The 71,049-nt window shown below is 47.2% G+C and overlaps 8 protein-coding genes across 8 annotated transcripts; 3 read left to right on the top strand and 5 right to left on the bottom strand.

The window, feature by feature from the left end:
* Window positions 1-8,951: 8,951 nt before the first annotated feature.
* PtA15_8A73 (uncharacterized protein) lies at window positions 8,952-9,397 on the top strand (the record flags this gene model as incomplete). Its single annotated transcript, XM_053172200.1, has 2 exons — window positions 8,952-8,976; window positions 9,048-9,397. The coding sequence occupies 2 exons, from the start codon at window positions 8,952-8,954 to the stop codon at window positions 9,395-9,397; spliced, it is 375 nt and encodes a 124-aa protein (XP_053022727.1).
* A 266-nt stretch (window positions 9,398-9,663) lies between these two features.
* PtA15_8A72 (uncharacterized protein) lies at window positions 9,664-12,389 on the bottom strand (the record flags this gene model as incomplete). Its single annotated transcript, XM_053172189.1, has 5 exons — window positions 9,664-10,448; window positions 10,530-10,669; window positions 10,736-11,877; window positions 11,935-11,969; window positions 12,353-12,389. 5 exons carry the CDS (start codon window positions 12,387-12,389, stop codon window positions 9,664-9,666), a joined length of 2,139 nt encoding a protein of 712 aa, XP_053022726.1.
* Window positions 12,390-14,058: 1,669 nt separating this feature from the next.
* On the bottom strand, window positions 14,059-15,163 carry PtA15_8A71 (uncharacterized protein; the record flags this gene model as incomplete). Its single annotated transcript, XM_053172178.1, has 4 exons — window positions 14,059-14,139; window positions 14,218-14,351; window positions 14,433-14,778; window positions 14,864-15,163. 4 exons carry the CDS (start codon window positions 15,161-15,163, stop codon window positions 14,059-14,061), a joined length of 861 nt encoding a protein of 286 aa, XP_053022725.1.
* Window positions 15,164-19,404: 4,241 nt separating this feature from the next.
* Window positions 19,405-20,372, bottom strand: PtA15_8A70 (uncharacterized protein; the record flags this gene model as incomplete). Its single annotated transcript, XM_053172167.1, has 4 exons — window positions 19,405-19,460; window positions 19,554-19,869; window positions 19,949-20,150; window positions 20,224-20,372. 4 exons carry the CDS (start codon window positions 20,370-20,372, stop codon window positions 19,405-19,407), a joined length of 723 nt encoding a protein of 240 aa, XP_053022724.1.
* An 8,052-nt stretch (window positions 20,373-28,424) lies between these two features.
* PtA15_8A69 (uncharacterized protein) lies at window positions 28,425-29,495 on the top strand (the record flags this gene model as incomplete). The annotated part of the gene is made up of 5 exons (XM_053172155.1): window positions 28,425-28,573; window positions 28,647-28,848; window positions 28,928-29,243; window positions 29,337-29,387; window positions 29,482-29,495. 5 exons carry the CDS (start codon window positions 28,425-28,427, stop codon window positions 29,493-29,495), a joined length of 732 nt encoding a protein of 243 aa, XP_053022723.1.
* Window positions 29,496-37,873: 8,378 nt separating this feature from the next.
* PtA15_8A68 (uncharacterized protein) lies at window positions 37,874-44,264 on the top strand (the record flags this gene model as incomplete). Its single annotated transcript, XM_053172145.1, has 3 exons — window positions 37,874-38,180; window positions 38,247-38,396; window positions 44,041-44,264. The coding sequence occupies 3 exons, from the start codon at window positions 37,874-37,876 to the stop codon at window positions 44,262-44,264; spliced, it is 681 nt and encodes a 226-aa protein (XP_053022722.1).
* Window positions 44,265-52,992: 8,728 nt separating this feature from the next.
* Window positions 52,993-57,738, bottom strand: PtA15_8A67 (uncharacterized protein; the record flags this gene model as incomplete). Its single annotated transcript, XM_053172134.1, has 20 exons — window positions 52,993-53,054; window positions 53,158-53,219; window positions 53,302-53,601; window positions 53,674-53,815; window positions 53,891-53,942; window positions 54,011-54,177; window positions 54,242-54,438; window positions 54,535-54,560; window positions 54,643-54,738; window positions 54,814-55,362; window positions 55,426-55,594; window positions 55,659-55,729; window positions 55,802-56,102; window positions 56,187-56,250; window positions 56,334-56,657; window positions 56,751-56,848; window positions 56,949-57,147; window positions 57,257-57,276; window positions 57,373-57,506; window positions 57,634-57,738. The coding sequence occupies 20 exons, from the start codon at window positions 57,736-57,738 to the stop codon at window positions 52,993-52,995; spliced, it is 3,138 nt and encodes a 1,045-aa protein (XP_053022721.1).
* Window positions 57,739-62,155: 4,417 nt separating this feature from the next.
* Window positions 62,156-63,111, bottom strand: PtA15_8A66 (uncharacterized protein; the record flags this gene model as incomplete). The annotated part of the gene is made up of 4 exons (XM_053172123.1): window positions 62,156-62,196; window positions 62,287-62,876; window positions 62,959-62,977; window positions 63,054-63,111. 4 exons carry the CDS (start codon window positions 63,109-63,111, stop codon window positions 62,156-62,158), a joined length of 708 nt encoding a protein of 235 aa, XP_053022720.1.
* Between the last annotated feature and the right edge of the window lie 7,938 nt (window positions 63,112-71,049).

Genomic DNA, 71,049 nt, shown 5'->3' with positions numbered 1-71,049 from the left:
GCTGGTATACACATACCAGCTCGCCGGGAGGAGAGTCCTTCTCGGCGAGCTGGTATACGTATACCAGCTTGCCGAGAGGAGAGTCCCTCTTGGCGAGCTGGTATACACATACCAGCTTCCTGGGAGGAGTTTCCCTCTTGGCGAGCTGGTATACACACATACCAGCTCGCCATACATATACCCCCTCGCACGCCCCTACACGCCCCTGCAGGGGCGTGCACACCCCCGCACACCCACACCCACACCTGTGCAAAGCACACGCCCGACAATGGGCATGTGTGGGCGGGCATAGGAAAAAAAGGGTGTGCCCTTTGTATCAAGCAAGTCCAAGGTGATGTGCTTTGAAGTTGAACTGTGTCCGCTGCAGGTAACCCATGTGACGGTTTTGTCTGATAATGTGCTGGACAATGATTCCAATGGGACCTCAAGCTCACTTGATGGCGGCTCTTTTCTCAGCACTCCTAGGAATAAACAGGTGGTGGTTTTATGTGTATGATTTCCGTGATCAATTCTTCTGGTGTAGGGACCGCAATTGGATGTGTATAGGGGTTACTTATAAAAACATCTACTTGAGACAAGTTTCCATTGAAAATTTTCTTCAGAAAACATCTTTCCCTCTCTGCATTCTTGACTTGGGAAAAGGTTGTATGGCCAGTATGAGTAGGATTTAGATTGGCAAGCCTCCTTTGTGTTACGAGTTGGCAGCACTTGAGTTTGAAAAAGTGTTGTGCTCTCAAGTTGAGGGCGGGCTGGGAGCTACAAGGTTATTTGCTTTGGTGATTTTCTGGAGCTGCCCTGGGAGTACTGCGGCGTAGTGGCCTTGTACTCTGGTATTTAAATTCAGACAGTTTAGTTATTCTTTCCACATTTACTTAAACAGTACAGTAGCTCTTTTGTTACAAATTGAGGATTGTTAGAGTAGTTCCTTTTTTGTTACAAACTCAGTTGTGAGGATTTGTCAAAAAATGTTTGAGTAACAACTGTTGTATCATTTGTTATAAAGACTCCAGTCTTTAGTCTTGGTTGGTTTGGTCTTCATGGGGTTTATCATGTTTTCTTTTTTTATTTACTCTTGTTTGACAAATTTCATACTTTTACTTTTGGACTCTATGAAAAAATTAAGAGTTTAATATCCTCAATTTCTGAGGAAAGTCCAGGTACTCTTTGCATCTTTACATTGGGCAGGCAGGGGCACATGGCAGGGTGGTGGGCTGGAGTGGGCGACTTGTATTTTGGTCCCTGCGAGTGCAGCGGCGTAGCCGCCTTGGACTCTAGTTGCTTTAATTTTACAAGTAGTAACATCATCAGTTCTCCTCTCTTCCTGAGTTGACCTGGACCACCTTGTGCCCCCTCCAAGGATCTCAAGACTGTTCACCAAAAACACCCTCTCTCCCTTTTCTCTTCCCCTCTTTGGTGAGAATTCTAACAAACCTAAATCTAGATTATTGGATGTATATATTTACACAAGTTTCCTGTTGTTGTTTCTATTTTTTCTTCATCCAAAGTTTTGGTTTCATGTCTTTGTGTCTCACTCATCCAGTATCATCCTCTTTGTGTTGGCTCTAGGTCTGTTTTCTCAGGTTCCTCACTCACTCCATCCAACACTGGATTGATATGATTCAATACAATATTGGGGCCAATTTTGTATCAAATTGATCTCAATTACATTTTTACCCCGTTACTGTTAGCAGTAACAAGGTTTTCTGTGGCCAGGCTCTATCGTAAGAAGGTTGTTTTTGCTTTTGTTTTGGGTATCACAACGCTTCAGAACGCGCAGTAACACCCTGTGGCGTGTTTTATCACAGTACACCTGTGATTTACCCCTATTTTTTGCTACATATCTTGAGTAGCAGGAGAATAGGGTGAAAAATACCATTCTTTACACCTTTTTTGTTACCAATAACAAGTCATGGGTTGGTAACTTAATCTAAGCAACTTTTGGCTATTGCAACGGCGCCCAAAAAAAATATGAGAAAATTTTACCAAGGGCAACGCGCCACCGTTACAGGTAACGGCAACAGTAATGTGGCTAAAATCAATATGTTACCGGTACAATGCTGTTACTGGAATTGTGCCGGCCCAGTGTTGCTCCATCTCAGCTCTTCTCATTTCTCTCATTTTTGTCTTTTAGGTTTGTATCAGTTGCTCTTAGGTTGTTAGTCCTCACTCGGTTTTAGTCTAACACCCGTGGTTGGAAACCAAAAGGTCTTTTATTCTTTATGGAATAGACTTACAATGCAAGTACATTATAAAAAGGTGAGCTGTAAGTTCATAACCAACCATTCTCATGGTCATGTTTGAGATAGCCTCACACCCTCATACCTTTTTATCTAGCTACAGCCAATCCAAAAAAGCTTGGCTTCCTTGGAAGGAATTTCCAGCAGAAATTCCTTTTGGATTTGCCAACCTATGTGCATCCAACAACAAGGTTGGACACATGATATTCAGACCTGCAAGCGCAGTTGCTTGCAGGATGCCACAAACCAAGCTGTTTGGTAGTGAAAAAAAAAAACACCGGCCACTGGGACTGGAACTGTCCAGCCTTGCAGCCGGTGGTGGAGGGGCATCCAGAGTAAAATCAGCTGAATCACTTGATTCTGAAATCAGAATGGAGAAAAAATAAAAGGAAGTGGCTTATTGGATTTAATTGGCTGCTGTATATGCAACCTGCATATAAGAATGAGTTGGGCATGAATATACATATGTCCAACCTTGACAGCAATTATTTGCAAATCCAATACATAGTTTGGGTGGAAATTCCTCCCAAGGAAGCCAAGCTTTTTTGAATTGGCTGTAAGTACATCATGACATCTCTGTTCTCGTCTCTCAATCTTTTCTCTCTAAGAATCTTCTGTATGACCTTATTCTGAGGATTCTTTTCCATGGGGGGAATGAAAACGTTAACCTTCTGTCTCAGAGGGAACTTATCTGGATTTGGCTGTTTCACTAAGCTGACAGGGAAAGTAGGATGTTTTCAGCTGAATTCTTCTGTGAGTATCACCTCTACAGCATTCTTCCCATGCAGAGCTTTCAAAAGGAATGGTCCAGCAAAGGAGTCTCTCATATTCTTGAGACCAGAAAAGTTGTTAAAGTTTGCTGTGGATATCAGAACTTAAAATCTTCCTTCTAGCTGTAAACCTTGTTTGCACCTACACATCTCACGGTGCTCACAGGCTTTGAAAAGCTTGGCAACTGCTTGGACCAGCCAAAAGACTGCTCATACTGGGGAGTCAACTGTTTGGACCAACCAGAAGACTGCTTGGTCATGGCAGGCAGCTGCTCAGACCGGCAAGCAGCTGCAAGGACCAGGCAGGAAACTTCTTGGACCAGCCAGAAGCTGAACAGATAGGGTAGGCAACCCCTGGGACCGGCCATAAGACTGTTTGGATGGGTAAGACAACTGCTATGCCCAACTGCTTGGACCTGGCAGGAAATTGCTCGGGACAACAGAATTTTCAGAACAGCCAGCAAGGAGTCTGCTCGGGCACGCCAGATAACTTCTCAGACTGGTGATTGAATTGCTTGGGATAATGATGGGTCAAGGCTGGGAGGGTGGAGGTAGCCAAGCAAGATCTGTGGGACCCCAAGGAGTAGGCTAGTCATAGCAAAGAGAATATCGATTGGCAACAAGTCGCATCAGATGATGTTGGTCGATGGGTGCCAAAAACAAAATCTTACCAGCTAGCAGCAACTCACACACTTGCGCGTAACAGTTCAACCTCAGGTTGTTATGTGATTTGTTTGTGATTATTTGTTTTCATGGTGGCGATAGGTGGCGATGGGGTTTGGAGTGTGTGGGCCAGCTTTGAAGTGTAGACACAGTGTGGAGTGGCAGTCATGAGAGTCTCAGAAGATGGAAGTCGCGCGGGATTGAAGCGGGTTTCAATTAAGAGCACTGCCAGCATAATTGGCTGGGTTGAAATTATCCCAGTTTAACTAGGATGCATACAGCCAATTTAAACTTGGTTGATCTCAACTGATGAAATATAAATCCAAGGAACCCCCCTTGGGATCATATTTCATTGGTTGAAATCAACCCAGTTTAAATTGGTTGATTGAATCCCAGTTAAACTGGGATAAATTCAACCAAGCCAATTATGCTGGCAGTGGAGGGATTTCCGACATCTTGCAGGGATTCTCAGTCCACAACTGGGCTCGCGTCTAACTTAGCTAATTTCCCTCCTCGGGGGAGCGAAGCAACCCCCTTCGGAGGGTCCCTGCGGGACGGCGTCCCCCCTCCACATAGAGAGGGACTTGGTTAAGTTAGGGCTTGCGTGCACGTGCAAGCCCAGTCTAACACTGGCTGGTTGGAGGTTACATAGGTGAAAATAAGTCCTTGACTTACAGTGTCCGTGCGGCAAAGCTTGTCTTTTACATTACTTATGGCGCTTTTACTTTACTTTACGGTGGATGATACTGTACTTGGCTTCTTTGAACCACAGCTGCAAGAAAAGTTTCTTGTTACCAATGTGAAAAGTTTCAGGTTTTCAAGTGGTGTTTAAAAGGTTTTCCGGTTTGAGTTTGGTTCTGGGAAACGTTTTTCCAAAATGTTTCATGGTTCCAATGTGGTTCTGGAAAGGTTTTAGGGTTTTCAAATGGTTTTCAGAGAAGTTTTCAATTTGTAGGTGGTTTTGGGAAAGTTTCTGCCCTCCCCGGACCAATTTGAAAAGTTTCCTGAAACCTTTTAGCTTCCAGACGCTCTGAATAGTGCCTCTGGCACTGTGAATAGTGCCTCTGGCACTGTGAATAGTGCCCTGGCGCTCTGAATAGTGCCTCTGGCACTGTGAATAGTGCCCTGGCGCTCTGAATAGTGCCTCTGGCACTGTGAATAGTGCCCTGGCGCTCTGAACAGTGCCTCTGGCACTGTGAATAGTGCCCTGGCGCTCTGAACAGTGCCTCTGGCACTGTGAATAGTGCCCTGGCGCTCTGAACAGTGCCTCTGGCACTGTGAATAGTGCCCTGGCGCTCTGAACAGTGCCTCTGGCACTGTGAATAGTGCCCTGGCGCTCTGAACAGTGCCTCTGGCACTGTGAATAGTGCCCTGGCGCTCTGAACAGTGCCTCTGGCACTGTGAATAGTGCCCTGGCGCTCTGAACAGTGCCTCTGGCACTGTGAATAGTGCCCTGGCGCTCTGAACAGTGCCTCTGGCACTGTGAATAGTGCCCTGGCGCTCTGAATAGTGCCTCTGGCACTGTGAATAGTGCCCTGGCGCTCTGAATAGTGCCCTGGCACTGTGAATAGTGCCCTGGCGCTCTGAATAGTGCCTCTGGCACTGTGAATAGTGCCCTGCCGCTCTGAATAGTGCCTCCAGCACTATGAATAGTGCCCTGGCACTGCAAATAGTGCCTCCGGCACTGGGAATAGCATGTGACAACTGGTGAGCAATTACATATCACAGTGAGCCGGAGGAGTACAGGCCATGACTGCTAATTTTGGCAACACAGCCTTGGAGTTGCCTGACACTACAGAGGGATTGGAGCAATTGAACCGCATACTGCCTGACTTGACAGCCGCATTTTCAGAGGCAAAGAAGGCTCTTGGCTCGCTCAGTACACCATGCCACACGGACTGCGGTAACCTACACGTGTTTTCCATGAGGATGATGGCAGCTGGTCACCATGAGGCCATAATTATCGCGCCCACAAACCACTGCAGCAACACCCTGCCGAGCAACTTTATGCCAAAGTTCCCCAGCTATCCGGCCACCCCACCCAGCAAGTCGCATTGTTGGGTTTGGGCGCTCAGAGCCATAGCCAGCTGGCCCAGGTCACACCCCGTTGAGAGGCTCAGTGATTTTGTTGTACCCTCTCTTTTCAACTAGTGATTTGATAAGCTCTACAACCACTTGTTTCACAGTTTTATCTATTTTGCTAGCCTACTTTTCAACTGCTACAGACACCTGAATTGCAATGAATGTGATGAAAATGTTTTCCAATTTTCATGAGCTACCAAGAACGTTTCAAGCAGGTGCAGAGAAAGGTTCTCCAAACTTTCCTAGTTCAGTTTACGGGTTTACAAAAAGTCTCCATAAACTTTTGTGCGTTATGGAAACTTTTTCAATTGAGTTGGAAACACTGCAAGAAAAACTCTAGAAACCGCTTGCAGTTGAGATGCAAGAGCTCAAGGCAAGCTGTGCCTCATGCAAGAATCAAGCACTGGTTGATTCAATTTCCATTCAAATTGCATCATTTATGCAAAAGGGAGTCTAAGGTACAAAAAACTGAGTACAGGCTCCAAAATACTGAGTTGATAGCTGTGCAAATTCCCCTTTCATGTGAAAATTCCCCTTTCATGTGCACATACCCCTTTCATGTGCACATACCCTTTTCATGTGCATATATCCCTTTTGTATGTATTGACCCCTTTCATAATGTTTACATACCCCTTTATCTACACATACCCCTTTCATGTGCATGTATCCCTTTCATGTGTATGTATCCCTTTCATGTGTGTGTATCCCTTTCATGTGTGTGTATCCCTTTCATGTGCGTGTATCACTTTCACAATGTGTACATACCCCTTTCATTATGCTTTCATGACCCTTTCATGTTTACATGTCCCCTTTGAGTTTTTTACATCCTTTTCAACCCTTTCATCATTCAGGTTTACATACCCCTTTGATGTTTACATATCCCTTTCATGTGCAAATACCCCTTACTACACATACCCCTTTCATGCATAGATACCCCTTTCATGAATACATACCCCTTTCATGCATACATACCCCTTTCATCATGTGTACATATCCCTTCTATGTGTTGATGCACCTTCTCACATTCCCCTTTCATGTGTACATATTCCTTTCATATCTACATATCCCTTTCATGTGTACATACCCTTTTTATGTTATTCTGGCTGGATTCAATGGCACATGGAGTGTTTTCTAAAAGAAAATAAAAGGGTGCTCAGGGGGATGCTCATTTGCAAGGTTGAACATTTGTCTCAGCCTACTGCATGAGCTCTACAGCATGTTAAGCATTGGTATGCTGAACAAGGTACACACTGAAGGTGCACCAGCATGGAATTTGGGTGCTTGACTCCAGCTTGAGCTGAGGCTTGATTCAAGCTTGCTGCATCTCACCTGCAAGCAGTTTCTAGAGTTTTTCTTGCAGTGAAAAGTTTCCCAAAACCTTTGCAGTTCTGGAAACGTTTTTCAATTGAGTTGATGAAAAAGTTTTCATTGTTAGCAAAAAGTTTTTTCTGTTGAGAAAAAGTTTAGCCAGCCACCTCATAACCTTTTCTGGAATAGAAACCAAATGTTGACCGACTGCGGACTATTTGATAGAAGTCTCGGAAAACATCTCAACTTGCTTTCCGCCGCAAACGGGACCCAACGTCTAGTCTGAATTCTATTGAAAACTTTCTTGAGTGGTTTCAAATACCACTCAAGAAAGTTTGCTTGCAGCCGTGGTGTACCTGCGTATTCCTTCTAACTTAACTAAGTCCCACCCTCCTACAGGTGGAGACGTAGTAAAACACTGGTTGCATTGCACCGACCGGAGGGAGGGACTTACGCGCTAAACGGACTTACAGGCTGACAGCATTTGGTTTTTTGGTGGGGACTTTTTTAAAACTGCTCTCACCCATCCATTTCCTGTCCAATCTCATTATTGTTTGGATTTCCATGATGACCAAAGTCTTCTTTATTCATTTACTATCCCCACCTATCCCCAACCTGTCTTCTTGATCTGCAATGTCCCTTGTAACATCATGAGTTTTGGATTCTGTACAGTGTGAACTTTGTAATATAGGATGAAGCGGACCACAGATAGTCACAAAAAATGGATCTGAGGGGTTCTGAAGGCCTCGAAAAATTCAGAAAGATTTGGAGAGAGTCTCCTTGATCTTGGGAATCTTTTGTTCCCCCAAAGGGAAAGGGTGAAGCCAGAAACGTTTGAAAAAAGACATAGTTCTGATTCTGTCAGCCCAAACTTGGACATTGGGTGTAAGTCCCTCCTTTGGCTAACTTGACACAAGTCCCCCCTGGTGGGAGGCTCGCTGTGGCTGGCCGCAAAGCGGCCCCACCCGCAGGGAGGGACTTGTGCACAAAGTCAAAGATTTGGCTGAGAAAGAAATCATGAATGACTGGAGAAAAAACACTTAGCATCACCCAGCCTCCCCCTCAGCTCCTGTGGACCTGTCCCAGAACCAAAATATACTTCAGAACCTCAGCTTTTGAATGGTGCTGGTCTCATCTCCTCAATCCCAACCATTTTCCTTGTACTAATCTTTTAAAAATAAGAATAAACACAAAGAAATGTAAACCAAGGGATTACAACCATCATGCCTTGTGGATATTGGATTCACAAGCCTGCAGATATCTGCAGATCCTACACCTGCAGACACCCAATTGTTGCAGATAGGATATTCAATTGTGCATATTATCAGAAAATCCAAAATTGGATCTTCAGAGCAATGGAATATCCTTCAGGATTCCTTTGACCTTCAAAACAGGTTCCTTCAATCAGTTTTGGAGTTTATGCCTTAAAAACTTGGGTGAGGGTGTGCATCAGTACTGCTGAGAGAACTGTCTACAGATTTCTCTGTACATGTGTTGTTGATTTTTAAATTCTGTTTTTGTGTTTTTAGGGTTGAAAATCCTTCCCTTGTCTGCCAGCTCTCAGACATTATGCATAAGCCTCTCCTACGGAGAGCCCTCGGGGCGGGGTCCCCCGGACCCTCTGTTTGAGAGGCTTAGTTTAAGCTAGCTGTATTTGGCTTCTTTACCTGTGTATTCCTTGCGCCTCACGGCTGCTCTGCAGCGCAGCGTTCGGAAGACCCACTGGCCTCCTCGGGGACCACATTCAAGTAGCAAATTAGAGCTGCTCCCCGGCCGGCTCGCGACAGGGAGTCTGCGTTGCATATTTCCCACATCGTTGTATTGCACTGCACAGAGGCCCGCCGCCGCCGCCGCGCATCCGCCACGCGTCCCAGCGCTGGTGCGCATGGCGATGGCCGACGAAGCTCGCAGAAGCCGTCCGCGCCGGGCCCCGCCAGACCGGCGCGCAGACAGCCGCGTCCCGGGGCCGCAACGGGCGCCGCCAAAGACGCCCCGCGGGCCGCCGCAAGCCGCGCACGAGAGGCTGCCCGGAGCCCGGGCTGTTGTGCACGGCGCTCGTCATGCGCAGCGGTGGCGGCCCCCCGGGGCGCAAAGACGGGCGCACCCGTCCCGATCCCTGCATCCGTGCAAACGCGCCCACGCGCACATCCTGCACCCCGGCCCCGCGTCCCCGGCCCGCGTCCCACCACGGCGGCCAGCCGAGCCAGAACCCAGGCCAGAGCAAGCGCCGAGGGCCTGCTACGTCCACGAAAGCCCACATCCACCGGCCACGCTTCTCAAGCACACACGTGGACGACCCGCTGGGCCGCGGACGGTGATGATTTTGGGAGCATGTAAGAGTGTAAGTGAGAGTATACATCGGTGTATCTATATCAGTGTATAAGTGTGTATGGAGGGGATGACGAGCGGATGAGGGGCCCGAGAGGGGCCCAAGGGACAAGGAAGATCTAGAAACGCGAGTGTTCGTGGGAAGGGCTATAAGATAATTAGCCCCGCCGCCCGCCCGTCCGGCGCGGGACGGGGCGACGGGGGGGGGAGAGAGAGATGGGAGAATGGAGCAAGAAGAAAGCAAGTGTCCAACGAAGCAGAAAGGGGGGAGGCCGTTACGCGACTCTCGCGGCGAGGGGCGAGCGGGGGAGGGCGCGATGGGCGGTGTTGGCGGGGGGGAGCGGGGCGGGCGGGGGCCCATTGGGGGCCAGGAGCTGCTGGCGGGGCTGGCCCGGGAACGGGAGCCCGGACTGGATGGGGGGGTCGGGGAGGAAGACGACGGGTGCGCGGGAGGGGCCGACGGGGATCGGGGGCCGATAGGCGTGCATGAAGGGCGCCGGTGCCCCGGGCGGGGCGGACGAGGGCGGAGGGAGGGCGGGGCTGAAGGGCGCGACGGTGGGGACGAAGTTGAAGTCGAGCGCGGACGTGCAGGAGGGGGCGAGGGCGGGGAGGAGCGGGGGGCCGGTGCGGACGGGTGAGGGCGGTGGGCCGTTCGTAGCGAGCGGGGGCACGGCGAGGAACTGAGCCGAGGCCTCGCCCGGTCTCCTGGCCACGACGGCGGCGGGGGAGTGAGCGGGGCCGACGGGGGCACGTTTGCGGGCGATGCGGGCGCCGTCGACGACGAGCGCGGGCGGGCGGGCGAGCGGGGCAAACCAGACGCGGACGAACTCGCGCAGACGGACGGCCGAGGCGTCCAGCTTCTCGGCCGCCAGCCGGCCGCGCAACGCGTCCGAGAACCGGAACACTTCTTCCCCGCCGCCCGGCGCCATCATCATCTTCGGAGGCGGCGGCGACTGGGGGTGCTGCGGGTGGTCGAGCGACGAGGCCGACGAGCCCGAGTCGCTGGCGTATCCCGAGCTCATGCTCCCCACACAAACGAACTGGCGCTCGAGCTTTTTGCCTGCCCACACCCCCGCCCCAAACAACCCCAGTCAGTTGCCGGTTTCACAATCAGAGCCAGAGAAAGCGGAGGGGCGCTTACGGGAGACCTTCTCGATCGTCTCGACCATCTCCTCCCACCCGCCGCCGACGCACTCGCCGACCATCTTGCCCGCGGGCCAGTCCCAGGGCTCCCTGAGTCTGCACGCCAGGCCGACGAACCGGGCGACGTCCTCGGCCAGCCTGCGCTTAGAGTCAGCCGTCTGCCGGTCTTCCCGCGGGCGAACAAGAAGATAAGACACCACTTACGTCATGCACACGGCTTCGACCTTGCACTTGCCCTGGGTCTTTCCCGACTCTGCTCCTCGGCGGCCCGCGACGGTCCTGGCGGGCACGAGACAGCGACGGGCCTCGAAGTCGACGACGGCGCGGGCGCGGGGGGGCTCGGGGAGCCATTTGCCGAGTGCGGTTTCGGCGGAGACGGGGTCGACGAGGGCGGGGTCGAAGGCGAGCTCGTTCATGGTGAATCCCCAGCGGAACTCGCAGAGCGAGATGTGGGCGTGCTCGGCGAGGGTGGGGGCGAGGTGGGGCGGGATGACGGGGGAGGGCGGGGGGGTGAGCGGGTTGGGGGCGAGGGTGGAGGGGTGGACGGCGACGGCAAAGCGGGCGACGACGGCGGCGGCCCGACAGGCCTCCAGGACGGTGCGCTCCATGCGCTCGATCCGCGTGCGCTCGGCCCCGGGCGGCAGGCCGAACTGGTGCTCGTCCTCCTTGCGTGCTTTCGCCCGGGGGCCGGCGGGCTGGTCGAGCGTCTGAGGCTCGAAGCTGCAGATGACGGTGTCGACCCGGTAGGCCTGGAAGATGTTCTTGAGCTCGGCGATCGTCCGTGCCCGGGCTGCTTCGAAGGGGGTGGTGGCGGTGGGCAGGAGGGAGGCGCGGGAGGAGAGCTGGGTGGTGGAGGCCAGACTGTAGTCGGTCGTGCTCGAGCTGAGCTGGGTGGTGGTGGTGGTGTTGTTGTTGTTGTTGTTGGATTTCTTGGTGGGTCCGGGCTGGAGGCGGAAGGAGCGGAAGCTGCGCGAGGCTCTGCTGGTGGTGGTCGGGAGGGGCTCGGTGAGGCAGGGCTTGGCGAGCTGGTCGGGGGGCGGGGGGTGGACCATGGCCTGGCTGAACAGGCCGCCCTCGACGGCGAAGGCGTGGAACAGGCTGGGGCTGCTGGCGAGGGTCTCGACGGCGCGGCTGAACTCGCCGTCGGGCTTGTCGACGAGGGCGACGACGATGAACTTCTGGGCGACGAGTTCCTCGAGGACCATGCGTCCGATGCCGCGGCGGATGTTTCCGACGACGGCGATCACCCGGCTGGGCCCGGTGCGGCTGGGGAGCATGGAGTCGAGGGTGCAGGTCTTGTAGATGGCCTGGTTGGGGTAGGCGGCGAGGGTGACGGATGAGTTTTTCTGTGGGGGTACCTAGTTTGTCAGTGTTTGTGTGGTATGGTTGTGTTGTCTGCTTACTCGTGAGCTGGTCGATCGGTCTTTTCGTGCGAGGCCTGCCCAGAAGGAGTTGCGGCTGGGCTTGTCGGGCATGGTGGGCTGGTGGTTTTTGGTGAGCGAGAGTGATAGTCTGCGGAGGTGTTTTGGGATGATAGGGGGTGGTCGATGATGGTCAGGGGCTGGTTGTGGTTGTGGATGTGGTTGCATGGCTGTGGTGGCGGTGGGGGTGGCTGTGGCTGTGGTGGTGGTGGTTGCTGAGGATGGATGGAAGTCTCCGGCGGATGATTCGAGGTGGACGGCGATTGGCCGGTCAGCAGCCAGAACAGTCGATTTGACACTCCGCCCCACGGAAACCATCGAACACACTCGGGATCAGCACAGCGGACATAAATATCCATTCAGAATCAAAATTCCACTGGCAGAACACCCAACCACAGACTGTCCACTGGGCGCTGTCTCTCCATCACCAGAGCCATCGAGAGGAGCCAAGGGAAGCACTCGCGGATCCATTGATGGCCAGTGGTACGGGCTATCAAGAGCCCGCAATCCCCACTCTGCCACCAGTTGTCAAGAGACTATTCAAGCAGGAGAGAGCAGTCACCAAGGGCTACAAAAAGACAGGACATCCACCGGAGTATGCTGCATAGTACTGTTCATTGAGGCCTGGCCCACACTGGCTTTCTAGGAGCCCACTGCAGGCATTAAATCTACAGAACCTGGACAACAGAAGCACATATTTACTTAGCTTTCTTCAGATTTGAAAAGTCTAATCTATTTCCTTGGAGGGCCCCACAATCAACCGCAAGTCATCCAGTGTATTTTCCCGTTTCACAATACACTTCACTGTGTTGCTTCACACCAAACTGCGGACAAGCCCTGCATTCAAGCATATTTGAGGTGGAACTTGTTATACATAGCAACATTCACACCTAACTTTTGAATCACAAGTCAGTTAATTGTTCTGGAGCACAATATAGCTGGCATGGGCTTGTCAATTGCTGCCCTCAAGCAACCGTCCAACAAATACAATAGATGTATTTGTATATGGCATGTGTCATATTCTTTTGTACAGCATATACATACATGTTATTTGTATTTATGGTGTTCAAAGTTGGTTTGCATAATTTCATGCATGCATAAATCATAAAATCATAAAAACCTTTTTGCAGGGGCTATGACTGTCTGATTATGTAATACAAAATTTCCTCACCAAAATATTTTTATGATTCTATGATTTATGCATGCATAAAATTATGCAAACCAACTTTGAACACCATAATTGTATTCTTTATATTTGTGGTGTTCAAAATTGATTTTCAAACCACTTTCTACATAAAATCATAAGATCTACATGTCCAAACTTTTGATGGGGTGAAAGTTGAGGGTTCTCTTCATTTCAAGCACCTCTCAAAACTTTGATAAATCTTATGATTTTATCTAAAATGATATTCAAAAATCAATTTTGAACACCCTAATTCAATACAATTTTTTGCATATAATTTATTGCCTTCCCCAAATGTAAAATCTTGTGGATCAGCACAGTCAATACATTTTTTTTGGTAATGAAATGTGTTGTATTGGGTGTCCAATGCAGTACATACAAATACACCAAGACATTAAAAAAACAATACAATACATGTATTGCATTTCTTGCACCATTGCCCCAAGAGCAGCATAAAACACTGCATATGTATCTGTTGGGTTATCTTGCCCATTTCTGGCACCTTAACTCAACCATCAATCACATTGTTCTGGGCTCACCCCAGGGCAGCAAACCTCAGGCTTGATTTCAGGCTAAAATTCAGCTAGCCTTAGCCGGAAATCAAACCTCAGGTTCACTTGACCTGGAAGTTTAGCCAACCAATGTGAATGCTCTTAGAAGTTAACAGTGCACTACATAATCATCTGATTCTGACACCACTGAGCTTCGCTGACACACATAGCTTGTGCTCAATCAGACTTACTCAAACGTTTAAAAATATGCTTGTTTTGTTTAGATAATCGTGCAAAGCAGTCGAAGAGGGGCTGCTAGTCTTTATGTACAACTTGGAGGGAAAAGCCCGGGACAAATGTTTTCCAGGAGGCTTTTGACTTGATCAGTCACGGCACATACTGAAAAGCAGATAAGTGATATGTGGTACATTTTTAGTAGCTGCTGGGCATGAGGTTCAAGACTCCACCGTCGACGAGGATGACCGAGCCGGACGTGTATTGCTGGTTCTTACTCTACATACCAGAAACGGGAAGAGGAGCGTGTTATTTACACACTGTAGAGATGATGGCCGGCTTCTGGGACGGACTTACGGCCAGGTACAGGACGGCAGCGGCGATCTCTTTGTCGATCCCCGCTCGGCCCTCGGGGATGTCGAGCCCCATCGTATCCTTGAGCACGGATTTATTGTGGACGTCTGAGCCGCCGGCGGTCAACTCGGACGGGACTGCTCCTCCGTGCAAGAAGAAAGGGGGGGAGCGCGATAAGTACGGAGGAGAAGAAAAAGGCAAGAGAGGCAGAGACGGACAGAGGCCGGGGGCGATCGCGTTGACACGGACGTTAGTGGAAGCGAGATGGGTGGCGAGGATCTTGGTGAGATGGGTGATCGCGGCCTTCGAGCAGGAGTAGAGGATGCCGACCATGGCCTGTCTGCCGAAGGACGCGTTGCTCGAGATGTTGATGATCTGCGGGTGGCCGGGCGACTTCCCCAACAAGGGCAGGAGCGCCGCGGACACGTAGAAGTAGCCCAGGATGTTGGTCTCCAGCAGCGTGCGCGCCTCCGGCTCGGGCGCGGCCCACATCGAGGCCGCGATCTCGGCCACGGTCTTCACGGCGCCGTCGAACTCGGGGCCGCCGATGGCCGAGTTATTGATCTGTCAACGCCAGCAAACTGGGTCAACCCGCCTGAAGCTGGGGGATGTTTGGATATTGAGGAGAGAGAGAGAGAGAGAGACGGACGAGGATGTCGATGTATGGCTCATCGGCCTCGAGCTTCTTCCGGAGCCCCTCGACGCCGGCCTTGTTGGACAGATCGGCCTGGACGGGGACGATCTGGCCGGGTTCGGCGGCGGCTTCCTTCGCGGTGGTCTCGAGGACGTCCAGCCGGCGGGCGACGATGTACACCTTCCGCGCCCCGTTCGCCACCAGCGCCCGGACCATCATCTGTCCGATCCCTGTCCCGCCGCCCGTGACCACGACCACCAAGTCGCGAACATCGAACAGGCGTCCGCTCTGAAGCTCTTCGGCACTCGAGTTCATATCGCTTTCTTTTTTTTTTTTTGATATCTCAGTGGTCTGGTTTTGGTTGATGGGTTTGTGGAAACTAGAAGGCGAACTGTTGGGCAGGCTCTTGTACTGATCGGTGATCGGCTCCTTCTGCTGCTGGCTCTTGCGTGGTGTGGCTGTGCGATGGATCACGGAAGGACACCACAGTTTTCCCCCCAAGGGTGTTCTTACTGATCACTCTGTAATCCCAAGTGTTTACACCAGGCCTTCCGACAAGCGCAGAGGATCCAGAAGTGATAAACCAGGCGCTGGAGGAACCACTCCCCCCCTTCGTGAAAAAAGCAGCGTCTGCTGTCCCGCAATCGGCACAGTTGCGTCCGGCGGCTGTTCCTGGCACGCATCCCATCTCGTTGGCCGCCTGGAACGAAGACCAAGAGCTGAATCGCCTTGAGTGGTTTGATTTTCAAGCAGGCTCGCAAGCTTGTTTTTGGAGCTGAAAACGCCACTTCGTCTGGTTTCACCAGCACGCTATGAGGTCGGGCGCCCTTGTGACCAATTCACAGGCCTGGACAGCCTCCACTGCCAGTCAATATGTATAAAAGCAATGAAATTTGTAGAGGCTTGTTTGAGCCCCGGTAGAACCGCTCCGGGGATTGGTCCGAACTTAACACCACAAGTCCCTCCCTGTTCCGCTTGCAGGAGAGACTTGTGCCCATGCCCTAATGGAGGACTTGCCTTCAATTTTGTAACTCTGGAATTTCAGATTTCGCAGGGAAATCTGGAACTCTAGATCACTGGGGGGACCTAGATTTCCCTGCAAAATCTGAAATCTGTCCGCTCAGATCTGTTTTTCCAGATCAACAGGAAGTCCTCCAAGGTCCTACATTGGCTTGAGGCTGCCCAGCCAAATGTTTAAGAATTCCTTCCAACCCACATTGTCAGCCGGGCTACTATTGTGATTTGCTTGAAGCTTGGACTTGGGTGAACTTTTTGCGCCATAAAGTTATGCGCTTGAGCTGCTGTGCAGCAGTTTGTGCCAAGGATATTTATTGCCACAGGATTGTGACATCATCGATCCACCTGTGGTTGGATGGTGATATCCTGAGGCTGTGTTCAAGCAGCCAATTCATCCTACCCACCCATCCCACCCACCACCCGGCCATCCATCAAAAACCACCCCGACCCCTTACCATTACAACACTGCCTCCAATGGTATTTCATCCCTACACCCCCACCACCAAAATTGCCGTGATCCGGATGGCACATCAAGGAATGGGGTTGCTGGAGATCCGCAATCTACTCAGCGCCCCAATATCCCGCCAGTCTTTTTCTCAATGGCTCAACCTGTTGCAAGAGACTCGTTGTGTTGTGAAGGATCCAGAAACTTACAAGGCCAGGGGCCAACCAGCCAAGATGACCAGAGAGGACTGCGCGTTCATCATTGAGTTGGTCTGATTGGAGCCAGGCCTTTTATTGGAAGAAATCCGAAAACATCTGTACAACTCAACCGGGGTCCTGCTCAGTATTGAGGCGGTTCACCAGAACCTCATCCAGCCTTGGTTGATCACACTGAAGAGACCCAAGACCAGAAACATTTGACAATCAATCCTTGCAAAGTACTTGTATATCAAACCCATGGAGTTTTTCCCTGTGGAATTTTTGGTCTTCACAGGTTAGTTTTCCCTCATCTTTTCCTCTGAGACCAGGCTAACTTGTTTTGCTTGGTCAGATGAAAGCTCATTCTGTGACAGAGATCTCCTTTGAGTGCAGGCTAGGTCGCCACAAGGGACCCCCGCAGCTTGGTTCATAATCAACCAGAACCCCCTTTGCTTAAGCCTTCTTGCTGCCATCTCAATTGACGGACTGGCAGCCCTAACAACCACCAAAGAAACATTCAATGGGTGAAAGTTTGAACACCTCTTGGAGCATGATCTGGTAAACTCCGTCTATTTATCCCATTGATGATTTTGTAGCTGACTGTGTACTGCTGCTCCAGCTGCCTTGCATGAATCCCTAACCCAATGCCAACTCTGTTCTGGTGTGCAACAACCCCAGCTTCCATTGAGATGAGCGAGTACAGGAGCTTTGCAATGTGGCCGGGGTACGGCTATTATACCTGCCACCCTACTGGCCCAAATTGAATCCAATTGAGCTTGGTTTTGCTTTGATCAAACATAGCTTGCGAGCCTCGCCAGTTCTCAATCACACTAACAACTCCAAATGGGAAATCCGTCAAGTCACTGGTGATATCTTGACTGCTGAGTTTTGTTACAAGATCTACAAACACTGTGGGTACTTTTTCCCAGAGCACTGATTACAATGAACTCTGTGGAAGTCTTCATTATTTCCCCGATCCAAAATCCAACCCTTACCTCTGATACCTCTGAGTAGTATAAACCACCTGCTGTATAGGTTGTATCCTTCATGTCACCACATTGAATATCTTGCCTCAAATGATCTTGTCCAGTCCTCTTCCCAAGCCAATATTACCTCTTACTAATATTCATCAAAGACTCTTGTTAGCTTGAATTGTTCCTACCCACAAGACCTGCATTTTATTCTAAGATTAGCTTGCTTGAATCAGTATTCTGAAATGATACAAGCAGCTTCCCAAGCCAATATTACCTCTTACTAATATTCATCAAAGCCTCTTGTTAGATTGAATTGTTCCTACCCACAAGACCTGCATTTTACTCTAAGATTAGCTCGCTTGAATCAGTATTCTGAAATGATACAACCAGAATTGGTACCAACTCAAAGGGCTGAGCAGCCTGCCTTTCTTGACCTGGGCAAAGCTCCAAAAATATCTGGTTGTCTTAGCTCAGGTAATTATACTTTTCCAACTCTATTCAATCAAGTCATCATCATCCATAAGCTCATTGAACACATTTTGTGTGAAATTCTAGAGAGATTCTATTTTTAAAAAACCTCAGGATCATGCACGCAAGTCCCAGCTGTGAAGAAAATCCATCCAATGGGCCCTCTGCAGGTGCACAGACTGCAGCACCCCCCACCAATTTGGTTAAAAAGCATATCTGTATTCACAAACCTGCTCAACACCTCACTGGAATTTATGAGGTTGGTGTTTTCATCAATCCTAAAAACCCCAACAAGTGCTTGCAAATGACTCCAAAAAAAGTGGCTATTTGGGCCAATGTTATTAGTAGTAGCATGGGCTCTGTAGTGTGGCCTCTCATGTACATAGCTAACATATACATGTAAGCAACCACACGTTCATGGTTCAAGAGGCTGGAGATCAAGTACTCTTCCTTATCCTGAGATCTACCATACTAGGATCCTGAACCACTGATACCCTGACCCTTGAACATCTCTTCCTCTCCATTGACTAGTTCATAACATATTTCAGGATCTACATTATGGAGACAAAGATATTGAACTAAGAAGAGCACCAGAAACCAAATCACTCTGCCTCCAAAAGCCTGAAAATCCCAACTCCAAAACCTTGTGCATCCCCATTCAATACATATGTAATTCCCAGTTAAGGTGTTCAAAGTTGAAATCATAAAATTTTCATTACATAAATCATAAAATCATAAAAATTTCAAATGATGATTTTATACGTACCATTTTAGAAATGTTGCTCTAATTTGAGTGTTTGGGTGTACATATTTTTTTTACCTCAGAATCTCATGATTTTATGGTGTTATGATTTTATGCAAGTCAACTTTGAACAGCCTAAGTGACTACAGATAATCCTACCCTCTTTGGACTTGTGGCGGATACATTCAGGGGCCAATGTTTTCAGAACACATCCTGGTTGAGGACATCATCCTCTGACAAAATGGTTCTGTGCTGCCACTGGTAAGAATGCAAACACAGGATGATCCACCACATGTGAATTGTTGGCGCCTTACACACCCCTTCTTTAGTATTGAAACAGTCTCTATCGCATGATGCTAAAGGATACATATTATAGATGAGCTGAGCTGATGAGAATGAAGTAGTAAAGAGAAAACATGTGATCTAAAAGTCAAGTGTAGAGACGACTAAAAGTACAAATGTGACCTGAAAAACCTCTAGTCGAAAAGATAATGCAGGGATGATTAGGAAACGGCGTCGATGTGTCTACAGCATCTATTGGCGCCACATTATACGATCGATACGGGTTGATCGTGGGCTCTTCATTTACCAAGTTGAAAACAGTTCAATATTACGCAATGTTGTCTGGATAAATGTCAGTGGTGGAGGTTACCATCTAGGGTCAGCAAACAGAGTTTCAGGGTTGTTGGCGGGGGTTTGGATGTTGCGCAACACTAACGCCATAGAAGGTTCTTCAAATTAGTCCAAACTTCGGAATCAAGATACAAGTCTGGAGATAGAAGATATGATCAAAAATGCTTTCAGTTGGTCAGCAGTCTGGAAATGAAATCGTACCCGCAGAGACGCATGCGCTATGGCTTACACTGCATACTGTTGATCAGACCACCTTGCAGTCTCTCTCTTCGCCAGCGGAAAAGCCACATGACAGCGCCCCAAGTAAGAGCTGCGTAGATTTCAAATATTCGTTTATCGATTGGGACCGAGGCTGGGTAGGGAAATCCGGGTGGCCGGGGCATTCCATTTGGAGCAAGGTTTTCATTCGCAAGTGGGGGCTGTCTGATACTTGAAGGACTAGGAGTGTTCTGTGTCACGATTATCCCAGGATGGCTTGAGGCTCTCGGGGGGCTTGCCCGAGGTAAGAAGGAGGAGACCACCCTAGAAACGCAGTACAACACGATCTTATTCAAACGCATCACAAGGAATCAGTTCTGAACTCGGCAAATATGATAATTTATTTAACAGATTATTGTCACAGACTTGCTCATTGATGGCATTTCGTTCTCCGAATACAAGCCATCCACCAATTAGCCCAGCGAAAAACGTATCGGCGTTCTTTTCTTTTCCTCCATTCACTTTTCGTTGGAGCAACAAGGCGGTTTTGTAAATGGTGACGAATTTACAAAGGTTTAACGCATGTTGTCTGGTTGCGTTGACCACAAACCGAAGACGATCCTTCCATCTGCGTTGAAAAGAAGAAGCCGGTCAGTTCTGATAGACGAAAGTGTTCCTTCATGGTTCAATTGCTCACTCACGGTCTATCTCCATGAAAGATCAAAGTCATGACCAAAGCATGTGGAAATCGGATTTTGGCTCCATAGACCAGGCCGTTACGAGCACCCTTGAGGATAGCTAGGATGTCATGATATCGTGGGTCGGATACAAAGGCGTTCAGAGAGTCCATGTCAATGACTGATGCCAGGATGAATTCGATCGCTTAACACTTCAACCCTTAGCCACGTGGGATATCCGGTACATAATCCGGGATAACTGTTGAGGGACCGCGGATCGGGCCAGATATCTGAAGCCCGAGTTTCCAAAACCTGCGGATATGGGCGGATATTTCTGGATCTGAAGCGGGGCTTTTCACGAGCTTAACAAAGCCTCACTGTGAGAGCCCCGAAGGGGCAGCCCCGCAGGGTCTCTGTCTCACAGAGAGGCTTACCTGGAAAAACCTGTACCTGGCCTGAGAGCCCCAGGAATATCTGCCTGTATTAGGCTTTTTTTCACATTTTCCTTTTTTAAAAATCAACCGTTCATCTGTTGAAGTCGCCCCTCGGGACTTAAGGAGTGCTCGGCATTGCGCTTCTTTTGATGCAATTTGAGCCTTGTAGCTCCCAATATAAGGCCTGATCCTCCCGGTTGAAATTTCCAATCATGGAGGAAAAGTGGCCGTGTAGGGAGTGAGATTTACTGTACAGAACTGTACAACTCTATTAGTCATCTCAAAGGATTCTCGGAAAGTGAGCTCCTTTGAGCCAATCTCCAGCTCATGGGAGGAGGGCAATGGTGGCAGGCCTACCACCAATTTGAAGAGGAGATGCAGGTCTTTCACCGGTTCAAGAGGCGGGCAACATGCCCTCTGGGAAGTGGGGGATTTGGGGGCACAAAGTTGGCCACCTGCAAAAAACACCAACTGCACGCGGGGCTCTCACGCCAGGAATTGTGGATTGCACGCAAGTCCCTCCCTGACGGGAGGTCGCACTTTGTGCAAGGCGCTTCGCGCCGCGCCCCCCGGCAGGCGAGGGACTTGTGCTAAGTTCGGGCTTTTCAGGATGCAGAGGCTCAGCGGAATCACACACAAGATGAGAGGAACCTGGCAGAGGGCCTGAATATGAAAAGGAACTGGGGGAAAAACCCCCTACAAGAGAGAGGATGCCTTGTAAGGGCACTTCAAACACAAGGACAAACAACCCCTGGTTGCAGACAAGCAACTACAGCCGCAACACCGCAGGGCAAATTCAACAAGGCCGTGGCACCACAACCCCGCGGCCATATTCTTCAGCAAGCTTAACTAAGCCTCTCCAAGGAGGCGCGAAGCGTCTCCAAAGGAGAGGCTTAGGACTAAAGTCCCACTCTTTGCCTGAGGCTGAAAGACATTTCCACAGAAAATCATGATTTTTGTGTTTACATCTCTTGTACACTGCAAGAAAAACTCTAGAAACTGCTTGCAGTTGAGATGCAAGAGCTCAAGGCAAGCTGTCCCTCATGCAAGAATCAAGCACTGGTTGATTCCATGCACATTGCCTAATTTATGCAATAGTGAGTGTAAGGTACAAAAACCTCAGTACAGGAGTTGATACCTGTGCAAATACCCCTTTCATGTGAAAATTCCCCTTTCATATGAACATACCCCTTTCATGTGCACATATCCCTTTTGTATGCATTCACCCCTTTAAAAATGTGTACATAGCACTTTATGTGCACATACCCCTTTCAGGTGTGTATATCCCTTTCTTGTGCATGTATCCCTTTCACAATGTGTACATACCCCTTTCATCATTTTTCCATGACCCTTTCATGTTGAAATGTCCTCTTCGAGTTTTTACATCCCTTTCAATACCCCTTTCATCATTCAGGTTTACATACCCTTTTGATGTTTACATATCCCTTTCATGTGCAAATACCCCTTAATTGACATACCCCTTTCATGCATACATACCCCTTTCATCATGTGTACATATCCCTTTTATGTGGTAATACACCTTCTCACATTTGCCTTTCATGCATACATATTTATTTCATCTATACATATTCCTTTCATGTGTACATACCCTTTTTATGTTATTCTGGCTGGATTCAATGGTGCATGGAGTGTCTAATAAAAGAAAATAAAAGGGTGCTCAGGGGGATGCTCATTTGCCTCAGCCTACTGCATGAGAACTACAGAATTTTCAACATTCAGATGCTGAACAAGGTACACACTCAAGTGCACCAGCACAGAATTTGGGTGCTTGACTCCAGCTTGAGCTGAGGCTTGATTGAAGCTTGCTTCATCTCAACTGCAAGCAGTTTCTAGAGTTTTTCTTGCAGTGGTATGTACTCATTTCTCTCAGCATAAAATTCAAAGCCTCCTATATCATGTTGTAGCTCTGATTCTCAGCTTTCTTGTATTGTATTTTGAAGAATCCTTGGATGGATTTGCCGGATTTTCCTCCAAGGTTCAAATATCTTCCCCATTTTCTTTCACTTGTTTTTTTTTTACCCCTCAAAGGCCATGATGTTGTCATTGATTATTAAATCAGCCGTCTCGGCCACAGCAGCCAGTACATAGTTCAGTCACCAGTGCACCTGGGCCCAGCGCAGTGGCATCTATCCCCACCATGGTTGAATCCTTGAATAATCAGCAACAAAATGCCACAATTTGGCATCAAGATTCTGCCCCTCCACAAAGAGAGGGTCTTAGTTAAGCTAGCGTGCAGCCCCACACACCCTTTCCGAAGGGCGTGGGCGTGGGTGTGCCCACGGGACATGGGTGTGCGTTTATCAACACCCTCCTGGCAGACACCTTGAAATTTGGGCAGTAGATCAAGTTCTCAGTGATTGTGACGAGACAGTGGGACCTGAATCATTGGCTAAATTGCATATTCCGGGCTTTTCAATGCCGCTGCTCTGACTTAAAGAAGGAATGCCCGTGGTATGCATTCAGAACCTGACCCTCTGCAGTGGGTTGTGCAATAGAAAGCGGCTCCTAATCAAAGGGATTCAGCCCCACATCCTGAAGTGCAAGTTAATGACAGGTCCAAAAGGTGGTGTAGAAGTGATGCTCCCAAAAACAGTTCTGATTCACAAAGCGGATGCAAACTGTGCTACAAGATTTTCCCAGTGTGATTTCCCTGTATATCTCGCCTTTGCCATGACAATCAATAAAGCACAAGGACAAACACTGGGCCACGTGGGGGTATTCCTTCCTCAGCCAGTATTCTTGCATGGGCAACTGTACGTTGCTCTTTTGCGTGCCACAAGCAGATTAGGTTTGCTTGTCGGTCTTGTGAGTGCAGAAGCAGCATGTGAGAAGACTATAATCAATGTAGTTAACCTGTTGGTAATCAAGTCCGCAGATTCATAGATTTTGTGAGTCAATAAATTCTTGACATGTTGGGGATTGGTATAGAACAAGTTACTCATGATACAAGGTATATGTTCCACTTCCTAGGCATTATGTTTGTTATCATTGTTGTAGTATGTTTGTATTTGTGTGTTGGATTTTTGTATTGTTTGTTTTGTGCAAGGATCAATAAGCAGTACTGGTGAATGTTGATGATACCTCAGAAGTGCTCCATTGTGCATTCCCGCGGCGAAGCCGCAATTTCACTAGTTAGAGAAGAAAAGAGACAGAAACCAAGTACATTTGCATGAAAGACTATTCTGCTTGGAAATATTATGGTTTTTTCATTTATTTTTTTTGTTTGTGTTTTGATAGTGAGAGAAATGGAAAGATCATAATGTAGCTGCAAGTCAGACCAGTTAGCTGCAGCACCACCATCCCAGGCTTTTGGTGTGGTTGTGCTGAGTAGATCACAATATGTGTCGTTTTTTTTGCCTGCAGGTTCAACCAATCCTGCGGCCACACCTTGGCTACCAGCTGTCTCTCAAGGATCCCACAAAATGAAACTGGTACTGATTGTTTCCACTGTGATCACGCTTCTCAGCATCCACCGTAAGCGACATTTTTACATCCTCAATCAATGATCCTTCCCCCAGATATTTTCTTTTGTAACTAACACCTTGCTTCATCATCTGAACCCGGCTTTCCTGTCAGTTTTATTTTTATTTGGTTGATGGAATCAAGGGAATGCCGGTCAAAAGATTTAAATATCATCCAAGAGTTAATAGGGCGCGGCCAAATAGATGTCTCACCAGGGAAGAAAGTGTGGCAGTGCACTCTCTAGAGAGTGCCAGGCCGTAATTTTGTATTTAATCTGGTCTGATGTGAGTTCAGTGTTGAATTTAAATCTTTGTTCAATTTCTTCCCAATACAAGTGTAACTGTAGTTCAAGTTTATGTGAAATGATCTTTCACTCAATGTCAACCCGTGAGAATCTCTCTGCTGATGTTTTTTTTTCATCATTATTACAACTGCATAAGTGAGCTTCACTACACAGAAGCTTTTCCAAGAATGCAACTATATTCATCCTCAAATATATCCTTAGCCAAGTACCAGGAAACTGTTTGCATTGCAAAAACGTTCATTCAAAAAGCACTTAAAATCACATTATGCAACATACTTGTAAGATATATCAACTTCAGAGGATTGGCAAACTGGTGGATGAATATGTGTGGCCTATTTCTGACATTCCAATTCCCATATCAAATTGGGAGTAAAGTGGTTTGATTTAAAATGTATATTCTTCAAGTATCAAACCCCGCCAAAGCTGATAAAACCTGTGTAACATGCACTCGTACTCCGGGAAATATGAAATGTGAAATTACCGGATTCAATTTTCCCCCTATTTTTACCAAGGGATGAACCATAATTTTGTAAGTTTTCAGTGTCAATAGGCTTTAATTTTCAAGTATGCATCTTGCCTAGTACACGATATGGAGCTCCGCTTGGTGCTAGGCTGGCGGCAGCACTGGGAGGGGAAAAGGTGTTGTGAGACTGCCCTCTCGGATGGTCGAAATGAGTCGTGAGGATTTGAAGTAATAGCTGTGGGGAAGTGGTTTTGAGGTAACGTTGAGTTGTGGAGTCTCAACGGCGGTTGTTGGTTTGGATGTGTGAGGATTCTGGAAGGGACTGGGATTGGATGAAGGACTTGGACTTGGGATTCTTGATGATCAAAAAGGTGATGCCCTTATTCTTGGATCAGAATGGCATGCCTATCCCATCCTCCAAGTTCAGCGAACTTGGACTCAGGGAGGCGACCAGTCACATACATTTCATTATCTCCTTGCGCGCCATGCGCGCGCACCACACGACAGACAACAGCGAGAAAAGAAAAGAAAACAAAAACACAAGACAAAAAGGAGAAACCAAAGAGATGAGGCAGACACATACTGTAACTCCCCCCCCCCCCCCTTGGGGATGTCACAAGAAGGATCACAGGATCCCATTCGGACCCGCACTTAGTCCAGCAGTTCCCCTGTCCCTCTTAGCTCAGCAGAGATGCTCCTTCCATCTCTCCTGAGCTAGGTGAGTCTGCCCAGTTTCCTTTCTCTCTCTCTTCCTCTCCTCCTTCTTCTCAGAACCCTTGTAGATAGTCCTGAAGCAGAGATGCTCCTTCCATCTCTCCTGAGCTAGGTTTCTGCAATCCACGCCATTTTTGGTTCTAGAAAGCTCTGAAGGCTCAGCCTTTCCCGTTCCCAGTGCCAGTTTCCCTCCAGTGAAGAGCCATCGTGGGCTCTTACACATACAAAAAACAATCAACCACCAATGGAAAGAGAAGAAAGGGAGAAGAAGAATCAAAACCACAGACAAAACAAGAGACAAACCCACAGCACATGCTGTGTTGGGACCAAGAATTTGAAGGGAGTGGACCAGAGGGGGAAATGAAACTGTGGAAGAGGATGAGAAGGATTGGGAGGAATAAACTGAGAGCTTGAGAGGCTGAGGATCTTGAGGTCTTGATAATTGAAAGCTTGAGGTGTGGATTCTTGAATCTTGAAGCTTGAGGTTCTTGATCACATCTTGAGGGTCTTGAAGATGAAACTTTGAGGATCTTGAGGAATGAGTGAGGATCTTGGGTCTTGAGGCATGAACTCTTGAATCTTGAAAATCTTGAAGGGTGAGAATGAATCTGAGACTTGCTGATATTGCTGGCAGCAGCGGCAAGAATGCTTCTTACTAGCGGTCAACCAAATGGGCCACCACAACAACGTAAAAATTGTACAATTTTGTAGATTAAACTACAACTGACTGAAAAATGCAGTGTAGAATCCTAAATAAAGCTTCTCAAGGGAAAGGGGCTAGATTAGTGGATGTTAAAAGGCACACAAATATTCCGTTGCTCCTAGAACCAGCCGGAGAAATAATTCAACAGTTAATCTAAGAAATCCAAACAGTGGAGGACTTCCCGTTACATCTGAAACCATCACAGATGTTGATTTAGACCCAAAACGTTTATCTAGCTTTTTGGGTTCTGGATCACTTCTTGGAGACCTGCAGATCTTGATCACAGGAAGTCATCCAGTCAATTATTATATCCACACGCACATCCCAGTGTGGTTAGCACCATTTTTCCTGTAGTTTGATCATCTTATATCTTTTCACCTGCAACCATTTTCCATTAATTTTCTTCTATGTGTAGCATTATTTCATCATAGGTACGTTTTTTTCATGTGTATGGTGCAACAGCATGGTGTTGATTTCTCTCATAAAATGGTGCTGAAGTTGAAGTTGCACCGGCTGTCAGTTAAGAATTCTGTACTGCGGGCCAGCTGTATCCAGACCACTCAAAATAATTGGCTGTGGGCCATCAGGAGTGGCAAAAATATGTGAGGAAGAGTGTTAAAGAAAATTGTGTCTGGCTGTAAGGGTCCGGTGGACCCTCACTGGAGACAACGAGGAAAGCGGTCGAGTGGGACGAGGACGGAGCCTTTTGGAGCTTCTAGTTCCAAACGGTGGGGGCTTTGGATTTCAGAAGGGCTAGCCGGGAGAGAGGGAAGCTCTCTCGTAAGTACAACTAGACAGAATGAGAGAAAGTGGAAAGGAGCTTACCTAGCCGGGAGAGAGGGAAGCTCTCTTCCGGACTAAGGAAGCAGAGGGTGAAGACTAAGAGCATCCACCACCGTCTAGGTAAATGTTTAGGTAGCCAGCAAGTCCCGCGAGGCTTGGTTGCTTAGCTAAAGAAAAAAGCCTCCCTTGTTGCTCTTTGGAGACGCTTCGCGCCTCCTTGGAGAGGCTTAGTTAAGCTTGCTGAAGAATATGGCCGCGGGGTTGTGGTGCCACGGCCTTGTTGAATTTGCCCTGCGGTGTTGCGGCTGTAGTTGCTTGTCTGCAACCAGGGGTTGTTTGTCCTTGTGTTTGAAGTGCCCTTACAAGGCATCCTCTCTCTTGTAGGGGGTTTTTCCCCCAGTTCCTTTTCATATTCAGGCCCTCTGCCAGGTTCCTCTCATCTTGTGTGTGATTCCGCTGAGCCTCTGCATCCTGAAAAGCCCGAACTTAGCACAAGTCCCTCGCCTGCCGGGGGGCGCGGCGCGAAGCGCCTTGCACAAAGTGCGACCTCCCGTCAGGGAGGGACTTGCGTGCAATCCACAATTCCTGGCGTGAGAGCCCCGCGTGCAGTTGGTGTTTTTTGCAGGTGGCCAACTTTGTGCCCCCAAATCCCCCACTTCCCAGAGGGCATGTTGCCCGCCTCTTGAACCGGTGAAAGACCTGCATCTCCTCTTCAAATTGGTGGTAGGCCTGCCACCATTGCCCTCCTCCCATGAGCTGGAGATTGGCTCAAAGGAGCTCACTTTCCGAGAATCCTTTGAGATGACTAATAGAGTTGTACAGTTCTGTACAGTAAATCTCACTCCCTACACGGCCACTTTTCCTCCATGATTGGAAATTTCAACCGGGAGGATCAGGCCTTATATTGGGAGCTACAAGGCTCAAATTGCATCAAAAGAAGCGCAATGCCGAGCACTCCTTAAGTCCCGAGGGGCGACTTCAACAGATGAACGGTTGATTTTTAAAAAAGGAAAATGTGAAAAAAAGCCTAATACAGGCAGATATTCCTGGGGCTCTCAGGCCAGGTACAGGTTTTTCCAGGTAAGCCTCTCTGTGAGACAGAGACCCTGCGGGGCTGCCCCTTCGGGGCTCTCACAGTGAGGCTTTGTTAAGCTCGTGAAAAGCCCCGCTTCAGATCCAGAAATATCCGCCCATATCCGCAGGTTTTGGAAACTCGGGCTTCAGATATCTGGCCCGATCCGCGGTCCCTCAACAGTTATCCCGGATTATGTACCGGATATCCCACGTGGCTAAGGGTTGAAGTGTTAAGCGATCGAATTCATCCTGGCATCAGTCATTGACATGGACTCTCTGAACGCCTTTGTATCCGACCCACGATATCATGACATCCTAGCTATCCTCAAGGGTGCTCGTAACGGCCTGGTCTATGGAGCCAAAATCCGATTTCCACATGCTTTGGTCATGACTTTGATCTTTCATGGAGATAGACCGTGAGTGAGCAATTGAACCATGAAGGAACACTTTCGTCTATCAGAACTGACCGGCTTCTTCTTTTCAACGCAGATGGAAGGATCGTCTTCGGTTTGTGGTCAACGCAACCAGACAACATGCGTTAAACCTTTGTAAATTCGTCACCATTTACAAAACCGCCTTGTTGCTCCAACGAAAAGTGAATGGAGGAAAAGAAAAGAACGCCGATACGTTTTTCGCTGGGCTAATTGGTGGATGGCTTGTATTCGGAGAACGAAATGCCATCAATGAGCAAGTCTGTGACAATAATCTGTTAAATAAATTATCATATTTGCCGAGTTCAGAACTGATTCCTTGTGATGCGTTTGAATAAGATCGTGTTGTACTGCGTTTCTAGGGTGGTCTCCTCCTTCTTACCTCGGGCAAGCCCCCCGAGAGCCTCAAGCCATCCTGGGATAATCGTGACACAGAACACTCCTAGTCCTTCAAGTATCAGACAGCCCCCACTTGCGAATGAAAACCTTGCTCCAAATGGAATGCCCCGGCCACCCGGATTTCCCTACCCAGCCTCGGTCCCAATCGATAAACGAATATTTGAAATCTACGCAGCTCTTACTTGGGGCGCTGTCATGTGGCTTTTCCGCTGGCGAAGAGAGAGACTGCAAGGTGGTCTGATCAACAGTATGCAGTGTAAGCCATAGCGCATGCGTCTCTGCGGGTACGATTTCATTTCCAGACTGCTGACCAACTGAAAGCATTTTTGATCATATCTTCTATCTCCAGACTTGTATCTTGATTCCGAAGTTTGGACTAATTTGAAGAACCTTCTATGGCGTTAGTGTTGCGCAACATCCAAACCCCCGCCAACAACCCTGAAACTCTGTTTGCTGACCCTAGATGGTAACCTCCACCACTGACATTTATCCAGACAACATTGCGTAATATTGAACTGTTTTCAACTTGGTAAATGAAGAGCCCACGATCAACCCGTATCGATCGTATAATGTGGCGCCAATAGATGCTGTAGACACATCGACGCCGTTTCCTAATCATCCCTGCATTATCTTTTCGACTAGAGGTTTTTCAGGTCACATTTGTACTTTTAGTCGTCTCTACACTTGACTTTTAGATCACATGTTTTCTCTTTACTACTTCATTCTCATCAGCTCAGCTCATCTATAATATGTATCCTTTAGCATCATGCGATAGAGACTGTTTCAATACTAAAGAAGGGGTGTGTAAGGCGCCAACAATTCACATGTGGTGGATCATCCTGTGTTTGCATTCTTACCAGTGGCAGCACAGAACCATTTTGTCAGAGGATGATGTCCTCAACCAGGATGTGTTCTGAAAACATTGGCCCCTGAATGTATCCGCCACAAGTCCAAAGAGGGTAGGATTATCTGTAGTCACTTAGGCTGTTCAAAGTTGACTTGCATAAAATCATAACACCATAAAATCATGAGATTCTGAGGTAAAAAAAATATGTACACCCAAACACTCAAATTAGAGCAACATTTCTAAAATGGTACGTATAAAATCATCATTTGAAATTTTTATGATTTTATGATTTATGTAATGAAAATTTTATGATTTCAACTTTGAACACCTTAACTGGGAATTACATATGTATTGAATGGGGATGCACAAGGTTTTGGAGTTGGGATTTTCAGGCTTTTGGAGGCAGAGTGATTTGGTTTCTGGTGCTCTTCTTAGTTCAATATCTTTGTCTCCATAATGTAGATCCTGAAATATGTTATGAACTAGTCAATGGAGAGGAAGAGATGTTCAAGGGTCAGGGTATCAGTGGTTCAGGATCCTAGTATGGTAGATCTCAGGATAAGGAAGAGTACTTGATCTCCAGCCTCTTGAACCATGAACGTGTGGTTGCTTACATGTATATGTTAGCTATGTACATGAGAGGCCACACTACAGAGCCCATGCTACTACTAATAACATTGGCCCAAATAGCCACTTTTTTTGGAGTCATTTGCAAGCACTTGTTGGGGTTTTTAGGATTGATGAAAACACCAACCTCATAAATTCCAGTGAGGTGTTGAGCAGGTTTGTGAATACAGATATGCTTTTTAACCAAATTGGTGGGGGGTGCTGCAGTCTGTGCACCTGCAGAGGGCCCATTGGATGGATTTTCTTCACAGCTGGGACTTGCGTGCATGATCCTGAGGTTTTTTAAAAATAGAATCTCTCTAGAATTTCACACAAAATGTGTTCAATGAGCTTATGGATGATGATGACTTGATTGAATAGAGTTGGAAAAGTATAATTACCTGAGCTAAGACAACCAGATATCTTTGGACTAAGCAACAGATGATTTGGGAAGTTTCCAAGGTGCCCTTGGCAACCAGGAGGTAATACAAAAAGATTGTGGCAGAATTGAGTTGTTTTTTTGGGCTGCTGCAAATGTACCTCCATGTGGGATAATGGTATTCCAAACAATTTTGCCTTTGAATTATATTCCTGGACAAAGAATCCAATTTGAATGTCTTCATATATTTGGATGGTGAAACCAAATGCTCACAGGAGTGATTATCCATCCTGCACATAGCTTATTCATGGAAATGATCAATTCAAGTCTAGAAATCATCTTGGTTTTGTAAACTGATGATAAACAGAGACAAATCACTGTTTGACTGTTCCAATGGCTGGATGAGATTGGTCCAAGGTCCCAAATTCTAATGGACTGCTGGGGTTGATTTGGTGGAATTGATAATGGAATGGGCAAGTCAATTCAATGGAAGTGATGGTGGTGGCACTGGTGGGCTGCTGGGGTTGATTTGGTGGAATTGATAATGGAATGGGCAAGTCAATTCAATGGAAGTGATGGTGGTGGCACTGGTGGGCTGCTGGGGTGGGTTGGTGGTGGGCGCAGGATGGGTTTGGATTGGTGGCAGAGAGAAGCACACCCTCCCATGGTAAAGGGGGAGGGATCCATTTCCTGCGGGAAGTGGGGCCGTTTGGGGAACAAAGTTGGCCACCTGCAAAAAATTCATACTAGGGGGGTTCAAAATTAAAATACAGGTCTCCAGGAGCTTGCACAGGTCCCAGATTCCAGGAAAAAAAATCCCTGCCAAAAAAGAGGTTCTGGGCTTTCAACTTTGAATTCCCCATGTTGGTCAAAAGCCACCTGTACTCGCATTCTTGAGCATCAGGTCTGGCAGTCTGGGGTTTCAGGAAGTCCCCTCCCACAACCGGGGTCCTGAAGTTCTGCAAAAAAAAATCCGGCTTGGTTTCCCTGCAGTCATAGTAGGAATCCACGGCATTCAAAAGGGTGTATGTACCACATACCCTGCTGGAAGCACCACTCCCCTCCGTTGACCAGCACTGGCTGGTCAGCCAAAGCAGTACACACCAGCCACCTGGAGCAACGTACTCCCATCAATGGCTGGTCCGTTTGTTCATTGGGAGGAGTACGCTGGTCCGTTTGGTCGTTGGGAGATCCCCTTGATGGACTGTCCTTTTGGTCATCTTGAGGAGTATGTACTCCTCAAGATGATTGGTTCTTTCCAGCAAGTGAAAGGACCTACTCCTCTCAATGACCGGCTTGTTCCAGCCATCAAGGGAGCATGTACTCCTCCCAATGACCGGAACAAACAGGTCATCGAGAGGAGTATGCACTTTTCTAGATGACCGGAATGGGCCGGTCACCCAGGGAAGTGATTACTCATATCACTTCCCTTGATGAACGGTTCGTTCCGATCGTCGGGAGGAGTACATACTCCCTCAATGAACGGCCCGTCATGGCCACCAAGAAAAGTAATCATTTTCCTCAATGACCGGTTTGTTCCAGTCATCTTGAGAGGTACATACATATTCCTCTCAATGTCTGGTTTGTTCCGGTCATCTTGAGGAGTACGTATATGACCGGAACAAACTGGTCATCAAGAATTATAGCAAATGGCTATTGATGGCCAGTACAGACCCGGCGTTAAGGAAGGAGTGTACTCCTATTGATGACCAGGCCGGCCATTAAGAATATACAGCCTAATGACCGGCCATTGGTCATGGTGGAGTGTGTATGTACTCTGCTCAATGAATGTCTTGTGCCGGCCATCAAGGGTGCAGTGAGCTGCTCCAATGGCCGGTTCTTTCTGTCATGTGTATACGGTTGAGGAGGATAGGCCCCACTATACTTGTGGGTCGGGGGTGGCCGGGGTGTGGAAAAAGTCTTTGATGAAGTTGTTTCCTGTTGTTTCGGCCTGATTCCTGGACCTGGAACGACCCTCCTGGAGCCTCTTGCTAAACAGGCCTCCAGGTCCCCAGGAGAGCTTCCAGGTCTGATTTTTTTCCTGGATTTTCGGACCTGGACAGCTTCCTGGATCAATTTTGAACCCCCCACCGTACATGGGGCTCTCACACCAAAACTCAGGGATTACATACATTCAAGTTACTCCCTAGCAGGAGGTTGCACTTCTTGCAAGGCACTTCCCACTGCGCCCACTGGCAGGAAAGGGACTAGCGCTGTGTAGCTCAAGCCTGCGCGCACACTCAAGCTAGACCATGTAGAGGCCTCCCCCTGGCATAGAATTTCAAACTCCTGGACCTCTTGACCTTTGAGCCTTGCACTCTTGATTCATTCCCAAGTTGCATCTTTTTTCACACATCTTGATCATACTCAACTCTGATGAGAATGATCAACCAGGATGCATGCTGGATTATAATCATAATGTAGTGTCTCTGAGAGATGAGAAAGGATGCAAGAAACTTACCAATTGTTTTGCAACCTGGAGACTGTTTGTGATAATAATAAAATTCAAATATGGATTTGCTTTGCGCACGGAGGGAAAGTCTTTGCGCCCGGGAATTTTGGTTGGCTTGACGTCACTTGAGGTCAGGCGCCCCCCGTGCCAAACTTAGCACAAGTCCTGTCTTGTTGCCGGGAGTGCAACGGGAGGCGGGTGTTGTCCATGGAGTCGTAAGCACCCTGTGTGCCACATGCCCGTAATTGAACGCCAAATACTCTATGAATAGGATGACGAATCCAATTTAAGGCGTGCTAGAAATTAATATCTATAGGTCACGTACGCCTAAAAAGAAAGACAGAGTTACAGGTCACTGCAATCACTACCAAGATGGATGAATTTGCGATGTTGTATATTGATCAATTTATATTGATCAATTTTTTTTATTCCTCTTGATACCTTTGTCTGTGTTCCATGTCTCCTTAATACTCTTCTATAATCTCTCTCCTTCCCCCTGTGTTAGCTTCAAGCCACAGGTATATTTTCTTTTATTTGCCTGATAACATTCATAAATTTCTACGTACACCATTCAATCCTTCATGAAAAAAAGACATTGCAAGTTTTAGGTAGGATTAATCCAGGAAGGCTGAGGGGTCTCAATTTTTTTTTTCTTTTTTTTTTTACTTCAACAATTGATGTTATCAGAATTCTCCAAATCTACTTTTTTTCAAAAAAGGAAAAACATTGACCCCTGACCGCTCTCATGATATCATCCTGCATACATGGTTAATTTGGTTGGTTGAACTTCCTGAAGATATTGCACATCATCCTTGAAGTGCTACATGCATAGAAGGCCTTTTTGAAATTAGTTTACCATGGTTTAGCATATTTTTCTCAGGTTCTTTTTTTATCTACTTTTGTTATCAATCACAGATTAATGAGGAATATTTCAACATAAAATTTCATTGGAGAATTGTTCTGCATATAAAACCCAGAAATATTTTGTTTTGGGTCACATCCATTATGCAGCAGCTACAATCTAATCAGTTGCCAAATATCACTACTTTGGTAGTTTCTTGGTCTTTCTACCACTATATCTCATCCCAGCGTGGGAATTCTTCCAAGATTTTGTAACCAAAATGTTGACAAGCCCCCAAAGTTTCATTATGTACCTTTACTGACCACAAAATCCCCCAAATGCAGCAACTACAGTATGATCAGTTCCCAAATATCAATACTTTGGTAGTTTCTTGGTGTTTCTGCCACTATATCTCATCCCAGCGTGGGAATCCTCGTGCCAGATGGTGACAAAAATGTTTACAACCCCCCAAAGATTCATTACGTACCTTTGCTGACCACAAAACCCCCAAATGTAGCAGCTACAGTCTGATCAGTTTCCAAATATGACTAATTTGGTAGTTTCTTTTTCTGCCAGGATATCTCATTGCAGCTTGGGAATTCTTCTGCCATATGATTACTAAAATGTTAACAAGCGCCCAAAATTTCATCATGTACCTTTACTGACCACAAAACCCCCAAATGTAGCAGCTACAGTCTGATCAGTTCCCAAATATCACTACTTTGGTAGTTTCTTGGTGTTTCTGCCACTATATCTAATCCCAGCATGGGAATCCTTCTGCCAGCTGGTGACAAAAATGTTAACAAGCCCCCAAAGTTTCATTATGTTTCTTTACTGACCACAAAACCTCCAAATGTAGCAGCTACAGTGTGGTAACCCTGTTCCCATTCATATCACCATTCTCATATCATACATATCCTTCACATATCCATCATTATTATTCCAGATTCAGATTCTACACCTCATTTTACCCCTAGTCACTCACTCATACCACCCTAAAATTCCTTTTGGATCAGAAGTTATTAGCATATACAGTTTCATTGGTATTTTCCTGCTTCTTACATTTCATCTACATTACATATTCCAGTCATCATCACCATAGCTACATATATTACACATTACATATCATTACCTCACTATACATAGACATTACATAGTGCTCATCATTACTTCACTTCATCATTACATTACATAGTGCTCATCATTACCACTTCATCATTACATTACATAGTGCTCATCATTACTTCACTTCATCATTACATTTCATCATTGCTCATCTTCAGACCTTGTTACATTGTGCTCATCATGATTTCCCCCTTGTTGTATTTCCTCACATATATACTCCCCTCTAGATGTTGTATCCCCAAGGAGAGACATGCACATGCACTTTCTACCCCATACACCCTGTATGACCTTTTCACCACACCATTAGATACACCTTCATCAGTACACATTTCACCACACCATTAGATAAAATTGCCATTCACACATCTTATACACTTTCACACATACCAGAAATATATCCCCCTGCATATATCATTCACATTTGCACACCACCTTTCATCTTTTTCCCCACTACTCCTCTTCTCCTCCTCATACCCTACAGGTACAAGTAGTCAGCTCATAGTATTAGTCAGTCTAAGATCATAGTAGAAAAGCCACACCTTTCTTCTTTTTCTTAGTGTTACACTCATCCCCAGTAGTATTAGTCAGGAAGGCAGCTCTTATATCAGCATCCTTGGCATAGCTTACATTAGTACTAGTGTAGTTATACATTTCCCTTCCCAGCTCTATTCTCCCATTTGAGTAGTTCCACAACAGTCTGATCAGTTCCCAAATATCACTACTTTGGTAGTTTCTTGGTGTTTCTGCCACTATATCTCATCCCAGCATGGGAATTCTTATGCCAGACAGTGACCAAAATGTTTACAAGCCCTCAAAGTGTCATTATGTACCTTTACTGACCACAAAGCCCTCAAATGTAGCAGCTACAGTCTGATCAGTTCCCAAATATCACTACTTTGGTAGTTTCTTTGTGTTTCTGCCACTATATCTCATCCCAGCGTGGGAATACTTCTCCAAGATGGTGACCAAAATGTTTACAAGCGCCCAAAGTTTCATTTTTTACCTTGACTGACCACAAAACCTTCCAATGTAGCAGCTACAGTCTGATCAGTTCCCAAATATCACTACTTTGGTAGTTTCTTGGTGTTTCTGGCACTATATCTCATCCCAGCATGGGAATCCTTCTGCCAGATGGTGACCAAAATGTTTACAAGCCCTCAAAGTGTCATTATGTACCTTTACTGACCACAAAACCCCCAAATGTAGCAGCTACAGTCTGATCAGTTTCCAAATATCACTAATTTGATAGTTTCTTTTTCTGCCACAATATCTTATTGCAGCTTGGGAATTCTTCTGCCATATGATTACTCAAATGTTAACAAGCGCCCAAAATTTCATTATCTAGAGGCCCCCAAAGATTCATGATGTACCTTTAATGACCAAAAAACCCCAAATAACCATGTGGCAGAAGGATTCCCACGCTAGGATGAGATATAGTGGCAGAAACACCAAGAAACTACCAAAGTAGTGATATTTGGGAACTGATCAGACTGTAGCTGCTGCATAATGGATGTGACCCCAAACACAATATTTCTGGGTTTTCTACGCAGCAAAATTGTCCAATGAAATTTTATGTGGAAATATTCCTCATTAATCTGTGATTGATAACGAAAGTAGATAAAAAAAAGAACCTGACAAAAATATGCTAAACCATGGTAAACTAATTTCAAAAAGGTCATCTATGCATGTAGAACTTCAAGTATGATGTACAATAAATTCAGGAAGTTCAACCAACCAAATTAACAATGTGTGGAGGATGGTATCATGAGAGAGGTCAGTGGTCAATGTTTTTCCTTTCTTGAAAAAAAGTAGATCTGGAGACTTCTGATAACATCAATTGTTGAAGCAAAAAAAAAGAAAAAAAAATTGATCCCTCTCAGCCACTCTGGATTAATCCTAAAACTCGCAATGTCTTTTTAGAAATTTATGAATGTTATCAGACAAAAAAAAAAAAATCCTTTGACTTGAAGAAAATACAGGGGGAAGGAGAGAGTTTATAGAAGAGTATTAAGGAGACATGGAACACAGACAAAGGTATCAAGAGGAATAAAAAAAAATTGATCAATACATCGCAAATTCATCCATCTTGGTAGTGAATGCCGGGCAGCAGCCGAGATACACGTGCGCCAACACCGGGGCATGGAGCCAGACTCAACGTTATAGATAGGGCCACCGTTGAGTCTTCCCCCCTCAGGACTCCATCTCGCTCCACCTCCTACCTCTGTTTTTCTACCGGTTGCTTTAAGCACGGCATTTTGTTGCAAGTCAGAAAAATGTTTTAGCTACATATAGCAAAGCAGAAATAATCGTAAGATTGAAAAGCTATTTCTTATTCACTATTCCTTTCCAAAGCAAAGCTATCATCCACCTCTCCCACACCTACCTCGTACCGGCTCATATTCAACTCTTGTCACCCCTACCTCCTCGATATCCCCCCCTTTTTTTTCCTTGACCCAACAACACCTTTCTGCTACGTTTTTGAATCATACGCCCACAGCACTCCCATCACTGACTAAACCCGACACTCCTGCGTCTACCCTTCCTTTATTCCAAAACCCACAGCCCTACTACAGGCAGAACAAACGCAAAAAAGACCAGACACCCTTCTAAAAACGCAACCAAAGAAGAACAACACGATGTCAGCAAACTTGCAATCCACATCAAATGCTCTGAAAGACGCCAACCCGGCAACCAACAAAGAAGCGGAACCAACGCCGAACCCACAAGCAGAGAAACCAGCTGACCCAATAACCAACCAAGGCAACCAGACCCAAGCAGCGGCGAAGCAACCTACAGCACCCAAACCCAAACCCCCAAAAAAGCAAACTAAGGCAAGTGGGACCCCAGAGGACCCAACCCAAGACAGCCCAGGCAAACCAGCCAAAGAAACGCAAGAAGCTGATCGAGAGAAAGGACTCCAAATGGTACTGGGAACAAAACACAGTAAGCCCAAGAACATATTGTACATGATAACATTAAAAAACAACCTACTGACACAAACTACCTTAGTCATAGATGTCGACAACCCAAACGCAAACGTTACCAACAACAAGATGTCAAGGGTGGAGCGACTTCAAGAGGAAGCCATGGCCGAGATGTGGGAGACAGCCCAAGCCGCCAAGAAAGCTGGCGACCACGACAAAGCCAAACTTTACCACGGTTACTACGCGAGCATGGTCACCAACCCAAAAGACCCCGCTCCCACTGAAGACACAACCCACAACACCCCAACTATCAACACACTCACCTTCAAGAGGAAAGAGCAAGATCTAACCACCATCAGAGGCACCCGAGTCAACACAGTTTTTGGAGGAGTCAACTTCAACTGGGGCAACCGTAACTCACATGAAGACGTTGGTTTCACCCCATACTTCGAGAAGAACATCACCAAGCTAAAAGGACCCCTTCCCCTCACCATCTTCAACAAAGCATGGCAAGACGCAGCCCTCTCCTACCACGCCAAAAAGGGCCCAAAATCGGATGACAACTCAACTGAGAAAGGCATGCGCTACACGGGTTACCCATACCCAAGCAAATGGACCATGAGTTTCAGTGATTGGACGCTGAACTACGCGGAATTCCATGTAAGCCTAAACCCACCAAACAATCATCGTAGACCATGAAACTAACCACATTTGAATAGACAACCATGTGTTACACTTACAGGTTTGAAACCCTAGGCCAGTGGATCCTCCTCCACAAAGAGAACGCCGACCAGATCCTTTGAAAGGATGGTTTCATGGTAGCCCTAAGGTACAACACCAGAGTCCAGTCAAATGTGTTCGCTCACCGGGTCGTGAAGAACGGTGTTAGCTCCTTCCCTGACATCTCGGAATACCAACCGGAGGTGTATGACACCGCATACAGAGAAGCAAAACAATTCAGAGACACCAACCCCTACGCAGTGGGCGGCACCAGAGCTGGTTGGGTCCCCCACTCCGGCAACCGACCAAGCGGCAGAAACCAACAACCTGCCAGTTCACAAAAGTCATTGACCTCGGCTGCCTCGACCAACTCAGTCACTCCCTCCACCAACTCAACAAACACCAGTAACACCAACAATAACCACACGGGAGCCGTGAACAGGCCGAGAGGACCAAGAGTGTTGGGCTACCAAGGCAAGAACTTCAACCCGAACTTTGTCAACCACCGAGCAATCCAAAACAACAACCAGCAGCAAAGCGGCAGCGGAAGTGGCCCGTAGGAATCTTTCCTTCAAATTTTCTTTCTTCCCCCCACAAGAAATCATAACTGCCTGTCCTTCCCCCACTATGTCTCCCACCGTTCCCTGTCTCAACCCAATCCAACCTTTGTGATAGTTATCCACAATAATAACTCCCTGCGCGGAAGAAAGTTGTACCCATTTTTATAATGAATTTGAGAACATAATCTAATGCAAACAACCATTTTTCAAATACCACAGTGAGTTGCAACCCAGTGAGATCCAAAGTACTCTTGATCAAAGATCAGATGAGTTGAGTAATAATGAGATAACCAAAACAATGGAGCCTTCGGACTGGCCAGAAAAGGCTGAGTGTGACATGAACATTCCCGAGTGGGAAAAGGCTCTGACAGAAGCTAGACTTCTTCCAGAGTTCGCAGACGTACTGCTAGGCTTACACAAAGGCTTCCATCAAGGGATACCAGAACATACCCTGGGACCAGACAGACCATTTTTCACACCTCCGAACCATCAATCAGCGCTCCAGGCAAAAGAGAAAATTGAAGAATCAATTGAGAAGGAGCTAAGAGCTAGAAGGATGTATGGACCTTACGAGCCTGAAAAAGTCCATAAAAAGTTTGGTTTCTTTCTAACAAACCCCCTAGGCGCGGTGGTCAATGGAGATGGGTCCTTCCAAGCAATAAACGACCTGTCATTCCCACACGGGAAAAAGGAAACACCTTCGGTAAACTCGTTTGTGAACAAATCAGACTTTGACACAGCCTGGAACGACTACAAAGCAGTTGCGCGGTTCCTCAGAAGCAGAACACGCCCATCCCTCCTAGCAATATTTGACTGGGAAAAGGTGTACCGCCAAATCCCAACGGTACCCTGCCAATGGCCTTATCTCATGTTGCAAGATTTCAACGGGAAAATCCTCATCAACACTTGGATAGCTTTTGGCGGAGTCTCAGGATGCGGCTTGTTTGGGAGGCCAGCTAACGCGTGGAAAGCAATCATGAAACACAAATTTGACCTGGTAGATGTGTTTCAATGGGTAGACGACAATTTGTTTTTCAAAGAACTCTCACCCAACGTGACAATGGACAACATTGTACAGAGGTCAAACAAACTAGGCGTAAAAACCAACCCATCAAAGATCTCCCCGTTTCAAGATGAACAGAAATATATTGGATTTATCTGGAACGCAGTAGAAAAGACTGTCCCACTCCCAACAGAAAAACTAAACCAGAGAATAAAACAAGTCATTCAATTCCTGAAAGAGAAAGAGATCTTCACGTTTCACCAAGCAGAGGTCCTAGCTGGACGCCTCAACCACGTATATTCGTACATGCTCCCGCAGCTACGCTGCTACCTGTGCGGAATCTACCGTTGGCTATGTGGCTGGGTTTACAGACACAAAGCACTACCAATACCAAGCGACGTCCGTACAGATCTCAAATTCTGGCTCAAGACACTCCTCAGCTTCGACAAAACGCGTCTCATCTCAAATCCGGACCCCACCAAAATTGGGTGGATGGGTGACACATCAACCGGCTATGGCATCGGCGTTACCATTGGCCGAAACTGGGCCCAATTTCAACTCAAAGAAGGCTGGAAGGTCGGCCCCAAACCACAGCGAGGAATCGCATGGCTAGAGACCGTGGCGATCAGGATAGGCCTCCTCATGATGGAAAAACTAGAAATAAGAAAGGGCAAGACAATCATTGTCTGGACCGACAACACGGTCTCAGAAGACACCCTCAGGAGGAGGAAATCCGGCGACATGCACGTCAATGAAGAATGGAAGTTGATCCAAGAACTTCTAGTAAAAATGCAAATCAATTTAGTCGCAAAACGCGTAACATCAAAAGACAACGTAGCCGATGCCCTCTCTTGGGGTGACAGAACTGGCTATGCCCACAACAAAATGATCCCAATTCTTCTTCCACTAGATTTAGACGAAAGGTTGTATCAGACAATGTAAATAGCTCTATGATGAAACAATGAACTTACTCCAGTACCAGAATGTGAGACCCCCACCTGACATAAAAAGTCGCCGACAAGTGACCACCAAAGCGAGGCGGAGCGTAGTTCCCACTTCCCCCAAACAAATAAGTCTCCTCACTCTCTCTACCCAAAACCGCCATCAAAAATGATCCAGCCCTTAGATCTAGGCAAAATCCGGGAGTTCTTAAATTACGGCAGCTACCCAAAGATCCCTAACAGTGATGATATCCATTTCTGAAAGTTTACAGGAGCAAGCGGATGTGGGCGACGTCCATGATCAGGCAGCGCCCAATGAACCAACTCTACGCGCGCTACAGGCGCAGAGCGCCAGGAGGCGCGGAGACCTCAGCACGGGGGAGAAGGTGCGGCTGCGGTTCCCCGCCCACAGACCAGTGTTGCTGGCAGGAACCGGAGAAACTAGATTCAGGATCGCCGACCAGAACCGTAACATCCTCTCCCGCCGAATCCCTTCCGTCAAAACCCAAAGGAAAATTCGCGCAGGTGATGTCAGATCGTTTCAAGGAGTTATCAGACACAATAAGAAGAATGGCATTCTGATACCGGAGTAAGTTCATTGTTTCATCATAGAGCTATTTACATTGTCTGATACAACCTTTCGTCTAAATCTAGTGGAAGAAGAATTGGGATCATTTTGTTGTGGGCATAGCCAGTTCTGTCACCCCAAGAGAGGGCATCGGCTACGTTGTCTTTTGATGTTACGCGTTTTGCGACTAAATTGATTTGCATTTTTACTAGAAGTTCTTGGATCAACTTCCATTCTTCATTGACGTGCATGTCGCCGGATTTCCTCCTCCTGAGGGTGTCTTCTGAGACCGTGTTGTCGGTCCAGACAATGATTGTCTTGCCCTTTCTTATTTCTAGTTTTTCCATCATGAGGAGGCCTATCCTGATCGCCACGGTCTCTAGCCATGCGATTCCTCGCTGTGGTTTGGGGCCGACCTTCCAGCCTTCTTTGAGTTGAAATTGGGCCCAGTTTCGGCCAATGGTAACGCCGATGCCATAGCCGGTTGATGTGTCACCCATCCACCCAATTTTGGTGGGGTCCGGATTTGAGATGAGACGCGTTTTGTCGAAGCTGAGGAGTGTCTTGAGCCAGAATTTGAGATCTGTACGGACGTCGCTTGGTATTGGTAGTGCTTTGTGTCTGTAAACCCAGCCACATAGCCAACGGTAGATTCCGCACAGGTAGCAGCGTAGCTGCGGGAGCATGTACGAATATACGTGGTTGAGGCGTCCAGCTAGGACCTCTGCTTGGTGAAACGTGAAGATCTCTTTCTCTTTCAGGAATTGAATGACTTGTTTTATTCTCTGGTTTAGTTTTTCTGTTGGGAGTGGGACAGTCTTCCCAAAGTCAAAGAACATGCCCCCCAGCAGATTGTCACCGACAGTCTCACCTCCAAAAACACCAAAAAGAAGACAAAGACAACGGCACCGACAGACCGAGAAACCAGGTCCTCCTTGAAGGCCCCAGGCAAAACAGCGAACCCAACCAAACAAATGGCCCCAAGTGGGAACCAACCAGCCCCAAGGGAAGACAACCAAACCGGTGGGAGTAACGCAATGGCGAGCTCCTATTGAGGACTCTTAGGCAACAAGCAACCCGGTGACACAGGTGAGTAGAAGAACAGAGTCGACATACCCCAGGATATCCAAAGGAATGCAAGACTGAGTTGTACTGCTTGCGTTTACCCAACCTAGTGTCGACACCAGTTAACGCCCACAATGCTGAGCCCCTCACGACCCATGAGAGCTCCAGCAAAAAAGAAGCGATCAGGCTAAATATCAACAAGCTCACCAACCGCGCGCTTGAAGCAGAAGAGGCCGGAAACGCTACACTCGCCAAACGGTTCTTCAAGATCTGTGAAGGCCTCGCAACGAGGAAGCCAACTCAGGCACTGGCACCGGCACCACTAATCCCACCAAAAACGGCACCCACCCAGCCCTGGGCTCCGAGCCCCATTGCAGCCAAGGACGCTCCACCGACAGGAGAGACAAATGCAACCCCAGACGGAGTCGTGTTCAACGATGACGCACGACCAACAAGCCACAACGTTGGCTTCACCCCGTTCTTCAAGAAGAACCTCTTGGAACTTCGCAGCCCCCTCCCACTCACCATCTTCAACAAGGTGTGGCAGGACAAGGCCATAATACATTATGCGCAGAAGAGGTCAAAGGCTGACGAAACAAACGTTGATAAGGACCGCTACACCGGGTATCCTTACCCTTGTGAATATACACAGACTTACGCCGAGTGGTCCATCAACCACCAGGGCTTCCACGCGGCGCTGATTCAGGTCGCAAATTACCCAAAATTCGCCGGATGGCTTCTGATCCACAAGCAACACTGCGACAACCTAGTCACTCAGCACGGCTTCATGACCGGGCTCCGCTACGACATCAACGTGAGGACAAATGCCTTTGCCCACCAAATCCCCATGCCAAACGGGGCTCTCTCAATAAACAACATATTGGTCCTGAACGACGTGATTGCTCAGAAGATCATTGCTCATTGCCGGAAGTTTGATGAGGCAGACTACACGGAGAACCCGTATATCAAGGGAGTTAGCAGGGCCAAATGGGACCCGGTCACTGGCACGGACCGGGCAAAAGCAGGTGCAACCGGACCGACCGGCAAGGCGGGCAGCAGCGGCGGCAACCATTCAAACGGGAAAGGAGCCGCAAACCAACAGCGGGCTCAATCGCCACACGACCAGCAAGGCTCAGGCTTGGGACGCTACTCGAGATCCCAAGGCTACAAGGGTAACCGCTACGATGCGGCGTATGATGAGAGAGGCGACCGAGGCCGACGGAAGGACCAGAGAGGACGGAACTAGTATGCTACCCGCTTACTTTTCCCAACCTATAACCCCCCCCCCCCAACCCCCCCATGTGCTGTAGTCTACAACCCTACCATTGGGTGAATTCTGTGACCCTGTGATTACATAAATCTGATTGATGTATTGTAATCAATGCAGCCCCTTCTCCAGCACTCCAAGCCGCTTCCGCGCACCCCCTGAGCCCCGTGAGAAATTGAGTGAAAAGAGGCCCCGCCTTGACACCGCAGACCCGAGCTCAGCATGGCCGACAGGGGTGACTTGCGAGATGAATGTAGAGGAGTGGGCCAAAGCTCTGAGCAAGTGGGACTTACTACCAGAGTTCAACGATGTCCTACACGGCTTCAACCAGGGCATACCGACATACAGTAGGCGATGACTGGAGTTTTTACACGCCACCCAACCATGAATCCGCCCTCCAAGCAAGGAGGAAAATCAAAGAATCAACAAGCAAAGAACTGTTGGCCAAACAAATGTTCGGACCGTTCACCCACAAAGAGGTAAACCAACATTTCAACTTCTTCCGTACTAGCCCGCTAGGCGCCGTTATCAACGGAGACGGGTCGCTGAGACCAATCAAAAACCTATCCTTCCCGCATGGCAACCAACAAATCCGATCTGTAAACTCATTCGTGGACGCAGCTGAATTCACTACAACCTGGGACAATTTCAATACGGTGGCAAAATTCATCAGAGAGCTGAAGCACTAGAGATGTCACTTCGCACCCGGGTACCCAACGGGTACCCGGGTACCTGCCTCAAATTTCCAGGATTCTGGACACCCGCACCTGCACCCGGCACCCGTTGACGGGTACCCGGGTGCGAAAGGCAGGTACCCGCGGGTACCTGCAGCCATCCCTCCCGATGCCCGTCACCGGACAGACCAGTCATCAAGAGGGCTTTGTCCCCTCGGTGACCGGACAGACCGTTCATTGAGGGGGCTCTGTCCCCTTGATGACCGGTCTGTCCGGTCATCAAGAGGGCTGCAGTCTCCTTGATGACCGGACAGACCGGTCATCAAGAGGGCTGCAGTCCCCTTGATGCCCGGACAGACCGGTCACCGAGAGGGCTGCAGTCTCCTTGATGACCGGACAGACCGGTCACCAAGAGGGCTGCAGTCTTGATGACCGGACAGACCGGTCATCGAGAGGGCTGTGTCCCCTCAATGACCGGACCGACCGGTAATCAAGCTGCAGTCCCCTCGAGGACTGGACAGCCCTCTCGGCCGACAGACTGGTGATTGGGCTGCAGTCCCCTCTGTCCATCATCGAGGGGACATTTGGGGCGGGTACCTGTGTGGGTACCCGCCTTAAAAACCCAGGATTCAGGATACCCGCACCCGCACCTGGCACCCGTGGGCGGGTACCCGCCCACGGGTGCCGGGTACCCGCGGACGAGTACCCAGTGACATCTCTATGAAGCACCCAGTCTTGCTAGCAATATTTGACTGGGAAAAGGTGTACCGGCAAATTCCGACTGCGCCAGATCAATGGCCTTATTTAATGGTAAAGACCCTAGACAACAAGATACTACTTGATACCCGCATCACCTTTGGTGGGGTTGGGGGATGCGGCTCCTTTGGACGACCAGCGGACGCATGGAAACAGATAATGCTGAACAAATTTGACGTCATGACGATATTCCGCTGGGTTGACGACAACCTGTTTGTCAAAGACGCACAATCAAACGTGGAAATGAAAGATGTAGTCATCCGGTCAAACCAACTGGGAGTCAAGACAAACAAGGAAAAATTCGCCCCTTTCTTGGAAGAACAAAAATATGTAGGTTTTGTTTGGAACGGCCTCTACAAGACGGTGCGGCTCCCAGAAGAGAAGATTAAGAAGAGAATCTCTCAGATCAAGGTGTACCTAGAACTAGGCGCCCGTTTCAAGTACGCAGAGGTGGAGATACTAGTGGGCAGACTCAACCACGTATCTTACATCCTACCTCAGCTCCGGTGTTATCTCTGTAGCCTTTACCGCTGGATGATGGAGTGGATCGACCGCCGGACATGCCGACTGGTCCCAGACGACGTAAACAAAGACTTACACGAATGGCTTTCCACACTTTTGAACTTCAAAGCCACTAGACTCATCTCAAACCCCGACCCGACAGAAATTGGGTGGGTGGGCGACGCGTCCACTAGTTTCGGCATTGGCGTACTAATAGGCCGCAAGTGGGCCCAATTTTGCCTACTTTCAACCAAGAAACTCAGCAGAGGCCTGATAGAAGACCTGGAAGAAGAAAGGATAGCTCGCCTGGAAACAATAGCGGTACGACTAGAGTTGATGATGCTCATCAAGATTGGAGCGAAAGGAAGCAAAACATTCATAGTATGGACCGATAATTCCACGACCGAATCGGTAATCCTCAAAAGGAAATCAGGTGACCGATTTGTGAACTCGGAATGGAAGCTAATCCAGAAGGTACTGGTTGAGCATCAGATCAACCTTGTCGCGAAAAGGGTACAATCAGCGGACAACCGAGCAGATGGGCTGTCAAGAGGATTGCGCAACGGCCACAGGATGAGAGACCAGATTCTCATAAAGATCCCTCGAGACCTAGAGGAACTGATCACCCAGGTGGATCTCTAAACCCATGTTGATAGATCACGAGACCATGCGCGTAATAGAAACACCACAATTGGCTAAGGGATGGTTACCAGGCTCGAAGCCAGGCTCAGGTAACACCTGAGTTATGGGAGCGGGCTCCGACATTAGAGTGCTAATCACCTAAGAAACCTGGAACCATTAAGAGTTTAGCGGCAGAAAGGAGGGTTGACTCAACCCCCCTAGAGCCAGACTCACTCTCCTTCCCAGAAGGAGACGCCCAGAAACCTTGAGCTTCCTGAGCAAAGGTAGCGGCGACCAAAGTGAGAAGGTAGCTAACTCCCCTTAGCCCACACGGAGCCGGCTTGGGGATCTACTAGGCAGTAGCTCCCGGGCCCGCTCACATGATTGAGAGGCTCAAGTTTTGAGCACGCCACCTAGGCAACACTATGCCTCAATCAGTCATACCCTAATCCTAAGCCAGTGAATGCCCAGCTGGCAGAATGGACTAAGAGGATACAAATGGAATACTACTTTAAGCTATAATAGCGGGGTTAGAAAATTTGTGAGATTTAAAGTAGCGGTAAAAGAGTTCCCCTTCAAACTTCCTATCACGGCCGATGACGTCTATAGGTTCTGCTGCTGGGCAGGCCGGAAACTCGAACACCCAACCAAGCACGACGTCTCATCAGTGACCTTGGCAAAATACCTTTTTGGACTCCAAGCCTGGCACCTCTATCACTCAGCCGAATTCCCCAACGATTCGAAGGCGAAAGTCACCGTTCTCCTCCAGGCATCCGCACACGCAGATGCCGAAAGACCCAAGCGACCAAGGAAGTCACCGGTCATGATCGAACACCTAACCATTCTAGCGCTTAGCCTCGCTCAAGGCGACAAGTTTGGGAAGTCAGTTTTAGACATGGCCATTGTTGCTTTCTGGGGGATGGCGAGACTCTCGGAACTTACCTACGACTCCGCACAAGGGAACTTAAGATGGTCCGCAGCGCTCCTTACGTCTGATGTGAAGTTCTCCAAAACCGCGTTGGGCGAGGCCGTCGAACTCGCAATCAGAGGAGCCAAGACTTGTGCCCCAGGCACCACCCAAACCATCCACCTTCACAGTCTAAAACACATGCTGTGCCCTGTCGAAGCCATCAAGAGAAGACTCAAGGAAGCCGGGCCAGGCGATACCTCACTTTTCGGACACCACAGCGCAGAAGGCAGAATCCACCTCTCCAAATCAGCCGTCGTCCGGCTCCTAAAACAAATCTGGAGTTCCAATGGCTGCCCGAACTTATCCGGTCACTCCTTCCGCGTAGGAGGCGCCTCCTTAAGGTACGCTATCGGCGTCCCAACGGAGGAGATTTGTGACCTGGGGAGATGGACCTCTAACTGCTATAAACTATACATTAGAGACTACTCTCCCACTGATTTAGCCGACACATACAAACGTATCGCAGAGCTAGAAAAAATCTGGAAGTAATCCAACATCTGTACTTCACCCAATGATGTCCCAGAAAGAACAGAGTAGACACAATGGAAGGAATGAGGGACACAGAAGCGTGGCTTGGCTCTTCTCGTAACCACTCAAGAGAAGTGGGTCGAGCCACGGCTTCTGTTCCGGGGTGTTTTTGCGCGCCCTCCGGCCGGCACCCACTCCCGTGGGCTTCCGGCCTAACTTACCCAGCGGCTGCCGGATTCAAAAAACCCAAATCCCTCCTTGCAAGGGCTATAAAGCCCGTCTTGGATAGGGTTAGGCGCGCTCACCCTACCAACCCACACTCGGCCCTCTTGGGAAGCCCGCCTGTTTGGGAGGTGCTTCCGGGAGGTCCCAGGTGTCTGCCAAGACACTGAACGAGTAACAGAAGCGACAAGCTTCCTTGTAAACTACGCTATAAAATTGTTGTTGCCATCCTTGTACTTAATATGCTACTACACAGTGAGTTGTAGACAGACATGTCATCAAAATCTCTTACGTGAAATGGAATTACCATTCCCGAAATGCCCCGAGTGCGGGAGATTGGTATAAGATGCCTCAGGCAAATGGGAAACTGGGCGGAACAGTCCCGTCGCGGTCAGTCTCGGCACTGATGAATCCGGCTCCAAATCTTGGTAAGTTAATTGCATAAAAGACTGTACTAACCTGGGCGGAACAGTCCCGTCGCGGTCAGTCTTGGCACTGATGAATCCGGCTCCAAATCTCGGTGAGGAAAAGAGACTGGAGCCGGGCGCGGGTCCGACCAGGTTATGTAGTCTAAACCTAACCGGTTGATGATGACTAAGCACCGGTTAGGTTTAGCTTGTAAGTACATGATTATGCTAAACACTGTTTATGTAATCTTGGCACTACTGATTCCACCGGAGGACTCTAACACCCCCCTCCAAGATTACAAAAACTACCGGCTCACACCTAGCTGATCCAACGCCCCCGTCATTTTTGTTGGTCCCAAGCGCTTTGTGAGTACATCCGCCAGTTGATTGTGAGTACTGGTCCACGAGACGTTGATATTGTTTTCTCTTATCAAGTCATTCACAAAATAGAAGGCTCGCCGGAGATATTTTGTCTTCTTTTTTGAGGTGTTGTCCGTAGCAATGAGTATAGCAGCTTCATTGTCGCAATGCATCAATAACTTAGGGCTAAATCCGATTTCTTAAAAGATATTGAGAAAATGCGCCAGTTGCTGAGCGCCCTCCGAGAGTGCAAGGTATTCAGCCGCACAAGTTGACATCGCCACGACTGTTTGACGTCTAGAACCCCATGCTACACTGTTTCCGCCATGAGTGAGTAGATAGCCCGTCATCGACCGTTCGTGTTCTCCGCCCCAATTTGCATCCGTCCAAAGATCCATGCCGCCGTTTCCCGCCCTGTACACAAGGGCCCTATCCGCCGTTCGTCCCAAATATCCAATTAACCAGTCAAGCGCCTTCCAGTGTTCCTCCGATGGTGCCGCCGAAAACCGCGCCAACAAATTGACTCCATAAGACAGATCTGGTCTGGTACCACACACAAGGTACATCAGAGATCCAATTACAGACCTATAACCAGTTTGATCAACAGGGTCGCCTGAGAAGGCTTCGAGGTCAGATTCTGGTAGAGGGCAATGGTGCGGCAACGTCTTCCGGTGATAAGTCTCAACAATTTGCTTGGCCATGAGTGATTGAGCTAGTCGAAGATGGGGACCATCCCACGTGAATTCAATTCCCACAAGGCGTCGAACATCGTCGGACCATTTAATCTCTAGCTGTTTTTCCATACCATGTCGTAATTCATTCAGCAAATGTTTTTCCAAGGACACCGCGAAACCATCATCGACATGAAGCCAGATAATTATGAAATGGCCGGCGCGTCAAAAAAGGTACAGAGACGGTTCCATTTTGCTAGCCTCAAAGCCTAGTGACTCTACAGTTTTCTGGAAGAACTTCCACCAGCAGCGCGCAGCTTGCTTGGTGCCGTAGAGAGCCTTCTTGAGACGCATAACCTTACCCTTAAGTGAGGGAGTGATCTCAACCGGAGGTTGTATATACACCTCTTCCTCAATTGGGCTGTATAGGTAGGCGGAGCTCACGTCAAAGGTTGCTGTGTGGAGATTGTTGGAAATCGCAAGAGAGATGAGTAGGCGTAGTGTGTTGAGGGAAGCCGTTGGCGCGTAGGTCTCATTGTAATCCAGTCCCATTTGTTGATTGAAGCCTTTTGCAACATACCGAGCACGGTACTTATCAATGGATCCGTCCGGTTTTTGCTTGATTGAGAAAACCCAGCGCGCACCCAGTGCCTTGCAAGCCTTTGGTGGATTGGTGGGGATCCAGACTTCCAACTGACCGAATTTAAGCATTTCATATTCAGCAGCCTCGCGCCATAGATGAGCATCTGGACCGGCGAGGGCTTGCTTGATTGTCTTCGGCAAGTTGTGTTCCTCATCTGTCGACAAAAGGGAGAGTTGGTGACGTTCTTCTTCCGCTATTTCCGCTGTTTTCTCTTCACCCAGACGGAGTATGATTTGCTTCAAGATGAGATCTACTTGAGTTTCCGTGGGTTCCGGTGCCGCAACAAGATCGGGAGCAGTCGTTGTCGGAGCCTTTTTAACCGGCAACTTTTGAAAATTGGGAAAATTCACGGAGCTGGAGTGTACCATCCTTTGTTCACTGGGGACCCAAAACAACCAACCAGTGCCAGAAGCTGGATACCCAAGTAGTTGACCCTCACGCGCACGCTCGTCAAGTTTCTTCCTCTGTTCTTTCGGAATGTGGATGATCACACGCGCTCCAAACGGAAAGAGTCGCTGCGATGGGCTTGACCTTGTAGAGGAGCTCAAGTGGTGTTTTGTCTTTAGTTTGGCTGTTGGGAATTCTGTTGTGTAGATGTGCAGCCGTTGGATAAGCAAAACTCCACCACTTGCTGGATAACTCACTGGAGTGCAACATGGTACGAGCCATGTCACCGAGTGTTTGGTTGACTCGCTCAGCCTCTCCATTTTGTTCCGGGGAATAGGGAGTCACAGGCGCCAAGGTGGTACCAATTGCCTCCAGTTGTGGCTTAAGGCTTTTGGTATACTCCAGCGCGTTGTCACAGCGAAGGTATGTCGGTACCTTTCCAAGGGCGGTCTTGAGGTGTCGAATCCATCCCATGATCTTGTCTGGAACATCGCTCCGATGTTGCATAGGCGCGCAGAATGTGTATGTACTTGCGTGGTCTCTCAGAGTGACTAAATACCGGCATCCGTTGATGTCAAGGTTGAGTGGACCAATGACATCTGAAACGCAGAAATCTAGGGGCTCATCGCGAGGGATCTGAGTTTCCATGCCCAACATCTTCTTGTCGAGGCTCTTAGACTTGGCGCACTGCTCACAGAAGAACGATTTCCAATGTATTTTCACATCCGGATAGTTGATGCGAAGGAAATTTTTAACCACCTCGTCCGAGACGTGGCCGAGGCGGATGTGCCATACGTAGGGGTCAAAAGATGGCAGCTGAGACACCTTCTTTGATTGCAGGATGGAACTGGTCTTGAGAGACCAACAATAGTTATGGAAAACAGTTTCATATCTATTGTTACAAGGGTCCATCAAAGTCGCCTGAGTTCCGTCATAATTCAATTTCCACCCCGACGACAGTAAGCGGCCGGTGGAGAGAATAATCCCATCAACGCCCGGTTAGCTCAGTCGGTAGAGCATTCGGCTTTTAACCTATAAGATGCCTCAGGCAAATGGGAAACTGGGCGGAACAGTCCCGTCGCGGTCAGTCTCGGCACTGATGAATCCGGCTCCAAATCTCGGTGAGGAAAAGAGACTGGAGCCGGGCGCGGGTCCGACCAGGTTATGTAGTCTAAACCTAACCGGTTGATGATGACTTAGCACCGGTTAGGTTTAGCTTGTAAGTACATGATTATGCTAAACACTGTTTATGTAATCTTGGCACTACTGATTCCACCGGAGGACTCTAACAATTGGAATGGACTCGGGGACGCGAAGCGCCTCGCACAAAGTGCGACCTACCGTCAGGGAGGGACTTGCAGTGTGAGTTCTTATGTGCCAGATCTGGGTTGGTTGATGTAAAAATCATGTACATTGACCAATAAATCAACTTGACTGACTGGGACAGGGTTTTCTCCACTCAATTTCAGATTAAAATATTTGCCATTGATAGCGCCAAACACGGCCAACACTCGGATACCCTCATAATTCAAGCGCAAATTAGAATTTAATAGAAAGTTTTGGGATCAAAATTGTTGATGCTGTTCCTTAATGCAAAGCCTGAGACGAGCAGCGGCGCAGCCGCCCTGAGTCTAGTGGCAGAATATCATAATACAAACACACAAGAACCAATCACGCTATTCCGACTACTTGGAATAGGAGTGCTTATCTCGCCCGGGAAAGAATAGTTTTGCGTAAAAAAAGGAAGAAAAGGTTTCATGTCATTGGACAAAAAAAGAACAGTTTTTCTATATACATACACATGCGTATATGTATATCTTGTGCATATTTATGTACATCATTTACACTCACATCTTTCGGAGAAAAAGACAGAGCATGCCTGTGTTTAACTAAACATAGGAAGGAAAGGTGGCGGCCAGGGGAAGGAAAATTACACGATATGCCTTATGCTTAGTTAATTTTGTTTGTGATAAAAAAAATAAGACGAACATTTGAGTTTTTTTTTAATGATGAGGTTTCTAGGGAGTTCAGGAAGCGGAAGGATTCTTGGTCGCTTCGGTGGCATCATCTTTGAAATGAGAGAAGAAATCTAAAAATCGGAAGTGGTTTTTTTAGTGGGAAGAGAACCGGATCGTCCAGTGAGTTATCAAAGACCTGGTGGGAATCGAGAGAAAAATTGTGGAGAGACTTACGGAAGAAATCGACGGCGGAGGCCGATAGACCATACTGGAAGATATATTTGAAAGCGACGAAACTAGATAATAGGACGGAAGGGGGAAAAGACGAATGTGATAAGTAAGCATGCAAACAAAAGCGGAAGAAAGCGGACTGCGAACCTAGCAAACAAACTGCGCTGATAGGATTCAGGCAGCCGAGTCATGAGCGTCTCCAAGCCGACTTTGCTAATCAAGGTTTTCGGGATGGCCTGTTTAAGGACGGCCTTTCTACCAGGAAGGTTGTCGAAGAGATCGGATTCCTCTAATTGGGTCTGCAGCTTCATGAGGATCTTTCCGATTTCATCTGTGATCACCGCTCGTGGCTTCTGCCCATTCATCGATTCTTTCCATATACATTGAAACTCCGCCGCCGCATTCATCGTGATCGTGCGTTGGATGTCTCGGACATAATTCGTATAGCTGTTAAAAACAAGAACACGAATTCATTTCCATTCTGTTTGCACTCTCCTACTCAGAATCCATCTTGCTTACAATTCCGAGAACCCTGGTGAGTTTTGCGACGTCATTAATTCGAGGTACTCCTTGTCATCTAATCCAAGGCCAACCAAGACCTCCAAGGAAGACGAAGTGACGCCTCCTTTGTTCGCAGAAGCATCTTTGAACAACACGACACCTGTAAAAGAAACTCTCATTAGACTTCGATGATCCCCCAACACCAAGCCATCCTCCCCAAGAAAAGTGAACAAACCCTTCTTCTCGAGCACCAGACGGGCTTGCTGGGTGATGAACAAGTTCGCACCCTATAAAAAATAATTCCGGCATGAGCTCATAGTCCCAATATTCTAGAAATAACATATGATCTGCTGACCTCAACGATATACTTCACGTTCGGCTTGCCTTCAGCATCCCACATTCTTGTCACATTGCCCACATTGATGGCCTCGGGTCGGCCACCACAGGGAACAAAGATGTCAGCCTTGTACCGGAAATGAGCGTCATTTCTGAAAGCGGTTCCATCAGGTATGATCTCGCCGCCTGAGTGAAGGTCCCATCAGTAAGTGATTCAAACTGGCATACACCTAGCAGCATAGTACTCAACTGGGTAGAACAACATCGTTGGCGTCGACGGAGACAAAGTATCCCTCCTTGCTGAACTTGCTCGAATCAAATTTACTAACCATCTGCCGAGCATGGGCAAGACGGACTAGTTCACTCCGATCCAATCCTTTTGGGTCATGTATCACACCGCTACCATCAATGATCGTAATCGTTTTATCTTTGGATAACAAGATCTCACTGCATATCCAGAGGAAAGAGGAGTCCAAAGCAGTCAGTCTAACTGAAATAAAATGCATCAATTGGCGAGATCAATTCTTGAAGGTGGCAACTTGCTTTGATCCTAAATCTCCATCAGGACCCTAGATGACACAGACCCGCAGTTGTGAGCAGTGACTTCATTTTCAGGCTGCCCACAAGCAAGATTGTATCTATTTGACATACCCCTGTTTGAATTTTGGTGACCTCGGTCTCTTTGAGGCCTAATGAGCGGTAGATGCCGACGATGAATTGCCGAACGGACAAACTGGTCATACCGAACTATAACAAACGAAGTTTTGGGTGTTAAAGAGTAATTGCCATTTTAGCTGGAGTGAGAGGAAATGAGAATCTTACGGCATCATGAGGGATACCGCCTAATAGACCGGCGCTCTTTCCGGTAGTAAAACTCTTCCACTGATCATAGCCTCTTTCTCGGGCATGCAATGCAGCCCAATCCATCATGTCCGCAGTTCCCTCATCAGGACCAAAGAACAGAGCCTCCGGCCGATTGTAAAGATCAACGATTGGATCTTTAATCCCAGGCGATTGACCAGGGATCAAGAGATCCAAGATACCATCGACATATTTCTCGAAGCATGCCCTAGGATTTGATTCCAGCTCGGGTAGGATCGTTCCTTTAGCACCTCCCTCCGGGATGGTCGAGTTCTTTAAGGATTGAGTGAATGCCAAGTTGTAGTTCTCGTCGAACTGCTGTCGAAGGTTGATCGAATAGTTCTCCTTGTTCCGACTACGAATAATTCGGATCCCACCTCGCGCAACATCTTTGAACCTTAGATGGAACCCTCTGAAGTCCGAACCGACTACCATCACAAGTCCATACGGCGTCATGGGATATTCGGCGTCCGGTAGGAATGCCGGATCCAATCTAAAAGAAAGTGCAACCTGATATTTTCCCGGTGAGTGAGTCATACTATTGCGGATTCCATAGCCACTGAACTGACTTACTTTAGTCGGAGTGTAAAAGTTGGTCTTCAAGATGTGTTTGTTGAACACCAGGAAGCTTTCCAAGACTTGAAGATCATGCGAATTGGAGGCGGATTTGCGAATATTTGCATACAACTCTTCATCAGTCAAAGGTGTTCCGGTTTGCAGTCTCTGGTAAGATAAGGTGGGCCTAGAATCGAAGATTGACTATCAGCATCTCGAAAAGCCTATGGAGGGGGTGAAAAACGACTGACATCAACTGTTGCCGTGATGAAGATGCATTGATGTAATGAACCAAGGCAAAGTTTACGTAAAGTAATCGGATCTAGAGAGTTTTGATCCTCATCAGCGACTGAAATCAGGAGAACGAGAGGGCAAGGTCGAGTGAAATACTAACAATTGAAGGATAAGCCAAGACGACTTCGGTAATACTCTGACGGGTGAAAGTCTCTTCTCTGAACCTTCTTTTAATGTCGTTAAGGACGCCGGCTTGCATCGGATCTGACTCGTTCAGGAGACCCTTGAGGGCAAGGTATGAAGGTCCCAGTCTATTAAGAAAGTGCTGCGAAAAGATTGAAGCACAGTATGCATAGGCGGCTTCCTGAACTGCATGGTGTGTCGATGGCTGGAAAAACGGATTGTTGGGAAGACAGAAGACTAATGATGCCTCGCGAATGACTTGGGTGATTGCGGACTCGCTAGGATGCACATCATGGAAAGAAAAAAGCTAGAGTCAAGAACAAAACGCAAAGGGCGCGATTGATCAATTGTCAATTACGTACATAGGAGGGCCACGAAGGGAATGCAAATAGATAGAAATAATGGTCATGCCATTACTGAACCGTTCTGGCATAGCATAGCAAGAAGCACATTCAAAATAATCAGTCATCACTCTGTCAAGAGCGAATGAATCAGTGTTCAAGGCTTACCAACGTATTTTCGGGTACTGTAGAGGCCATAGAAGTGATACAAATCACTCATGGCACTAAAGAAGTGGTTGGTACTAGCGTGTCTGTAGGCAATCACCACCCTTCGCTCCAGAGTGTTGCCTTCGACCTCGTAACACTCGACAACTGGACCCGTCCGAGTCAAGGCAGCTTGCATCAATGATTGATAAATCTCGAGCGTGTTCGGGGAAACCTTGGATAAAAAGGTCTGATCAGAAACTTTTCGGATGTCTGAGTAATCAGCAGATTTCGCATCCGGTGATGGATTGACAAAGTTGCACTTGGTTACGAAGTAGCACCGTAATTCTGTTTGAGGAGGGAATTTGATTGTCAGCCGGATGTGTGCGCACCATGTGTTGGCAAAAAATAGAGACGATGACGCAAAGTGAAGGTACTGACGCTGGGCCACGTTGGAAGCCACATTACCAGCTGATCGATAGGTTTCTAACCTGAACGTGCCGTCCTTCATTGGAATGTCTAAGAATTTTTCGTCAATCCTGGTGAACATCGAGCAGACACGAAGTAAGCGTTTTGAGGGAAGAGGCTGGATGTCAATCAAGATTAAGAGAGGCAATATCAAGCAAGAGCAGTGCTCACCTAGCCTCGAAATTGGTCGACGGGTCAGACACCCCGGGAGTGGAAGAGTGAATGTAAACTGCATTTGTTTCGGTCTCCTTTTCAAGATTGATATCGAGCTGCTTCTGATGACGAGACCAGGCGAGAATCTTGGCCCCGTACAAAGATGTGACGTGCTCTGCCACAGTCTCCGCACTTTCCATGCGGAAATACTGGTCATCTATGCGTCATCCACACCACAAAAGGTATATCCGCCCGATCAGTACCGATATAATATAATCCTTTTACAGCGCTTTCCAAGTGAGGAATCGGATCAGAGAAGCACATACCGATGCCGAGGTTGTTGTAGCTAGAAAGCAGAAGAAAGAGGACAAGTGAGTGAATATGGGACCACCAGAAAATTAATACTTTGTTATTGTTATTTTTAAAACCCAAATGGACTTACAACCAAGCAACCTCGTTGTGAACCAAATTCTGGGGAACAAAACCACTCTTTCCGACGATCTCCTCAACGTTCAAGGCTTGGGTTTTCTTGCCCTCAAAGACGATATCTTCGTAACCCGCTGTATTTTTCACAACCTAAAGTATTCAATATTTTTTAAAGAATCAACAAATCGAGATGAGTCAGAATTTCCCAGGATATACCAAAGAATATTTATCATGCTCATTAATCATAAATAAAATAACAGAGCAGAAGTCAACGTACATGGTGACGATGAGGAGGTTCAGGTGTTGCACTAGGAGTGAATCCGGGCACATGAAGTTGACCAGTAGCTTTGACGGGATCTGGGGCGAGGAGGTTATCGGACATCTTGGCTTGCAAGTAAATATGTAGGTGTGATGGAAGGAAGTCAGAAGATTGGGATTGGACAGGATGGAAATGTGTGGGGATTCAATGACGCCTTCTTTGCTATCGATGAGTTTATAGGGGACTGCCGGCGTAACCTGACACTGATGAAACAAGCACGTGACATGCGGGTGTGACGAGTGTGATGTAAGGTGTATGCATGCTGTGTGCTACCACTCACTGGGCTACGTTACATACACCCGATTTCGGAGTCAGCTGTTGCTTTCAATCGCCTCTTCTCTTATTCAGGAGTCAGCAGGTCCAGCCCATCTTAACCAATAAATAACCAAGAATCAGCCTCTTTCCCCTTTCCTAGCTTCAATCGGTCAGCTGTCCAGTATACTTCGCCTTGAAACTCGCCACTCCTCTTTTCAGTATAAGCTAGAGCAGCCGAGCCGGCTGCTGGACTATAAGGGATCTTGATATAAAATTTTACATATTATAGACGTGTGTGGCATTGATTTTATCGCCATTCACTCTGGGATCAACTGCAACTCCGACCGTCATCAGGTGATCTTATCCCGTTTTGATGAACACTCCTAATCAAGGCATAGGAAGAGAGTACTGGCTCAAGCAGAATTGTTCAGTATGAACACCAAATATCTAAATGTTCATTTGGATCGATGTTAGACATATTAATTGTACCCAGAACAAAGATAGGGAGAAGGGTATCATGTTTTTGATCGATCGGAAAGAAAGGAATCCTTGACCGCGTTTGTAGTAGATCTGAAAGACTCCTTTACAGGCTGCTCAACGTTTCAAGTGATCAACGGCACCCACAGGCTCCCGGATTCTGTGGTGGCTGATCGGCAGGCCAACTCAAATCAAAGGGGCACCGGCGGGTGATGGAACTGTCCTGGCACGAAAAACCTTGGGAATGCATCTTTGGCGTGGTTCCAAGCATGCGACCTTGTAAGCTATGAGTGAAAAGTGGTTTACTAGCCTTTTTGTCACTGTCTCTCAGGATTTTAGATTGCAAAACGGACGAAAGGAAAGCAAGGATCAGAGAAGCTGAGTAAGACCTAGCTGGCACAAGGGAAACATAATTGAGCCCTACATCACTATATGCGGGATAGGTTCCTGCTCCGTTGTCTCGAGTGACTTGTGGTTATGAATACCCCCGGAATGCACAAGTGCAAGAATGAAGAATGAAGCGAAAGCAGAATTGTTATAGACATGACATTCCCGTCGTTTACTGAAGAAAGGTAATGAGCAAGCAGTCTTAAACACCGCACATGGAGCCACAAGCGGACATGCTGCAGCTGAAGTCGAATGCTAGAGACACCTCATACCTACCACCCCGGCGCAAGGCTCATGTAGTTTACCTTGAGACAAGCGGAGCCCATCGGCGATGTGGAAATCAAACGGATCGGTCAGCTTGCTCCGAAACAAGACAAGGCCTTGCAGATGAGCATCAAAAACCCATGTCCCTCGTACCGTCCAACATACACAATCGTTACACTTTCCCCCACCCTTTAGCATCAGAAGATGCGACTCACTGCATCTAGCGCCTTATGCCACTCATGGTTTATCTGTCAACTGGCGGACAGCACACAAGGAATGCAGATTGCCGGCGAGGCAGCCCACGATTCGAAGGCGGCTACCCTCAAATACGCGTCAGCGGATAAAGCTGAAGAATATTGGATTCCACCCGCAGGATGAACCAATATCGATGAAAATCTCCTCCAAATACGGTTTTCGATTTTCTCCCTTCTCCTGGTGTGGGCAATATTATAACCCTATCCTCACTCCACGACCACTTCCATATGGACTCTTGTTTCAATTCCGCGTTAAAAAATCCGTGACCAGTTCTTCATTGTCTTCCTAAACGAGAACTACCACAATATTTTTCTTTTCCAATACAAATCTCTAGCACATCTTCCATGTATGATTTAGGCCTCGAGATTGTCCATCAATTCATTCTAATCCAGACATTAAATTGCCAAGAACACTCCCAATTCTTATTGTTTTCCGCAATGTCTCTCTTTCGAGCATCAAAATATTCAGAAGGTACAGATGCCAGCACAAGTACTAAATACTGATCTTTATCTTCAAATGTCCACATACAAGGGTAGGAAAGCAAATGCCCATATTTTTGTAATGTTACGCCAGGTCTCTCTTTATTGTAAATCCCACTTTCTTAAATCCACAGAATTCTAGACCTGCAGATCTAAGTTTTGGGGTATTTTTTTTTCTCACAAAATGAGGCAAAAATTGCCTGGCACGTTGAAATATCCGCAAAGGCCCAAAGGCCCTATGGATGACCCTCCAGCTGTCACCAGGGGAGATATGTTCCCACTCCCCAGGGAGTGCCTTACCGTAACTCTTTTCCATAACTGTGCTGGAGTCCTTTGGTAAAGATATATTGAACAGGTATGAACAAGACTGGAAGTCAGCTTGAAATCAGTTGGAAATCATCCTGAAATAAACCATAACTTGCCAAGGAATAATTCAGAACTCATCTGGAATTCATCCAGAACTCATCCAAAATATAGGCCTTTCTTGGCTCCATGACCAGTGTGTCCTTTTCATGGGGATGTGAAAGGCGCAGTATGTCATATTGTCCCCCTCATGTACTCGTGTACATCAGGGGGAAAATTGGTGTCTCAACACAAAGTTTTTACTTTTCATGTGGCTGTGAAAGGCCCATCCTGTGATATTTCCACCTCAATGTACGCACGTACATTAGGGTGACTATTAGCAAAGTGCAAAGAAGTTCACTTGCATGTGCACATGTGGATTTTGAAAAGCAAAAAAAAAAAACAAAAAATCACACAATCATTTTTGTGAAGAGGCCAGGATATGTGGCCAAACTGGGGTGGCACTGCAATCCAACCTTGACTTACCTCAGACTTTCACCCCAATACAATAGTTTATCACCATTTTTTTAGCCAAATTCAAATTAATTACAGCATTTCCAAAAAAATGGGTTTCACTAATTTTACTGCAACATTACCACATTCCAAAATTCTAAACTCAATAATACCAAGTTGACTTTTACTTTAATTTTGTACATGAGGGCATATAATGTGAACTAGAGGCCAAGGCGGCTGCGCCGCTGCACATTCTAGGGCCAGATGAGTCATGACTTTTCCTGCTCCTATCCCTCAAAACATTTGCCACATGGCAGATTTATCCCTTCCACCCCCCCTTACAAAATTTCTAATATACCATCAGGCAAATGAATTTTTGGGAAATTGGAGAAATCATGTAGTGCATTGCATGATTTCCCCAACTGCCCCAAAAAGTTGCATGAGTTCCAAATAAGTAGATTGAAATCCTGCAAATCATAGAATAAAACTTCAAGGATCCCTCCTACAAAAGTATCAAAATCACAAAAAACTCATCATGGGTTTGCCCTTTTCAAAAGCCCCAAGTAACAAAAGGGATTTCCCCATATAAATGTACAAACATAGAGAAGATTAAGATGTTGCTCTTCAGACGTCCACCCTTTGGATTTTAATCAATTGCCATTTTGCAGTGACAATCTTCTTATTTAGCTCAAAAAACCAAGTAAATATGCTCACTCAATTATTTTAGTTTGATCTTAGTTTACCCAAAATTTACAAGAATTAGTTGATGTTTGACCAGATTATCAATTAAATCAAATTGAACTATCTCATTGTTTAGATAAGTGGATCATTTTGTCTTTAGTAAACTTATCCTTGATGTTTTCTTTTTCACCTATCAAATCATAAGAGGGTCTTCTCCAGGGTTCAATGCAAAGAGTTCACCTTAGAATTGCATGTCAGATAAAAATACACATGGAAACAATGACAAAAGTTCTCAAAACCAAAGAAAAGTCATCCTTACAGATCACCAACGGCTTCCGCGAAACCCCACCAGAACCAGTAGCGGATGGGGGGCGAGAGACTGAGAGTGGCAGCGGAGCGTGGTGGGCCGTTTCTTGTGGTGCGGCGGGAGCGTCTGTTGGGTGGTGGGCACAGCCACGCGCACGTGCTGTTTGCGGGGCTTGGGGCGCCCCTTATTTTCCTGTTCTTTGTCGGGCTCAAAATTTCGTTTCACATCTTCTTCTTAGCTCTTATGCGCTCAAACGAATAGCCAAGTCTTGGCTAGTCGTTTGAGCGCATAAGAGCCCTTGGCCACGCTCCAAAACAGCTCGCCCGGGCCCGGGATCAGCGCCCGGTCGTCTAGGATAGAAGGCCGAGTAGGACAGCGAGGAGGCGGGTGCAGCTTTGGGGGCGGAAGAAGATCTCGGCAACCTGGTTGAAGATCTTTTTCTCCTCCCCATCCCCCTCCAACAAGGAGAAGGAGGCTGCTGCTGCGCCTTCATGCTTGGCGGTCAAGGCTTAATGCAGCAGCATCGGCGCATGTTCCGAGCTCCATTTGCCATCCCCCATTGTCAACGTCGTCTCCTCCTCTAGAGCCAATCAACCAAACCAAGCCTGAGATGAAAATGGGCTGGCAAAAGAGGATCAGCCAATGGGACTCAACGGTGATCGAGAGCAGGGTGAGGCATTATTTTTCTTGATACAAGCATTGGGCACTGACAGCTTTGAGGAAGGTAGCTAGCAAGGTCTCTAGGCGTGTCCAAGCAGAGCTTGAGCCTGCAAGTTCTGGCAAGAATTGAGTCGGGGAGGGGATGCATGTTGTGCTGGAAGAGGAGGACAAGGGCAGCGGCGACATGGTAGGCAAAGAAGCGCTGGACGAAGTCGATGGAGACGATGGGCGGGAGGGCAAGGATGTCGACTTTGGCGATGAGTTTGACAAAGGTGGTGGCGGGAGTCGCGGCGGTTTTGGAGGTCCAGGCGGCGGACCTGGAGGACCAGAAGGCCAGGTTCCCCTTGATTTCACTTGGCTCGTCTTCGTCCGCTCTCCCCTGCGCGTGACGATGGTCAGTAGTGGATGGCTCTTGCAAAGATCGGGCGAGCGGGCTGGAGTGAGCTGGCTTCGGGCGAAGGTACCATTGTTGAAGAGCAGCCGGGAGATCGCGGTGAGCTGGCGTCGGGCGGAGGTACAATGAATCAAGCTTGGCACAAAGACGGCGACGAGGGAGGTGATCCATTTGATCAGGGCAATCTACAAGCTCTGTTGGTCCTACTTGACCACCGCCTCTTCCTCCAACCCGGACCGGGGACGGACTATTAATGAGGCGGGGAGGTGAAAAGGTCAAGTCTCCAGGTCAGTGGATGAGCGAAGAATCAGCCTTGGAATGCCTCGTACCTGGATTGTGTGGTTGAACCTGAAACATAGTATTACACGCAGAGTCAGTGTTAGGGTCTTCTCAAAGCACTACGTACTGTGAAATTCAGACATACCTGAGGCTGTGGTGGTGGCGTCAAAGGGGCATGGTGTTGACACCACTGTTAACGCCATGCAACATCTGGAGCGGTGGTGGTCTGGTTGATCTTGATGCGGTGGCTGAGCATAGGTATATGTGAGGGCTTGTTTGGTAGCTGTGAGTGATTTCCAAGACAACCAGTCGTGGAGCGGTAGATCAGTTGATAGCGCCGCAGAAGGGTTCTGGTGCGGCTGCGTCTATAAATACTGGTCCTGAGTCAACGTTATTTCCTCAGGCAACTCCTCGGGCTGGTTTCCAGCCGGGGGGTCGTCTCACCCCCGTCCGCTGTTGCATTTGCGCAGTCCGGCGGGGGATACTCGTGGACCCCCCTGTGCTTACGGGCTGGGGGTCTTCCTCTCACCACTTTTTAACCCTGCTAGACAGGGATGGGTGGTGGGCCATGATACATCAGCTTGCTGATGTTAGGTGGCAGGGTGCAGGCTTGTTTTATCATGTTGTATTCTAGTCTTTTTTTTTGTGTTTTGCTTAATTTGTGAGCTGAATCTCAGCCTGTGGATGCTTATTTTGTAAAAGGGGAAACCTTTGATTTTTTTTTTTTGTATTTTGGTCATTTGTAGGGGAAACCCTTGAATTTTTTTTCCACGAAACTGAGGCTTTAATATACTTGGATGACAAGAAACTCATTTTTTTTTTACAGGAATTACATTCAAGAATGGCAATTTTGCTTTCCTATCCTTTGACATCATCAAACAGGAGCAATTGATGAGTTGGACTTGGGTGAAATGTCATTTCATCATATTTTTTCCTCTAGTTGTACCTAGAAAACAAAAGAATTCTACACACCATTGTGTTGACTCCCAAATCAATTCTGACTGACTTTTGACTCACTTCTGCATCCACTTCAATTCATTTAGGGATGAGTTACTGATGCACATCAGGCTCACATCCGACCAAAACTCACATCAAATTCAGCTCTGGCACTCCCTGGGGAGTGGGAACATATCTCCCCTGGTGTGTGCCGGAGCAACAAGCAAAAGAGGACCGGTTGGTAAACTAGCCAGGGAGGGCTTAACCAAGCAGTTACGGGCCTCCCAGGGAGGGGGCAGACAAAACCAAATCCCATGAGGATCAAACGGCTCACCCCCTCCTCTTTATATACCCACCAGCAACACCCCACTGCACCGCACCTTTAGCAAGCACCACCCGCCTTCCTAAGTTACCGTAACTGCCTTGGTGGCACCTCCACCTTGCCGCACCACCCAACACGCCACTCCCAACAACCCGCATACATACCATGTGTGGTCCTTGCCCTGGCAAACAACAACCCAGGAAACATCCAACGCCACACATTCACCACACTGCCCCCTGTCCACCCACAAGGGTCTTGGAGATGTCAAGTCAGGAGTTAGGTGCATCAGGCTATCACAAGTATGATATGGAGACATGGATGCCAGGGCAAGGACAATGGTGAGAGGTGAGTGGTGAATATTTGTTTGCCTGAGAAAGGCTCCCAAAACTAACCCACCATCTAAATGTGCCTAGGTCTCTTCTGCCTCAAACTGCACAGATTACCAATCCTGGAGGCTTGGGATCCGCTCAAAAGTGCGCCTGCCTTCTCCCAATCCGTGTACGGGGAATGAGGACTCAGCAGTGTAAGACTCAAAAGTGTTCCTGAGAAGCTTTTGCTGAATGGAGAAGGGGATGATGGAGGTGCAAACTCTGCCCTTCTATACTATCAGATAACAAGACCCACCAAGGTAAGCTTGGCAAGTTTCAATGAAGTGATAAGGTTGGTTGGTTCAAGATGAACTTGTTGATGACACTGAATGCATTGTTGTTATTGTTAATGTAAGGGTTGTTATGTATGTAGGTTGTTAAGTATATGTAAGATTGTAAATGTAAATGTTGGGGTGACTGTAATTGGTGAGTAATGAACTGAGGTGAGAGATATGAGAATAGGAGAGTGAGTTCAGCTGTTATTGAGTTGGTAAGGGTTGTTATAATGTGTCAAGGGTTTGGATGGTATGTAATGTTGTGGGGTATGTGATAGGTGGGTACTGAACTGAGGGGGGGAGAGAGCTCCTTATATAGACAAATGTGAGGGAATTTAGCTACAAGGAAGCCCTGTATGAGGGATTTTAGCTGCAGGGAAACTGAATGAGTGAATGTGGTTGGTTGGAAATGTACATGACATGTAGAAGGTACAAACATCTGAATGAGTGACTGTGATTGGTCAGAACATGAGGGATTTAATGTGGTACTTCTATGATGTCACCTGCAGATGTCAGTTGGGAAAATCCACTAATTTAGAATGTATGTACATACTATGCAGTGTAAATGAGTATGTGTAGCTGTCCAGCAGCTGGGTTGTGTATGTAAACATGAGGTTGTAATAGGAGGTGAGGTGTAATGTAGCTTGGAATATAACTTCTAGTCCTGTAGAGTCCTGTTCTTGCGCCATAGTCCGTGATTTCTGATGAATATTATGTAAAGAAATGAAAACAAAGATTTTTTTTTATTTTTGATGTAGGGGAACCTTTCTGTCTACCACAGCTGAATCTCAGGATTCAAGTGGGTTGGGTCAACCCAACAGAGACCCAAGACCCAATGGGTCTTGGGTTGGGTTTGGGTAGCCTAATAGTCATAAACTCAATTTCCGACCCGACCCGGCAAGACCCAATTGTTAATCGGGTTTGGGTTTGGGCAGGCAAATTCCTTTTTGGGTCGGCCCGATGACCCAACCCTGACCCAATTAAGTCCAATGTAATCAGGATATCAGATATCCCCTCACCCATCCTACAGTGTGGAACTACTCAAAGGGGAAAATAGAGCTTGGAAGGGAAATGGATAGCAACACTAGTACTAATGTAAGCTATGCAAGGGTGCTGATGAGGCTGCCTTCCTGACTAATGCTGAGGGGATGAGAGTAACACTAAGAAAAAGAAAGAAAATGTGTGGCTGATTTCTACTTAATCTTAGGAGCTAGTACTATGAGCTTTAACTACTGCTTGGCTACTGAGGATGAGAGGGTTGGGGCAATGGTTGAAAGGAGCAAAGCAATGGCAATGATTCAATAGCAATGGGTTGATGAGAATGGGTACTATAATTTCTGTATCTAAAATTCTGCATAAGGTACAAGTGAGGGGGGGAAGGACAGTTCTTATATGAAGGAAGGATGAGCACAGACATTGAGGAGTTCTGGCTATGGGAATGAAGGTTGTACAAATGATGAAGAGTGATGTGAACATAGTAACAGCTTTTAATGATGAGCACTACTGAAAGGGGTAAGCACAGATCCAATGATGTAATGTGTACAATAGGCACAGTACATAATGAGCAATGTATGTCAAGAGTTTAGTATGTGAGAAAATATCTATGAAAAGAATGTGATGTAATGATTCAACTAAGTTACTAATGAAACAAGTATTGTAACTGATGAAGACTGTAAGGTTTCTGTAAGTCTTATATCCTCTATAACTATTGAACCATTGTAGATAAAGGGGTACTGTGTATGAGTGACTATAGGTGAAATGAGGCGTAGAATCTGAATATGCAATAATAATGAGATATTTGTGAAGGGGTGTGGGGTAATAGGCAGTGTAATGATGAATACATGTAAAATAAAATAATAAAATACTACTTATGGTTTGGAATGGAGCACCACAACGGTCCAACTCCTACCCCAACAATGCAACGGTCCAAGAGAAAACAACCTGCGGCCGTGATTCCCAGTTTGTCTGACAAAGAAGAAGATTCTTTGGCCTCCATCGTGGTTTCTCAAGTCACCAGTACAGCAACTACCACCCAGGGTCCCGGTCAGACGTCTCAGCCCAATGTGAAAAAAAAAACAGAACATGAAGTATCCAGCGCGCAAGAATCTCAATCAACCAATCAAGCTTCAAAAAAACAGAAGACAACCAGCGACATCTGGGAGCACTTCACCAAGAAAGTAACCGGCAAGTCTACTTTTTTTTTCTTCTTCGAAGTCATGTGTTCATAACTTCATTCTGCTAACTGCCAATCATAACCTTTCTTTGTTTTAATTTTTTAGGTGAAGGCACAAAGGCTCATTGTCATTACTGTCGAGTACAACTTGAAGGTAAGAGCAGCAATGGGACCAAGCATTTATGGCGTCACCTCAAACAATGCAGCTCCTTCCTCACCTCCAGCAAGCAAACAATGTTGAAACTGTCAGCCAGCGTGGAAGGATCAAACGCATCCAATTGGATATTCTCTCAGACCGCCTCACACGAGCTTCTAACAAAAATGATTATCACACACAAACTGCTCTTTGTCTTTGTTGAACAACCTTTATTCCAGGCCTTTGTTGCCTCATTACAACCCAAGTTCAAGTTCTTTACTTGTACAACCCTCAAGACCGATATCATGGAAATTTACAATACAATGAAAGAATTGCTAGCGGTCAAGATTTCTGGGGTTGATCAAATTGCCTTAACTACTGATCTCTGGACATCGTCTAACCAAACACTGTATATGGTTGTTTTGGCTCATTTTATTACATCCAACTGGCATCTGAATAATCACATCATCTTGTTCAAAGAGCTTCCTACTCCCCACACTGGCGTCACTATTTCTGACCAACTTTTAAGCACCATGGTTGAATGGAAAATTTTGGAAAAGGTGGCATCAATCACCGTTGACAACGCCGCAAGCAACAACTCTGCGATCACTCAAGTGATATCCGTCATTTCAGCTCGGAGAACTGTTCCCCTTGATATGAATGGAAAGTATTTCTATGTTTGGTGCCTTGCACACGTTATCAATTTGGTTGTGAAGGACGGCCTGAAGATCTTCTCTGAAGCTATCAATAAGATTCGGGACAGCGTTTTTTACACCAAGAGCACCCCTTCGCGCAAGCAGTCCTTCAAGGAGGCAATTGATATCATCGGAATGGAACAGCAAGCCCTTCCATCTGTGGATGTTCCAACCCGCTGGAACTCCACTTTTCTCATGATCAACTCGGCCCTCCCGTATAAGGAAGAATTTGACCAGCTCGCAATTCAAGATGCTAACTACTCTCACTGTCCTACCTCAACCGAGTGTGTGGAGATTGCTACTATGAAGGAATCTTTGTCTGCTTTCCACTCCGGTCAGTCTTTTCTTAGGCCCCGTTTGGCTGCCGCGTTATACGTCATGAATTGTCAAATTTATGACGCCGCAACCCAAAGTTTGCCCCCCGTTGCCACCAAAACTTTGAAACCCCCGGGGGTTGCGCGTCATAAATTCGACCATTTATGAGGTATAACGTGGCAGCCAAACGGGGCCTTATTTTCTGCATTGAATTATCATACATCAAATAGCTGACATCAAATTTAATGATTATTCAATCTAGCTACTTTAAAACTTGGAATGACACAATACCCTACTGCACACATTGCCTAAAAAACAATGAAGAAGATCAACAAGGAGCTCAAAGTCTCTCAAAAAAGCAGATTGCCTCACATACTCGAAATGATCCAGCCAATGCAGGAGAAATTCGACAAATACTGGCTTCCAATGGAAGATATCACAGCAATCAAGTTAACCAAGTCTTTGATCCTTGTTGCAAGTTCCAGCGGATTGAATCAATTCTCTCCAAAGAACTTGGCGAGGATGATGCTATAATCACAATCAACAGATTAAAAAAAATTTATCCGCCTGGTTTGATGAAGTGATTTGCAACAAAAACAAATCACTCGCATCAAACAGTTGCTCAAGCCCTGATCTTTATGAAAACAAGTCGGCCGTTGCAAGACACACTGCAACTATTGATGAAGATGATGAGTGATTCAAGAAATATCTCAAGAAGAAGAAGGTTGCCCAATTGGTCTCTACAACGGCCGAGCTAGAAATCTATCTCCAGGAACCTCCGATTGTTGTTGAAACACAACAGTTGTTTTCTGTTCTCTCCTGGTGGAGCACCCACATCAATCAGTTCCCAACGCTTGTGATACTTGCAAGATCAGTTCTTATGACTCCGATGACATCGATTGCATCGGAGTCGGCATTCTCCACAGGCGGAAGAGTACTCGGCAGTAAGCAAACACGATTACAACCGACCACTCTTGAAGCCCTTGTATGCGCGCAGAACTGGATCCAAGCTGAAGAGGGGCTGATAGTGTGTGATGATGACAACTTGGATTTGGTATCCCTTGCACCTTCTGGCTCAAAATGGTCTTTATTCTTTTTATTTCACTTGATCTCCTGTTGTATATACATGAAAGCTCCAGGACTCAAAATTAATCTCACATTTTTTATCCTTATTCTCCTTCTTTTTTTTCTTTTCTCCTATCTTGTAAAAGGTTGGTTCAACCCAAGAACCGCCCCGGACCCGACCCAACCTGCATCATGCCTAATTGGGTGCGGGTTTGGTCAGCGTATTTGAATATTTGACCTGGCCCAACCCAACCCGGCATTTATGTTGGGTTGGGTTTGGGCACAGTTTTCCAACCTGGATCCGACCCGTTTACATCCTGACTCAATGCTATGAATCTCTCCCAGGCCAAAATGGGTGCCCCCCGGCCGCTTCGGGGACAAGGCACCAGTAAAAATCAATTGTCACCAGAAATCAGGTGACATCAAGCAACAATGGCTGTCAGTTTTTTCCAGCTCTGGCGCTACAACAATTAGGCTACAATGGCCCCTTTGTTTCCTACAGGGGGCTGTCCATGCGGCCAGCTGTTCAACTGGTGGTTAGCTCAGTGGACTTAGGCTGATGTCCTCTGTAGTCTAGTGGCAGTTTATTTTTCCTGGTGAGGGCTTAGATACGTGCAAGATTAGGTGTGCAGGGAATGAATTGAGATATTTAGATGGGAAAACAGTTTGTTTTATTATTGTTAAGTATCTGTTCCTGGTATATACGTCTTCACTGCCCCTTCTTTCCCAAAATTAGAAACACTCAATCCATCAGGAGGGTTTGGAAAATGAGTTTTCTTTATCAATGAATCACACCTGACCCCATTGAAATTGAATTTTGTCCATCATAGAACTCCTACCAGGAAATTGACAAACTTTCAAAAAAATATTTGCGGAGGATCCCCAAATTAGAAGTGCAATGTCCACATCCAGCAAAGAACATAAAGAGAATTTCAAGGACCCCACGGTTAAATTCTACTGTTCCTCAGCTTATAAGAGGGTGGCAACCCTTGCTGTCTTTTATCATCTGCTCAATGCAAATCCCAAGCAGGAACTAGCTTAACAAAGCCTCTTGAGCGGAGGGTCCGGGGGACCCCGCCCGGAGGGCTCTCCGCAGGAGAGGCTTATGAGTTATGTCTTGATTTAAGCAGGAGCAGAAAGGATCTGCTACACTAAAAATCCCAACCAATATAGAAAAACTGAATACACAGAGTTTTAGGTTCTGTTCTTGCAAGGAATTTGAGCCACTCATTTATCTTGTAGCCAGAAAAACAACTCCTGGAGTCCCGAACAAGTGGAGCCTCATTTGGAAGACTTGTGCATTTTTGATCTTTTGAAAAGGTCAACAGATTGGGATAGAAAAAATCTGAGTAGACCAAATTGTAGAGAAAGAAAAGTAGCATAGGGTACAGATAGGGCATATTGGTGGAGAGGCTGGGGGAGGAGCTATAAAAATTTTAAAAACCTCTCAGCCAAATGAACTTTCTGCTCCCGCGTAAAATTTGGGATAATGCGCAAGTCCCTCCCTGCGGGAGGGGCGGCTTCGCCGCCAGCCACAGCGCTCCCACCAGGGGGGACTTGTGTTAAGTTAGAGCAGGAATGGGCCGGAAGTTGTTTTGCATTCATTTGTGGCCAACATAGTCTTTTACTAGGGGGTTGCAAAGTGGGCCAGATGCTACTTGCATGCACTTTTGCAAGTTGGTGTTCAAGTTCATTCTTGAACACCAAGTTGCAAAAGTTCATGCAAGTCACATTGTACTACACCCCCCAAAGCTTCTTGAATAGTAGTGGGATTCAAAGTAAAATCCCGCTTGCATGCAAGTAAATTTGCATACTGGCATGTCCCCTGCTAAACTTCAAACTTACCTTGAGCACCC

The sequence above is a fragment of the Puccinia triticina genome, chromosome 8A (assembly GCF_026914185.1).
Source record: "Puccinia triticina chromosome 8A, complete sequence".
In the NCBI taxonomy this organism is placed as follows: Eukaryota; Fungi; Basidiomycota; class Pucciniomycetes; order Pucciniales; family Pucciniaceae; genus Puccinia; species Puccinia triticina.
The sequence above is the reverse complement of the archived record's forward strand: the minus strand, read 5'-3'. Positions and strand labels throughout refer to the sequence as shown.